The 61,852-nt window shown below is 39.6% G+C and overlaps 4 protein-coding genes across 10 annotated transcripts; 2 read left to right on the forward strand and 2 right to left on the reverse strand.

Moving 5' to 3' along the window:
* Nucleotides 1-2,437: 2,437 nt before the first annotated feature.
* yipf4 (Yip1 domain family, member 4) lies at nt 2,438-8,128 on the reverse strand. Its single transcript, XM_020098248.2, has 6 exons — nt 7,860-8,128; nt 6,778-6,931; nt 6,112-6,283; nt 4,948-5,025; nt 4,712-4,825; nt 2,438-2,796 (listed from the first exon to the last, which is right to left on the reverse strand). The coding sequence occupies exons 1-6, from the start codon at nt 7,915-7,917 to the stop codon at nt 2,659-2,661; spliced, it is 714 nt and encodes a 237-aa protein (XP_019953807.1). The 5' UTR covers nt 7,918-8,128; the 3' UTR covers nt 2,438-2,658.
* A 2,386-nt stretch (nt 8,129-10,514) lies between these two features.
* exo1 (exonuclease 1) lies at nt 10,515-22,914 on the forward strand. 6 transcript variants are annotated; one of them, XM_020098580.2, is made up of 14 exons: nt 10,515-10,653; nt 12,803-12,993; nt 13,125-13,244; nt 14,058-14,181; nt 15,214-15,351; nt 16,623-16,835; nt 17,306-17,493; nt 17,607-17,709; nt 17,796-18,009; nt 18,467-18,653; nt 19,973-20,522; nt 20,677-20,757; nt 22,237-22,481; nt 22,675-22,914. In XM_020098580.2, exons 2-13 carry the CDS (start codon nt 12,833-12,835, stop codon nt 22,435-22,437), a joined length of 2,280 nt encoding a protein of 759 aa, XP_019954139.2. In that variant the 5' UTR covers nt 10,515-10,653; nt 12,803-12,832; the 3' UTR covers nt 22,438-22,481; nt 22,675-22,914. The 6 variants fall into 6 exon arrangements, with proteins under 6 accessions (XP_019954139.2, XP_019954111.2, XP_019954131.2 ...); XM_020098552.2 differs by having other exon boundaries at nt 22,237-22,433; XM_020098572.2 differs by having other exon boundaries at nt 17,799-18,009; nt 22,237-22,433.
* Nucleotides 22,915-34,201: 11,287 nt separating this feature from the next.
* Nucleotides 34,202-41,445, forward strand: LOC109635873 (neuroblast differentiation-associated protein AHNAK). Its single transcript, XM_020097343.2, has 5 exons — nt 34,202-34,332; nt 36,304-36,375; nt 36,542-36,662; nt 36,795-36,970; nt 37,536-41,445. Exons 2-5 carry the CDS (start codon nt 36,370-36,372, stop codon nt 40,833-40,835), a joined length of 3,603 nt encoding a protein of 1,200 aa, XP_019952902.2. The 5' UTR covers nt 34,202-34,332; nt 36,304-36,369; the 3' UTR covers nt 40,836-41,445.
* A 210-nt stretch (nt 41,446-41,655) lies between these two features.
* Nucleotides 41,656-56,216, reverse strand: edaradd (EDAR-associated death domain). 2 transcript variants are annotated; one of them, XM_020089901.2, is made up of 6 exons: nt 55,972-56,216; nt 48,737-48,795; nt 48,282-48,324; nt 46,721-46,794; nt 43,635-43,683; nt 41,656-43,247 (listed from the first exon to the last, which is right to left on the reverse strand). In XM_020089901.2, exons 1-6 carry the CDS (start codon nt 56,027-56,029, stop codon nt 42,859-42,861), a joined length of 672 nt encoding a protein of 223 aa, XP_019945460.1. In that variant the 5' UTR covers nt 56,030-56,216; the 3' UTR covers nt 41,656-42,858. The 2 variants fall into 2 exon arrangements, with proteins under 2 accessions (XP_019945460.1, XP_019945468.1); XM_020089909.2 differs by having other exon boundaries at nt 46,721-46,791; nt 55,972-56,211.
* Between the last annotated feature and the right edge of the window lie 5,636 nt (nt 56,217-61,852).

A 61,852-nucleotide genomic window follows, 5' to 3' on the forward strand; every position in this document is an offset into this window, starting at 1 on the left:
AATACGGGCTATACAAATAAAATTTGATTGATTGATTGATTGATCTGGTTTATGATCTGTAAATACCTTACTGGCAGTAAAAATATGTTTGAATCAAAGGCACCACTGGATTCATGTCCTGACCAAGTCAAGAATGAGCCAATCAGCCACAACATTAAACAAGTCACTGATTTTAATGTGGTGGACGATGCTAGGCTTTCAGCCAGGAGACAATCTGCTATTAAGGAAGTTGATATACCTACATGGGTTTGAGAGAACTTTTTATACCCGTGCTGTTTGCTTTGAGGATCAATAAAAGTTTAATGAAAAATAAAACTTATTATAAATATGAATCCCTTAAGTCATTAGAGCTGTTGAACAGGTTGTAAAGTACTACACTATGTAAGCACATATGTCACTGGTTTCATTTGCAAATAAACATGGAATTTCACAATTAGGGTGTTGAAGCACTGCAGATAACGCATCTGCTACCGCACTGTGTTAAATCAGAGTCGAGTCTAAAGCAGTTTGTGTCCACTGTGTAACACACAATGTGTAAAACAGTATATTGAGATGATGTGTATTTCATTTAGTTATTTGCTTTTATTTAACTTCTGTGTTTTTTAAGTGTCTTTGAGCATTGTTAAAGCGCTATATAAATAAAACGTATTCTTATTATTACTTCTGCTCTGTAAAAAGTTCATCCTCAAGCTTATTTTCACCTGACTGGAGTCTGTTGACGTCATAAACAGACTTATGCCACTTTTAAATAATAAAGTATCTAACAGAATTTATACCATTCTATAAATAATACATCAAATATAAATATAGTATATATCAAATATAGTGCTTGATAGGTAAATTGTCTATCAACCAACTAAAATAAAATCAAGACAGTTTTCAATCAATCAGTTGCTTCTGTCAATTATGTAAAATAACTCTTTGCTGGTTTAAGTTTCAAAATGTTCAGACGTTTGTTTCATAATCATGGTCAGTAGCTTATTTTCAGTTTTTGACTGCTGTTCAAAAAACAAAATGCAAGGGATGATAGCCTTTGACCTTTCCCCCCGAGTTCCTATCCTCATCTTCGGGTCTAAGTGAATGTTTGTGCCAAATGTTATTAAATTCACTCCTAGCATCCCTGATAAATCATTCAGAAAACATGAGGCCACAGGCACCCTGATAAGTGACCATTGAAAACATTCTCATCTGAGTCCAAATGATTGGAACTTGTCTCTGTGTGTATTGCGTTCACCCAGAAAGTATGACATTAAGTCTGCTCGGACCTGAGAACCACAACAGTTATTCTGTTGAATCACACTGTCCTCCCACAATGCAACACACTGAAGACCTTGAGGTGTAGGACCAACATGGAAAGAATAAATTGTGGGTGAAACAGCAGAAGGGGTATGAAATGATGACATCATTTCATATTGTTATGACATTTTATTGAAATGAGTTTGTTTTATTTAAATCAAGAATGTTTTTAAATCTGACACGAGGGCCTCCCACCAGATGATGCAAAGGAAAAGGCACCTCCTCATTCAACCTTACTGTACTTGGTTACTTTTGCTCAATTTCTGGATACCTATGTAATCAGTCATTTTCTTTGATTCCATTCACTCAGTAATTGAGCAAATGGACATCGTCATCATTCAAGCATGTTGACATGATTTGCACTGAAAGCACTGCTGTGTTTAAGTACAGCCTCACAGAGGCGGTAGTGCAGCTGTAAACTCACAATACACATTAAGAGTACAATTCATTTAGTCACTTTTCTAATGTGACAACCAACAACCTTTGTTATTTTAAATGATGTCTAGCATTAGCATGTAGGAATTTATTCAAAAGCCATTATTTTGAAAGAGGTTTTGTGAGTGAATCCAATGGAGACCAACTCAAATGTGTTTTAATATACAGCATTCTTTGTTATATTAGTGTGACCAGCTTTTGTTGACTGTATGTGATGTAGTAATAAGTCAGTAAATACCAAATGATTACTCTTATAATTTACTGTAATTGGTGATCAAATATTATATTCCTGTATTAAACCAGTGACAAACAGGACTCAAGGGAGGGAAGGCACCACATTCAGTAGACAATGGTTCATATCACTGTAACTTGCCCCAGTCCATCTGCTTCTGCTGCTAAAACCCATAAATCAACTGACATGTCCATAAAAAATGAAAAGCACAAATGTACATTTCTCATAGTACATTACAGTGAACAACAATAACGAACATACTGCTCAACAATCTTCTTGTGTGGTGCTGCCTCTCTTCTTCCTTCAAAATGAAAAGAAAACCGCAAATATTTGGCAACACATTTTTAGTGTCATGACAAAGAAATCATTACATTAATGTTGAACTATGATTATTTCAAGCTTGATGAACTACAAATAAAAATAGGACAATTGTGACTGTATTGCACTGGTGAGCGAGAAGTCTGCATACCAAAGTTGAAGCTGTGCAAACAACATAAACATTTTATTGACGAAAGGGACAAAACTATATACATTGATACATACTGTATTCCCAGCATCCCCGTCATCTGGAATTTAACAGAGTTAAAAAAGAAATAAACACCTTTTTAAAAAATCCTGGTTCCGAAGTTTTGACTCATTCCCCTATGTTCCAGGGTCACTGTCCGTTAGAAGGTCCACAGATTCAACCCATCCCGTCACACACCAGTATATAGCGATAGGAAGTATATGTACAAAAGGAAAATGGGATATATGAGAAGGGGCTTCTTCGTTTTGAATTCATCTCCGACAAGCAGGGAAGCAGCACTGTAAGCAGCCCAGAACACTCCGAACAGCTGAAACACAAGAGCAGAGCGGAAAGTTTCAACACATTTATCCATCAATTCTTCTGACCAACAAATATCACATAGCACATTCATCTTTTTAAGTGACATTATTATTATTATTATCATTCACTGCATACATCCTCACATTAAGTTATGAACTTATTTACTAACAGGCTGAACTATTCAGGGTAGTTCTTGTGTTCTGATGCCAGTTTTGGATTAAAAAGTTTTTTGTCGTGTTGTTGGAACACTGTATTTCTTAAGTGTTCCTGAGTTTCATTGTTTACAAATATCACAAGGACATTTAACATGCTATATCTGTCTTTGTTGATTGATTGATAGAGGTTCAAAGTTTGTCTGGTTTCAACAAACATACTAACAGCAGGCTTATGATAGTGATTTAACGTTTATGTATATTAATTATCATGTTACGAGGTTTTTGTACACTCTTCCTCAAGAAGTGTATGAAAGAGCTGATGATGTGATGTGTGCTGGATTTAAACCAGTGAACGAGTTCATTTAGGCTGTTTACTGTAGTTAGTAACAGTGGTTCTTTCACCAGAGTTAAGTGTTCGAAGAAGCTTTGCCTGCATACTCAAGCAAAGGCATTTTTATTTCCACCTTCCTGCAAATGAAGATTCAATTCACAAATGAATCCACCATGCTGGGGCCTGATTTTGCTTCTAGGGCTGCCCCAAAAAAATCAAGTCATGGGTTAAGAAGCCAATGAGGTGACACATTTTGTCACTTAAATCACTGCACTTCTTTTGTAGCCACGTCATTGAACAAAGCATTGGCGGACTGTAAACTTTTACAACCAAGTCTTGGCTCAAATCATCTGACTACTAATCTAACATAGGTGGAATCACATGTTGTTTGTTATGGAAAGGGTGAGCTGAGCAATGCGGAGCGACCGGTTTCTGTGGACTTCACCGACGCCTAAATGCTGGTGAGTCAGACGTCAGTAGGTGCAACCTCTGCTATGATACAGAGCCACCAGCTGGCAGGCAGCGCAGGCACTTTTTGTTTTTTCATAACACAACTGTGACTATTTCTTCACCCTGTGGTAGGGCTGGGCAACATGGAAAAAAGTATTATCACAGTATTTTTTTTCATATCGTGTGTTTATGTACAAAGTTCTTCTTATGTACAAACTTCAAAATTGTTTCTTTTTCTTTTTACTTGCTCAAACAATCATCCTGTGCCACTGCACTTTACTTATAACATTTCATACAAACCACTACAGTAAAAAGCTTATATAATGTACATATTCATCATTTTTTTTAGTATAAAAAATTAGTTAGTTTCAAATGTTTTTTATTCTATTGCCTTTTTATATTTCTTTATTCTCTTGTCTACCTCATTCTGATGTGCCTGCTGCTGTAAACACTGAATTTTCCCAGTGTGTGGATCTATAAAGTTTTATCTTATCTTATCTTAAATCATGATGTTTTCTAATCACTCACATGAACTGATCTTTATAAAAACCTGATGAATTCATATTTATGTTCCTGGATAAACGGGGCGTCGCTTCTTCTGCAAATCACAGAACTGCGTCGTAATCAGAGGGAAGGACTTCTGTTTGCACAAGTAACACCTTATAGGTTGATCTCGGAGTTTCTGATATTAGACTACAAATAATAATATAATATATAGTATTATAAAGTAATTCTCGTAACGATATGCAAGGTGTATTAAAAAGACAAAAGCTCAGTTATAATGTAGAGTATTTATGAAAACAAAAACAAATGTTTTTGCCGCAAACACATTAAAGAAGCATAATCTTTGTTTTGTAATGCAGACAGAATACATTTGCATTGTACTGCATTAAGTAGGCAGACCCTCCTATTAAATGTCATTGTACACACTCACACACTCCACAGAATGAAGAAGAATCTTCATTACTATGTGGTCTTTGACTTACTTTGACTAGTGTAGAGACAACCTCGAATTGACTGATCACTAACAGCAGAGGGGCTATAACGATGAGAGGAAGAAGGGAATATCCAATCACTCCGAGAACCTGGCCGAACGACACCTACCAAAAAGAACCACAGGACAAGACTCCATGAGAAAATGTTTATGATATATAATAATAACTTCAGTGTCAAGTGTGATGATATCTCAACTGGCTGAAGAGGATGAAGAGGCTGCACCTACCTCACCACCAAGGACACGTGCCAGCAGGAAGATTGTTAATGATCCAAATATCCAGATGGTGATGATCCAAGACACAACCTGTGAAATCAAAGCAGAGTTTGGTGTCATCACTTAAAAACAGTCAATTAACTTTCATGTGCCATTCACATCATATTATCAACATGATTTAACCACATGAACTAAAACGGCTCAAACTAGTCTTTATATTTATTCTGATATATTCAAGTTAACCCCTAGTGCACTGTAGGAACTAAACAAATGCAACATAGTGCATATCCAGGTTCTGCTTTTGATTCTACTGACTGACCTCTGGTGCCAAGGCCCTGGAACTACAAGTTAAAAAGCTGACTAACCAGATGGTTTGTTAGACAGAACCATCTGTAAAGGTTTTGGTGGAGTCTGTTTAGCAAAGGGCAGGGGCTTTAAGTATTTGGTGGGTGATTGGATGAACTATCTGTCTTTCATCATCTATCATACTATGCTAATACTCCTTAGAAGCTGCTGTTAAAGATCCAGTGTGTAGAATTTAGTGATATCTAGTGTTGAAGTTGCATGTTGCAGCTGAACACCCCTCACCTCACCATCCCCCTCCAAACATGAAAAAGAAACTGTGGTAGCTTCAGTTGTCATAAAAACTCAAAAAGTGTTTGGTGTGTTCAGTCTGGACTAATGTAAAAAACATGGCGGCCTCCGTAGAGAGGAGCCCCTGAATGTAATAATTAAGTATTTAAATATAAAGGGCCTTTTCTGGGGTAAATAAAACTACAATTCATACAATTTAGATGAAACAAACTAGTGCAAACATCATGAGGATTATTCTTCATTAAATTTCTGCCAATAGTTCCCTTTCACCTAAATCTTACACACTGGACCTTTAACAAACAGCCAATTGTCATTGTTGTCACACCCAAGACACCCATATCTGCCAGTAGCCCCTCCCTCCTAAGGCCCTGTTTGGTTTAAACCACTGTCGTTCAGCCACAAGTGAATAGTTTGAATTCTCCAGCAGAACTGCAAAGTTATGGGAGTTGGTAGAAGTGCACCGTCTGCTGTAATTGGTAAAGGGAGGTTTTGTTTCATCTCCTAAAAAGGCCTAAAATGGTGGGATAATGCTTGACTTTAAAAATGAAGATCAGACAGTGGTATTTATTATGTCCTGCTCACCCTGAACTGTCCATAGATGGAGATCATGGAGAAGAGCAGCACCACAGCCAGAGGGCCCCAGAAGTCCGGGTTGTCTCTGACCACCTGCCGGTTGAAGCCCAGTGATGGCATTGGCATCAGCACACAACGAATCTTGTAATAGATGTCCTTCAGGTCAATGTCCAGTTCCTCCCTGCTCTCACACACACACACACACGCACACGCAATACAGAATCGCAACAAGAAGGATGACGTCAGGGCTGCTTTCTTTTTATTGACATCAGATCTGAACCAAATTAAAACAAATTCTTCTAAAACTCCAAACTGTTTGGCCATCATGTATAAGTGAAGTTGTGATATCACAACACTGAGTTCCCTCATGATTAAAGCTAATCAGCTGGTAAGCAGGTTCTCATTTTTACTGCAGGGCACTTTAACTGCATGTTTATACTACAGTTGAGTTGTAGTAGCAGCCACCAAATGAAATTTGTATTAGCTGTCATAAGGGGATGCAACCAGATCCACCAACCATTGTCAACCAACCGAACTTGCTCTGTTGTTGGTTTTCCTACACTGAGCAAGGATGCAGATGTGTCTGTCTCCCACCACAATTTAAAATGATCCAAATTACATTAAACAACAGGCATGCTTGTACAGAGAAAAAGACTGGACAGAACATTTACTCACAGGAGAGGTTTGATCTCTTCACCGTCATCCTCCTCCACTTCCAGCAGCCAGCCGTAGCCCCGTTGCCTCAGGAAGGTGGTGGCGTACGGGTCTTTCCCGCCGTCACTGCCCATGTTTAGCTTGATGTCTGGGGCACTTATGGTGCCGCTGAGTTCTATGGAGGACATGTTTATTTACACATTCATCACATTGTTTACACGAGTGACGAATCTGTAAACGTTCAAATGTTGCATTTCTAACCCTCACAACGAGTATCTGAATATTTGGCAAAGGATAAATCTGCACTTAAACTGTAGAGGTAAAGAACAATAACCTGACCTGCACTGCTGTAAATTACATACTGCGACCATTGTCCAACATTATATAATCTTACTAGTTTGCATATGTATCAACTTAATATTTGATTTATGATTCACAACTTCCTCATCCGTTCTTGTCATGTTTGGACTACAACACTGCAATGTCCCTTAGTGATCAATTAAAAAGTAGAGCTCCGTCTATTCAGTCATTTATTAAACAAAATATTAAGACACTGGCTTAATAAATACACATTTCTACATTTCTATTACCGAGCCCTGTTACTGAAGTAAATGTAACGGTTTATCAAAATCTATTTCCATTAATCCCTCTCACAGCCTCCATCTGCCTCAGGACGTTACTGTAAGAACTGCTGAGAGACCAGTGTAAACAAGAGAGTAAATAGGATTCAATCCGGATCCTGCATCTATTGTCACCGAGCTAATCGACTTGAAGAGCAGCCCCTTCGTGTCCGTCTTGACTGGTCTCTGGTGTCCTTACAGCAGTTTCCAGTGACGTCTGCTAGCTTCGATCTTCTCGTGCAAACATAAACAACAACGTAGCAGTGCTTCGTTTAGTTGGCTAACCCGATTATAGCTCCCCCAACGAACAATCACGTCACAGCAGCTCTTTCAAACGGCACGACACAAGTAGTATCTCAATGACTGGCGTCGTATTTCAGCTCGTTCGCCACCTTGTGAAAACTAAAACAAGACACGTAAACATGTATGTGGTGGGCTGGTTGAAGGCCTGCTAGCCGTAGAGTTGCGCTAGCATTAGCCTACCTTCAGCCTCTGTCGAGGACACGAACGTGAAGTCTCCGTTGGTGGGAGGAAACTGCATCCTGTTGATTTCTGTCCCGACCTCAGGTCCAAAGAAATGACATTTAAATGAGCGGTCAGTGAAAAGTGTCCGGGAGCGTTAGCCACGCTGTCATTAGCCCACAGCTCATCGGTTTAAAGTTTAAACTGTCATTTTGTTGTAGCTCCGTCTGTCACCACTGCTGCTAAAAGCCGGAAGAGTGGGGCATGCTGGGTAAGGAGACACGTCGTACGATGCATTCAGAGCGGGACATAAAGCTGGGAAACGAGACAACTTATTGCCAAAAAAAACAGAACCATATTGTATGGAGAGTTTCTGAATCTCTAAATATACAGTTGTTTCTGAGCTCAACTAAGAAAAGTCCTCTGCTCAGTTTAAGCAATGATTCATATTTATTAACTTTATTCTTAGTTTGCTTTTTTTCAGTCAAACAAGACACCAGAGATTTTATCAACGAGAGTCTACACAAACAAACTATTATTGAGATTGTCTTTCAATCACTGTTTGACTCAATAAATTCTTGCTTTATATATTTGATTTTCTTTGGCAAGTGCAATGATTGTTTTAGTTTCTGTTGCTTGAAATAGACTGAAGATTTCCAAATACAAGCAAGTCTTTTTTTATTTACATCCTCAGATTATGATATGAAAATGTATAAATAAACATTTTAAAGGTCTGGTAGTTAATTATCATAATGTTTTCAATATATCAAAATCAGCCATAATTCAATCTGAGGCAAGCTCTAAGGTAATGGGCGAATCAGTGGAGATTCAGGGTGAAGAAATGATTGATGCAATGATTGAACAGCTGGTGATTATTCAAAGAAAAAATATGATGTCCTGTCTCCCTGTTCTCATTCTGCAGGTATGTGACTCTGGAGCTGCATGATCCAGATGTGGTACTGCTACTCAACTATCATTTATTGTTATCATTGTAAAATGTATGATTGATGCTGCTATATCACTGCTGCAGTTGTAGTGATGTTACACTATTGCATTTATCACTACTATTATACTTTTATCTGTTAGGATGTTTTTTTAAAGTTTACATTATGTCCCATCTGAAAACAAAGGACGAGGCTTGTGACAAATACTGCAGCCAACTACCTGGGGGATGATCAAGATGTTCTGGCTTCAAATACAGTCATTAGTTAAAGAGAGAGGTGGTTGGTGAAGACCTTTACAGCTTTGTTTATGCATGTAATTTAGTATTTATGAATAGTACTTTGTGCTCCTTTATGTTCAGGAAATGTTGTATGTTTAAATCAGTTTAATTTATATCACAGCTTAAGTTATGGTGAAGATTTTATTTCCAAAACATGGGAAGAACTTCCAAAATTTGATGATTCGATTGACAGAAAATAGGTAAGTCCTTATCTTGCAAAAAATATGAAGCATTTTAGGGAACCAGCTTCTCAAATGTGAATGCTTTAACTTGTAATTACAGTTTTTAATAAAATGTAATGATTGTCATTACTTTTCTAATTTCATTTTTCATTTGTTTGTCTCTTTTTTTCTAACCATTGATTTGTGATGTATAACCATAAACAGAAACAGAAAATCATCATTCAGTAACAGTATCAGCTACAGGGACTGAAATCATAGACGGTATGCAAAGATTAGTTCCAGGCCGCCCTCACACTAACCATCAGACCACAGTCTTTCAGACCACTACTGTTAGTTGATGTCACAGGTACCAGATGAATACATGTGGCCACTGTGGAAGAAAAATAACCACATTACAAAATACAAATATTTGTGACTAACCAATAAATACGAGCAATTTGCGTTAAATTTCAAGAAACATTTATTAACAATTTTAACACAATAGGTCTTTATACAGTATCCTCTTGCTCTGAACAAGAAAACCAAAAAAATCAAGTCTGCTTTCTTGATATAACCTCTCATGAACAGTTTATGGTTTTTCTTCAAGGAAAACCCAGTGTAGAAAGACATGGCTGACAGTAACAGTGTTGCAGCACAAACACACACATATATATGCATATTATTATGATATTTTCTATAATCGTTAGCTGAGTTCAGACCAAAACGTCCCTAACGCCACATTTCTAGATTTTGCCCTTAAAATAAAATAAATTACATGTATTATTCAGACTCATGCTGCAGATTAAAATCAACACATGAACATATATTAAAACATATATTAAAACACATACAAAGCCTTACACTTAGGACAGAGTGGAAAGTGCTGACTCCTGCAGCCACAATGAACGAATGGATGGATAGCAGCGGTGGCTGAGGGATTAGACCTCACTTCTGCATGTCGAAGTGTCCTTCGGCAAGACACTGAACCCCTGAATGCCCCCTCATAGGTGTTAAATGCACTAATTCTAATTAGTGACAGTGTAATTAGTAATGAATGAAACCAGAAGCAAACACGTTTGTTGAGTCATGATATACATGTCATTGAAGGAGATGGGGGGCAGCTGACTACTTTAACTCCTCCTGGGTTCTGACTACAGTCTTACAGTCATTTATACAGTTTATGCTCTGACTCTGGTCTGACTTCAGGCAGCGTGTCTGGCAACCCTTCAGAAAGGCCCAGTTCAGCCGGGAAAACCGCGGACATGGCAACCCTGTCCAACGCACTCCTACTAACCCCGCCCTCTCGGTCCGTCCGACCAATGACAGCAGGCCATACTGAAAGCGCTCGTTTTACCGCTAAAACCAAACTCGCCGGGGAATCCTCTTCTTCCTGCAGCGGCTGCTGTGTTTGGATCCGATCGACAGCACGTCAGTGAGTTTTAACGCCTCACTCCCTGCTTTGCATGATTTGTCTTCTGTGTGCAGCCTCCGTTACTTTGTGTCGTCTCAACGGAGAACGTGTCCACTAGTTGTGTTGCTGTCTCGTCGTCGCTGTAGCAGAAGAACTCAGCTCTGGGTTTAAACGAGACGTTCGTGTTCCCTGACGCGCTGCACCCGGAGAACCACACGTTCAGAACCGCTGATTTAACATTGACACGCTTGTAAATAACTGTATCCACAGCATGAGGTACAAATCGATAACATGTTTCAGTCTGTCTGAGTTATTTGTCAAATTCGGTTTCTTCAGTTGCCAGAAATGTGCAGTTAAACTGTTGGTTGGTGTTAGCTAGCTGTAACGTTAGCCCTGTCCCCACGCAGAAAGCTTGAATAACGGAAAACAGGGACATGGTGTGTTTTAACTTCTCACCAGATCAGTGTCGATGGTTTGACAAGGCTTTATTTAGATTCAGTGGACATTGTGTCCATGACCATGTGAGAGCTGCCTGTAAACAGAAGCATCATGAATCAAAGCCTGAGCTCGGCTGCAGTGGTTTACTGCACCTCCCAGGAGAAGAGCACAGGAAACATCTCAGCACTGGCCTCAGCTCCAGCTGAACTGCTACTCATAGAAATATATAGCAAGTCTAGTTTGATCAAATGCACTGTTTTTAACTATTGTACTTAGCAATACTGCATATTTGTGTAATCAAGATCTGCATACATGTGTAGTTATTCCACTTCATCTTAACATGCTCATCGCTTAACATATTTATCTTTGATATCTTTCCTTTCTATTCTGTATTTTAATCATGGGCTATCTTTTTCTCATTATTGGCTGTAGTATTTAATACAAAAAAATCTACACACTGTACCTTTAAAATAAAATTTAAAAAAAGGTACAGTGTGTAGAATTCAGTGACATCTAGTGGTGACGTTGCATGTTGCAGCTGAACACCCCTCACCTCACCCTCTCCTTCCAAACATGAAACAGAACCTGTGGTAGCTTCAGTTGTCACAAAAACACAAAAGGTGTTTAGTTTGTCCAGTTTGGGCTACTGTAAAAAAACATGGCGGCCTCCATATGTAAATATAAAATATATAAATATTTTAAGGTAAAGAAAACGACAATTCGTACAATTTAGATGAAACACACTAATGGAAACATCATTAGGATTATTATTATTTCAGTCAATAGATCCTTTTACCTAAATCGTACTCACTGGACCTTTAATCATGGGTTTGTTGTATAGTTTGTCTGGATGGTATGTCCAATGCACATAATTATATGTTAAGACATTTGTAATTATATAAGATTAAACTGTCCATCACATAGAGATAAGTGGTTTTCTTTTTTTTTAGATTTGTAATAGTCTCATTGAATGGAACAATAAAGTACTGATGTTATGATGTTAACATTAATAAAGTTGTAGAAAAGAAACAATTCAAAGCTTCAAGAACAAAATGAATATCAAAACAGTGACAGCTTATTACCAACAAGTCAAATAACTGTGAGGTGACAAAGCTGCAGACCTGTTCTTCCAAAAGGGAAAAAAAAAAAAAAAAAAAAAAAAATATATATATATATATATATATATATATATATATAAATGCATAGCTATTAATCGCAAGAAAGGAACAAATATCTCTCTGCCCAATTCCTTGGCACAGCTGAGGGAAAAGACCTCAAAGCCTGGACTGCAGATGGCAAACCTCACACAGAAAAATAATCTTATCATACATCACAAAGACTTCTTTCCATGATCAGGCCTTTTTCAGAGTCAGTCAGTCTCTTTGTAGCCCACGATCAGTTTAATTTTAGAAGCAGGACCATGTGTACTGAATATGATTGGAACAATAATAGACAGTAATGTACAATAATAAACGGTTCAAGTCAGGTTTTTTCAGATGTTGTAGGTACTTGGCCTCATTTTTTAAACAGGGGAAGATCCTGGAAGATTATCCGTCAAACTATATTTTCCACTCGCTGCATTCACTCAATGTTAAGTAAATGTACCAGTCGAGTAGATAAGATATAATAACAGATCTATAAGGCAGTTTTAAGCTTGCTCTCAGGAATGGTCTTAATGTCATATGTCATTAACAGTGAGCTTTGTTTGAGTATTTTGCTGTTTCTTTCACAGGGTCTGTGTTCCTCAGAGCTGCAGCTGAAGATGGGAATCTCTGGTCTACTACAGTTCATCAAAGATGCATCTGAGCCCATCAGTGTGAAAAAATACAGAGGCCAGACAGTGGCTGTGGACACATACTGCTGGCTCCACAAAGGAGCGTTTTCATGTGCTGAGAAGCTGGCTAAAGGAGAACCCACTGACCAGTAAGCGTGTTCATTATTTTAGATGAGTCCGAATGTTTTCACAAGCACCAGTATTTACCTTGTAATCTGCCTGTAACAAGGGTTTAACATCCCAAAACTGATATTGGCACTTTCATTTTTTCCAAACCCAGATATGTATGGTACTGCATGAAATTTGTCGACATGTTGTTGACCTTTGGTGTCAAACCAGTGCTGGTATTTGATGGACGCAATCTGCCCTCCAAACAAGAAGTGGAAAAGGCTCGCAGAGAGTGAGTATACCTCGTTTGTACATGCATATTGACGGCCGAACAAATCTTTTTTTTTTGTTTTGTTTTGTTTGCTTTTTAGTTTAAATGTGTGAATTAAAGCAAGTTGTCCTGTCGTTCATCTGCTCTGTAGAAAGTGTATACTGGAGTCCCTCCCAAAAATGTATCGTCATTTTTTGAGTTCCAGTTGGTCAGATAAAATTATCTACCAATACTTGCACCAACATTTTGAAAAGGAGATGTGTCAGATAGGACTTCACTAAAACAGGAATGTGGAGAATGCTGCAAAAGAGTATCTACATTATCAAGTGTTGCTGAGAAATACTGTTGTCCTGCACCAAACACAATAATCCAGTGTTTCTCATTCCTGGAAACAAACTGACTCAAACAGGTTTGTTTGAAGGACTGCATTCCAAAATTGCAAAAGAACAACAGTGTTTGTGTAAAGGTGCTAAGAGGAATGCACATACTTGTAGACAGGTGAGACCAAACACATTCCCGCAAATGAATGTTTTAACATCGAGAATTCCATAGCGTCCAAAAGTCCAGTGTATTTGTCACTTTGCTAATTTTGTCTTTGCAGCTAAAAAAGTGGCACAACAGCATTAAACCTTTTTCTGCATCTGGAGATACCTTTAAAAAAACAGTAATTTACCCAGACAGCTTTTTTTTTTGTAGGTTTGCATCATTGACGTCAGCTTTAGGACACATCACCCTTCTCTTCTCCTCATTTAGCTTTGTACAATGTGAACTTGGAACTGTCTGTAGTCCAAAGTGTTTCATATAATAATCCGCTTTCATTCATGTACCTTTCAGGCGCAGACAAGCCAACCTTCAAAAAGGCCGACAGCTGCTACGCGAAGGCAAATTGTCTGAGGCCAGGGACTGTTTCACCCGCTGTGTTAACATCACACCAGCCATGGCTCATAATCTTATTAAGGTGAGCCTTAACGCCATTAATGTTGTCTTCACCTATGCACAGGGAAAAACCGGAGTTACAAATGTTGTGACAGTAAAAGGAGGTGTTCCTCAATATATACATCATGCACATGTGCAGGAGGTTGAGACCTAGTACTGAAAAAGCCATGTATCACCTGGGTGACACAGGAATCCTGATGCACAAGCTTGACACCTCGCAGCCACCCCTGATAGAATCTACCTTACAAGATTCTAAGGGATGGTGAACAATGTCAGAGAGCCAGTATTCACGTAACCATGTTACATTTGAAACTCTCATTCTATTTCACTCTTCCTGCCTGGCATACTGTGTGTAATTCCTGAATGAGCTATCAACCATGGGCCCGTAGAGCATGTGTGCCAAGCTCATAAAGGGACTCTGAGTGCAGCCTGGAGGGTGAAGAGTGCTTGTGTGTAGACTCAGGATATTTCTCAGACCCCTATAACTTTTAGAAACCGACTAATAAGAGCTGCACTCTGAAGGGCAGTGAAACAGCCTTTTCTGTTTCACACACTTTAACAGAAGGTGGAGGATAACAAATCTGACACATGAAGTGTCTGGATCCAGGACAGGTGGAATTCCTGGCAAACTCAATTAAACTACCACAATGCCTCCTACACTATGCTCCTCCTCAAGCAATGAAAGGTTACTGATATGTCAATATCTAGTATCCACACAAGGGGCTCTCTGATTGGTCTAAAAGCAATAGCATGCAGTGCATCAATATAGTCATTACTCAGAAAGCACACCCATCTTCAGAGCTCATTCTGGTTTTAAAAGAAAATAGGTTCTGGCATCGTAACATTTGCAAAAGATGAGTTTGAATGTGCTCACAACTAAAGACAATCTGTAATGTATCTTCATGAACCCCAGAGATATGCACGTTTCCAGGCACAGTTTTTGTTTCTCTCGTTTCATTTCAGGCTTTATGGTTATGTGCCATATGTTGCATGCTGGTATAACAGGAAATGTTTTCTTTTTCTGTGTGTGACTTTGATTTTCTTTTTTTACCAGGCTGCAAGGGCCAAAGGGGTGGACTGTGTGGTGGCTCCATATGAAGCTGATGCTCAGCTAGCTTTCCTCACTAAATCTGGTTTGGCCCAGGCTGTCATCACTGAAGACTCTGACCTGCTGGCATTCGGATGTAAAAAGGTATGAAGAACTAGACCCAGGGAATGCATCCCCATACACAGTATGGTGTATATATGGACAAGATTGTAAATATTTGGACTGTTGCACATTTTCTCTTCAAGCCCTGAACTTAAGAACATGAAATAATGGACACCACATTGAAATGTCAGATCCATTTATTTTGGGTAGGTTTACATTTATATGAAAGAACAGTGTATGAGATGTGTCTCTTATAATCCACAATACCAAATAGAGATAGATAGATAGAAACTAGAAAATGGCAAAATGACCTGGTCGACCGAGAAGCACAGGTTTTGTTGTTGACAATAATTTGCACGATGAAGAAAACCGTCTTTCTGGCAGCAGGATGTAGATGCAAATGTTTCTGTTTTCACTGATCAAGATAGACATTTAAATAAGATAGATAGAGTTTGCAAAAACACACTGTAAAAAGACAGCAGTAGAGTTCTGGAACAAAGTTTAATGGACTGATGAAATAAAAGCCAACTTCTGTCAAAATGATGTAAAGAGGAAAATGAGAACAACGTAATGGCTCGTGATCCATCGCTGCCGATGGAATGAATGCACTGGCACATTCATTCATGATTTCTTGCTAGATCATTTCATGCATATCAGAGCTATACAGGTGTATTTTTTTGATTCGATCAAATGCTTCAAAAGTTGTTACTTGGTGAAGCACAGACTAAAGGCAGAGAGAACCCACAACAGAAAGAGCAGAAGGAGGCTGCAGAGAAGCTGTGAGAGAGAATCACCAGAGAGAAGATACAAAGTCTGTGGGTCAAAGACTTCACACAGTCACTGTCAGTAAAGGAGTTTCCACTAAATATTACATTTGATTATGTTGTTTTACTTTGTGTAGATGTTGACTTAGTTTTAAACAGCTAAGATTTGGGCACTGTACATTCAATGCAAACCTACTAAATCAAAGCTGTAGTTTGAAACCTTAATATAGTTTCCATTATTTTATTTAAAATTGAATGTCAAAGCCTGAGAAAGAGAGGATGTGAAAGTCTAGAGGAGCCCTGATGGTTGTGTAGTGAAGGGTGAGGTGTCTGACTGTTTATTCAAACAAAACAAAATGGGTGAAAGGGCACTAGTGCTTACTTTATGTACTTTATTCATAACAACAATTTAGAGGGGAGAGAAACCGTGAATCATATCATGGATGGTTGTGCAGTGTGTTTTACAGCAAACTAAGTTCAACAGAAACAGACATTACCCAAACCAAAATCAGTTACCCCCCTCATCAGTCGTCTTTCACAATCATCTAGGTGATTCTCAAAATGGACAAGCAGGGCAACGGTCTGGAGATAGACCAGAGTAACCTGGGCCGATGTCGCAGCTTGGGGAACGTTTTCACAGAGGAGAAGTTTCGGTACATGTGCATCCTCTCTGGCTGCGACTATCTTGCCTCCCTGCATGGCATTGGCCTGGGCAAAGCCTGCAAGCTGCTACGGCTGGCCCAAGACCCGGATATCCTAAAGGTAAGACCAGATGAAGAGGATAAAGCTTTTAGCTATGTAAACCCTGAGTGAACTTGGGATTCCACGGCTGCTTCTGAAGGCAGTGCTGCATGTTCAGGTCATCAGACTAAAACCAAGACAAAGATGTCTGCTGTCTTACCAATCAGCTGACTGGAAAATATGACATCACCATTTTCTGAGAGTTTTCAAGTGAGATGCATGAAAGAAGATATTCTGTGCTCACAAATGCTACAGTTACCAACAAATGTTACATTGGAGTACATCAAATAAAATCCAAATTAATTAACTATAAAAGAAACAACTGCACAGTAGAATACATTACATTTTTACCAATGAGAAAATACTGTAACTAATAAATAATATTTACAATTGAATACAAAATATATTTTACAAAGTGATATTACACATCATAGGGTATCATTTCAGTCTTTGTTAAGATATATATTGTATGCATGCATTTTCTTTATTAGGTGATCAGGAAGATGGGCCAGTACCTGAAATCAAATCTAGTGGTTCCTGAGCAATACATCGAGGGGTTCATCAGAGCCAACAACACCTTCCTCCACCAGCTCGTCTTCGATCCCATCAGGAGGAAGGTTGTACCTCTCAACCCATACCCTGAGCACACTGACCCAGCCACGCTCAGCTACGCTGGACTGTATCCTGAATCAGTGACACCCGATGAAGTGTCACATCTCTGCATTTGCTTTCAGAATAGATACTGTTAAGTTCAATCTACCACTGTTGTGCCCTTGACAATGCTGAATCCAGAAATGTAGGAGATGAGAAAGGCTTGCAAATGGCCTTAGGAAACCTTGACATCAACACGATGGCGAGGATCGATGACTTCAACCCAGACAAACCCCCTTTACAGGTATCACTTCATCCGTTAAATAAGACCTGATGATCAAAATGAAGAGTTGCATTTAATTTCTATCAACTTCTCTAATGTTTTGTCAGAAGCCTAAACGCCACAGACGGCACTGGAATGACTCACCAGCTCCCACTGGGCCTAGTATCTGGAGTGTAGACTTCAAGCCAACCTCTGCTGCCCCGCCCTGTTCTGCTGAGTCTCCAGACAGGATTTCCTCCACCAGGGGGAAGGAGAGAGTCATCGGCTTACAGGGTCTGAGGCTGCCCTGCAGAGAGCTGCAGGTGAAGAGACCAAGAGAAGGTGAGCTTGTTACTCTGTTTTCACTGCAACATGCCACTTGTTGCAATATACCTTCTTAGTAGATCTACAGCTCGAAATCCATTTCGCTTGACAATCATTGTTGAAACCCAATCATTTGTATTTTATAAAATCATTTATTATATATTATATAATTCTACTTGTCATAGTCATGGACCAAACCAGTAAAAAGTTAAAAAAATATGTTTTTTGGTTTCTATGTACCTAGATTTCTTTTTTTTTTAGAGAATTGATTCACCCAACTCAACACTTTCATCTTTTAATTAAATTGAATCTGTTCATACTATCTGTTAAGGAATCTGTGTCACTGGCAGCAAAATACTAGGATGATAATAAAAAATAATAGATAAACTTGCAGTATAAAGCTTATTATGACAGAGAAAGTATTTATAAAAAATTGTATGTGATTTTAATACCAGAATTGTACTTTCTCCCTTAGACTCTGGAGTATCCGACCAGGACGTGCTGCAGCAGTACTCCTCCTCCAGTCAGAAACGGTCCAAGACAGACCAACAGCCTGACAAGCCCAAATTCACATGTCAGTCACGACCACGCAACCGCTTCGCCACGCTGCTGCAGAGGAGGAACCAGGAAGCTGAGGAGGATGGCCAGGCCACATGCAGCAGGTGACATCATATGGACTTAACCACATCTGATCACCTTTTCCTCGACAAAAGTTTATAACAGAGAGTTAGCAACACAAACAGTATAACTATACAACTGTGTGCATAAACAGTACAGTGATATGTTGCCTCGAAATGCATTTGAATTTCTTTGAAAATCACTTTGGACTGCAAAAGAATTACAACATCAGAGAGATTTCGGGATCAAATCCTGAAAGCAGTGTTTCTAAAAATGGTTTATCTGAAATGTTAAGATTTAGTTATAAAAAATCATTTAAGAAAGATGTAGCTGCACCTCATGTGCTCAATTAGATATGGGTAGCTGCTCGGACACATGACGCACATAATAATGTGTCATGTTAACTTGAGCTCCAGTTTTAGATTTGTGTACTCACTCTCATTCTCAGAGTGTACAGGATGAATGAGTTCATGCCTGTGCATTGAGTAGGGGACATGTAGTCAGGGTGTGGTTAGCTTAGCTCAGCATAAAGAATGGAAGCCATAAACTAACATGAGTCTTACAATATGATTGTTAACATAGTGACTAATCAGCTGGCTAGTTGCTGCAGCACCGCAGCTGTCGAGCTGTGCTACAACTGGTCAGCCCTATCGGTTAGTCAGCTAACATGGTTGCTACTTGGTTGTAAAACAAACTTTTTATGAGGTACAACCAGTACTCTTTTTTATCGCAGCACTTTATATTCTGGCAGAGTGCAGTTATTTGAAAAAAAAAAAAAAATATATATATATATATATATATATATATATATACATAGGTGCTTCTAAATGCTGCTTTGGTGTGACTTCACACTACTTTTCATCACCTGTAGCCAGAGATGCAGCCCGGCGGTATTGCGTGATTAGTTCCAGCATGTAATTCCCCATAAAAGCACAAGTTACTGTTTTTACATTTCCATGTGTACAGATTAAACAAACGAGATTGTTAATTATATGAGAGAGATGTGTAATTTTACAGATTTAGAAGTGGTGTTTATTTGGAGCCCTGTTTATTTTTGTAATGCTGATTTGCAGCTGGTATCCCACCTGTTGATGGTTTTAGATACCGCTGTCAGTTTTTGGGACTTTCATCCTCTTGTGCGGACTGTTTGTAATTTCCGGTTTCATTTTGAATCAAACCAAATGGTTATTTCCCCCCCAAAAAACTATTCCTTTAAGCAATTAGCTGTACCTGTGATTACAATACCGGCTGCTAGAATAGGAACTATAGTATAGTTTTCATAGTCACACAGCTTCAGTGTGTATTAATCAGAATAAGACAAAAACTGAATATCATCATGATGTTGGTTTATTCCCACATGCAGATTCTTCAGCAGTTCCAGCTCCACAGTCAGTCTGAGCACCAAGGAGTCTGCTCAGGAGGATTTACCTCATGGTGGGGAGCCCACAGCTGCAAGTCCCACTGAGGACAAGTCCTCTCCCAGCAACCAGACCAGTGACAGCGACGGTCCTGATGTTCCATCTGTGGACACCCCAAGCCCACCTCCATCACCAACCACTACACCCCCCAGTTCAGCCAGTCAAGGCCTCAGGCTGTTTAAATGGTCGGGCAGCTCCTCCTCCATGGAAAAATCAAACACTCCTCAGTCCACCTCAGGCCTGGCTGCCCTTCAGCAATTTCAGTTTAAGAGGGAGAGATTTTCCTCCTCTCCAAAGACCCACAATCCCTGTAAAGAAGCGTCATCCTTGTGTCCATCCTCCACTGACGAAATACCAGAGGACAACCTCCCAGACTCCCCTCCGTCCCAGGACAGTGCCTACTTCTCCCAGTCTCAGCCTTACCACACATCCTGCCATAAAGAGGAAGTCCCCAACCGCAGCCTCCCCTCCTTCGACCAGGATGACGCAACATCTGTATGTTCATACAAATCTCAATTTGACTTATATACCTAAATGTAACCTGTGAGGTCAGCCTACACAAATGCATCATCATAGAGTGGGTGTGGAGAAAACTATTTTAGTAGCCTGGTATTTTGTTCTTACACGTGTTTTTCATGTGCCCCCTCAGGAAATAAATTTGCACAGCGATTCCAAAGTGGAGCAGAGTCCAACATATTCAGATAAGAAATCTGGCAGCCTGGGGTCAAAGGTGGGTTTGAGCATCCAGCATTTAACATCCAACAGACTTTTGGTTCTATCATAATTTTAAGTATTGTGTATTTACCGATGACACAAATGTTCACATCACCTGGGACGGTGAAGTGACATTATGTTATAGAAATAATATAATAATTATTACACATTTCCAGACAAATATGTAAACGTAAATAATGAAATGATGACTGAAGGTCAAAGCCAACTTAACTGTGACAACATAAAGCTCTGCAATAACACTGATCCTGCCGTTATTCATCTATTTCCTGCAACATCATCATAACTTACAAGCAGCTAAAAATCAAGTGTGAAATCAATACCAGTTATAAAAATCAATTCTCAATCGTTTAGATTTAACATGATTTAATAAGTGATATCTAGTTGTAAAAATCTATTAAATCATATCCACATGAGTGCAGGTGACATCAGTTTACTGCATGTAAAAGCTTTAATAACGCCAAATTTATGAGAAACGAAAACAACAAACATCAAATGACAGAAACTATCTCAAGGAAATATTTATTTAATGTGTGCTTTGAATTGTTACTTTGGTCCATGTGCTATCCACTAACACGAAGGAGGCAGGGTTTATGACCTATACTGCAGCCAGCCACCAGTGGGAGATCCAGATGATTTTGGTTCACTTTTAGAATCAATCAATCAAATTCAATTTTTTTTTAATTTCCTTTATTAATCCCACAAGAGGAGAAATTCGTTTTACACTTATTTTTATACATGCAGTATAAAAATACACCCCACACACACACACACACACAGAGGGCTCACAGACATGCACATTGGAGAGAGATTGTAGAGTAGAGTGTATTTGTATAGCCTATATAGGGTTTAGCAAGTTGTGACATCCTCTGTCCTTCAGAGAAACTTCAGAGAGAATCACACATGAGGGACGTACAGAAGTGCAATGGATGCATTAACTTTCATGTTCATCTTCTTTGCAACTGTGCAACGGTAGTAACACCCTTACAACGACACACTTACAGCAGATCAGAGAAATAATATCATTTAAAGGTTTAGTGTGTAGAATTTAGTGATATTTAGTGGTGAAGTTTCATGTTGCAGCTGAACACCCCTCACCTCACCCTCCCCTTTCAAAGTTGAAAGAATCTGTGGAAACCTTTAGTTGTCATAAAATCTCAAAAGTTGTTTACTTTGTCCAGTTTCATCAACTGTAAAAAAACATGGCGGCCTCGGTAGAGAGGACCTGCTCCTGATGTAAATATAAAGTATTTACATATATGGGCCCATTCTAGTATAAAGAAAACAACAATTTGTCCAGTTTAGATGAAACACACTTGTGAAACCATCACTAGAATTATGCAGATAGATCCATCTCACCTAAATCTTACACACTGGACCTTTAAGAAATTTCTATTACAGTTCAGTTCAACACTGAATTTTTTTCCTTTGTGTTTTAATCCCGTCTGTGTTTTTAATCTTGTCTTTATGCCTGTAGGTTTCAGGTCTGTCAAAACTGAAGTCCATCAACCACAGTCAAGCAACAAAAGTGCCGACGTTGGGCCCAGCCAGGGCCAGTGGACTGAGGAAGAAGTCTGTGGGATCTGGAAAGAAAGTTTCCTCCCCCAATAATGAGAACAGCCCTGGAGTCCAGGCCACCATCAGCAGCCTGTGGAAGAACTTCAGCTTCAAAAAGTAACTGAGAAATACTCAATTACTTTGTAGATCATCCGAATATTTGGGGTCAGTCATTAGTTCGGTTCACAAGACCATATCCAACAGTGTTGGCTCTTTGCTGATCACAGTAGATTGTGAACACTTTGCCACTGAGGCATTGTTGAATCATGGCTGTTAAGCCAGAATGTTTTATCAGCAGTTAGTTTTTTTATAGTTCCTAATGTAAGAGCTCTCAGACCATGTTTGTTTTGTTTTACAGAGATACCCAGAAGTTGACTTCCGGTACAGACGGAAAGCCAAAGCCCGTATCTCCAGTCAAAGACAACGTGCTGACCAGCTCGTCTCACACAGACATCGGATTAATCATCAGCTTCTGATAGATGCTTGGAATGTTTCACACAGCTCTGTGTGGGAGTGACGTTTTTAAACATACCATGTATGTCAATTCAATTATCATCAACTTGTATTTCTAGTTATAAATAAAGCAACCCTCCTATGATCCAAGTGCATCCTTGCTTTGGTTTTGAGTGAACTCTATATTGAGAGTGTTTGTGTGACATCCTTCAGGTACTGTGTGTGTTGCTTCAGCACAGCAACCAAAGAATGTGTCATGTAGTGAGGTGGCTCTAAGAATGCACAATGCATACTTGAGTGTTTACTGAAAAACCTCCTACCTGCATGCAAGCCAAAGAATGCGGCGACAAGACTGCTGGCTTGTTATGTCTCCAAAAGCATGGTGAGTATCTGCACCTTGCAGACTGAGCCGAGACTTTTCTGCTGATATTTATTGATAATATTGATTATGATAGCGGTGTCAAAGGCTCTTATGTGCATCTTTAGTTGTGTTATTTGGACAGACTAAAACCCCTGATGAGGTTTGTTCTTGTCACCCTGCTTGTAGTTTTCATATCTGTCAACCTGCAACTACTTCTGAGGAGGATATAATGGCTCTAGTCAAACTGTTTCATCTCTAGATGAGCCGAGGGAATGGCTCATTTACACGTTCTGTGTCTATAAATTATCAAATTTACATGTACCACCCAGTTTATTCAGGAGTTCCTGAATTGAAACTTCCCCCGAGCTGATTAAGGTAATAATTCTACCCCCCATTAAATGTCCCTACGGTCAAGCCTTGAGGCCTCCTGACTCCAAGTGATTCACTTTTAATTGACAATTTTAAGGATTTGTTTAAAAATACACACACATACATACATGATAATATAGTACATACACAAGACTGGTTAATTTTAACCTTCTCTCTAAGTCTAAGTCCAATCCCAAACATCTACACATCTGCACTCCACAAGCTGTGATTCTTATTACGTTGTAAATCACCACATGTAATAAAGACTTGTACCCAGGTTTCTTACATCTGGTGACATTCCTGTTTTATACTCATTATTCATATATGATGAGATATAAATTTTACCCAGAACATTTTATTGTAACTTCATTACATTTGTAATATTACATATATGTCCACCAGGACATTTAAAAGTCAACATTTCCTCCCTGCTCACTGCTATTCTTATATTTACATATGACTTGTATTTAATTTCAATTGTACATTATTTTCTTCTAACAAATGGAAGGTTGAACTCACAAAGAGGAAAACACACTCTTAGTCAACTTTCCTCGTTCATTTTTGATTAGCCAGATAAAGCAGCTACAAAATAAAATGCTGTAACAGCGCATCTGGTAATACTGTTGTACTTCAACACTGCAATCATTAAGTCAATAAGTGGTGTGAATAGTTCTTCCATGACTGAGGAAGGAGACCTCCGCATCTCTGTGAGCTTTATCTTGCATGATTGTCATAGTCTACAAGTGTTGTGACAGGAGGTGAGTGTGTATGAAGGGAATTTTATTGCTTTGATCATTGCTCAATGTTGCTGTGGGCCAGAATACCAGAGCTAATCCAGATACCAGGCATACTTCAGTCGCTTTTCAACCAGCCTGACTTATTGTTGCTCAGGGGCCAGCAACCTCAGTGACTGCTTTAGCCTTGACTCAAGTGTGTCCTAATTACAGCACAGCTGAAGAGACAAAAGCAGCGTATTTGATGAGATTGCCTGAATCCCACTTATTTATTTGAATTTTTTTGTGATCTTGCAAACCTTGTTTTTATTTTGCCTTTTCACAATCTCTAAAAATAAATTGTGTAACAAAGGGAAATGGGACAAATGAAAAAAACGTGTAAACAAAGGGACATTTAACACTGTTAATGAAACAACTCCAAGCTGCTGGACCAGCTGAAAAGAGATTTTTAATACTTGAAGACTCCACTGTTAGTTTTGGCAGAATGCTACCGGCTGTGCTCCACCTTGTTCTGCTGCAATTAAAGCAGGAGTTGCTTAGTGTAGGAATGAGAAGGCAAGGTGCATCACTCAGGTCACATGTATTCCAACCCCAAAACTACAGGTGTTTTGATATTATGCAGGATCCCTCATGTGCATGGTGACATGGTTACTTTCCAACTGTTCATTTCATAACCCAGCTCCAGTTAGATGATATTACCTGTACACACTGTGCAGATGTAGATGTACAATTATCCTGCTTTGTGTGGAACCCTCAAGGAAGTGAACCTGCAGAATGTTTGGAATGTCTGTGGTAGTGGATACAAGCAGAGAAGATGTGATTGTCTCACATTCATCACTGTACCTATTGGTTATAACTTTATGTACCTACAGTGAATACATGTGGATGTGTTGTTGAAGCTTTAAAGAGTAAGAAATGAAATCCGTGCTCTGCACAACACAGGGCCAGGAATGCAGTTTCACAGCATTCCCTTCTGAACACATGACATGAGCAGGTCCCAGTGAATAAAGCTTTTTTGTTAAAACAAATCTCAGCGAAACAATCCTGAATCAACTATACACAGGGAGGGTCATTACCTTTTACTTTGCACCTAAACAAGACAAGGGGCTGCACACACAGTCATTGTGACTGAATTGATTGAAAATTGATAAGACTTGGCTGCAATAGTAAGGAAAAACTACCAAGAGAACCCTTTTGAATAAGGAGTGAAAAGCCCAGAAACCTTGAGAGAGTTGCATGTGAGGGATCCACTGAGTGTAATGAGTGGATAAGTCAGGCTGGTTGAAAAGCGACTGAAGTATGCCTGGCATACCACAGCTTCTTCAAACCCATAGTTAATGCATTTCACATACAGTATATTGACATTATTAGCACAACATCATTGACTGATACCATGTGAAACCAAAGAAACCTGTTGCTATGACAGTCTGATCACGTTCACAGGGTTGTAGTGGGGGGCTATAATAAAAAAAATGCAGGCCTGTCTCAACACGTTCCTTTTACATAGATCACATTTAACTGTGTATGTGACATTTGTGGGTCTGTGAAGACACCACACGTGCTCACTTGAACACTCGAAAGCATCCGGCAGCTGTGATCTTCTGTGTGTGTGGTAAACACACGTCTTAAACCACTTCAAACTAATAATGGTTTTAAAAGTGTAATTGTGAAGCTTATTTTCCTCCCACAGCTGATCATGGGTCAATTCAAATTAGGTGAAATATATGTGGGAAAAATTACATTGGTTTACCATGATAGTTCAAACACGTAACATTCTTTCCATCTTCTAATGATGTCTTGTGAGGATGGAACATTTCTTATCACCTATTAACCACTTCCTCAAAGACAGACAGGGGGAAGGGAGGCACTAAGTTATTGAACCTTTTATATCTGTGATGGAGTGTATGCTCTACTACTTTATACTGTTCTACTTTTATTTTATTATGTAAATTGAAAAATGGTAAAAGGTACTAAATACAACTTAATTTTTTCTAAACTAGTTAGAAATCATTGAATAAAATTTCTTCAATCAAGTTATATTTTAATTAAATTATATATTTTATATAAAAAGGACAGTAATTATAATATTATACAATGTCGGTATGGTATTTAACCTATTTATGTTTATCTATTTATTTCTGGTTGTTTGCTTCGTTCTATTTTGCCCTTGACTATAGCTGTATTTACTGTTGCTATAACTCTATATACACATACAGCTGATGTTATGTAGTAAGTTTACATGAAAATAAATATGTGACATCGTCCAGGTCATATATCCGGAGGCAAAGTGAAATGAGCCACAATACAAGAGAGTATAGAGAACAACTCAACAAGTGGATCTGTAAAGTTGATGTTAAATCTGAATACCTAAGCCTATCCTTAAGAAGAAGATTTACTTTTATTGTCATGTTAACACTTTACATGCATACATGAAATTGTTCTCTGCATTTAACCCATCCAGTTGGCACCTGTTTAAACACGCATAGAAACACACACATTGACAGATGCCATGTACAAACATATACTGGAGCGGTGGGCTGCTGTTGCCAGCGCCCGGGGAGCAGATGTTGGGGGGGGGGGGGTGTGCCTTGCTCAAGGGAGTGGAGATCAAACCATCAACCTTCCGGTTGATTCTATAATTTCTTTTCATCGTTAAATAAAAAAAAATTGGTGAACCCTTTGCTCAAAGGTAAAATTTAGTTCTCCTGAAACTAATATTTTCAAACGGAGAGGTTTAGAACGGGCACCGCACCAGTCTACTTTATTGAATAATAAGTAGCAATCACCTGCACTAACTGTTGGCTGCCCTACAATTTTAGGAGTCAAGCTTTTTTTATCAGCTATTTAAAACTGCTGGCTCAGGTTAAACAGGATGTCTCTGTCGCAGAGGACAAAAATATTTGACTTCCCCCCCCCCTCCCTCTGCTGTTCAATGTACTTAGGTAACTCAGTGTAATTTTTGAGGAAATTTCAGCTCCCAGGAATTATCTAAGCATGAAATTGATCGGAAAGTGCAGATGACAGTAGCTTCTACTGTCATCTGCACTTTCCGACCTCTCCGCTGTCTATATATCTACATATGTTGCCTTTCCAGTTGCAGCCATGTCTGAACTGATGGCTACTGGTCTTTTCTTCTAAGCTGGTGACATTAACATGTGCTCTGGGAAATAGTGTTTGATAGGGAAGATAAAGACAACAATAAGTACGAGATACCTATGCACATAACTAGAATTGCCACCTCACACTCGTTTGCCTCCACCGACCAGTCAAGTTGCAGGAAAATCTTTGTTGGATAAGGGCTGAGCAGCTGTGGCTCAGGGGGGAGAGCGGTCGTCTTCGGGGCAAGGTACTGAATCCCAAAATCGCCTGTTCTCATAGATAAGTGCTGCACATGGATGCACTGTAAAGAGCTTTGAGTGGTCATCTAGTCACCTAGACTAAAAAAGCTGAATATAAATATAGTCAGTATTATAGTGAGGCTGACCTTTGACCTTTGGGAGGTAAAAGGTCATCACATCATCATTTTATCCAATCAAAATATATGACTTGTGGTCAAAAACATGCCACCAAACATCTGTTCATCCCAGAGTCCAAGTGGATGTTTGTGACAAATTTGAAGAAATTCCCTCCGGGTGTTCCTGAGACAACATATTCATGGGACTGACGGAGGCCACGGCAACATTATTTTTGAAATGAGCGTTTTTATTATTTAATAGATTGCTTGATGAAACAAAGCAATGCTTCTCTGGCTCTCTGTGTGCGCTACAGTGAAGCTGAAACGTCTTGCACGTGTCTTCAGTGTGAATGACAATGTGTAAGTTGCAACAAGTCATTCTGCTCACTGGTTTCAGAACGAGCTGCTAACAACCTAAACATGAGGTATGTAACCCTTGGCACACTTCAGGGCCTGAATGACAGAGCTTGTGTCAGTTTCAGTGTCAACCCGTAGTGCTGCAGAAAGCTCACTTTCCTCCACATGCTCCACATGCCTTTCCCCACTGCTGCGACCACTGCTACGCAATAACCGGAATGACAATGTCTGTGCGCTCACCCATCGACAGCAGAGACAAGTGCACATGTCGGCACTGCAAGTAAACAGCTAACGAGGGGGCTGTTGGGCTGATAAACAAAAAGAAGAAAATCCAACCTCTGCTGCAGAACCCACAACGTACCAGTTAGTTTGGCTCGCGCAAACAACATTTGTGCTGTTGTAAGTGTGTGTTTGTGTGTATGTCTGTGTTTGTGTGTGCATCTTTGTTTCACAGACCTCGATGCTCTTCCACAGGTATTCATTAAAAAGAGCAAGTTTAGACCTGAAGTGGAGACAGTGAATGAAACATGAATCGAGGAGCCATTTTTTCCCCCTTCTGCACCTCTCTCTCTCTGATTCTAGAAGAAGCAGCCCTTGGCTAAGAGACATGTATGAACAAAATCACCTGCAACCCTTCACTCACAGTGCGAACACCTGGCTGATATCAAGGTGCTGTTGCCTTCTGGTCATTCACGGTGACTCCACACACACAGAGCCACGCAGACGGTCTGTGTGGGGTGTCTTTAACAGTCGAACGACAGACTCACAGCCCCTCCTACTTCATCAGCTTTCATCATGCATCACGTACTCTCCAGCTGCTTTCAGACAGATATTCTGCATTGGGGCTGTATGTGAGAACGCAAATGTCCGAGTGAGAGGCACCAGACTTTAAAAACCCCGGAGAATATCCGAGATCAGGAGATCCTCTGCAGGATTCACCGTGAGCCAGGGGGATGTGTTGGAAGTGATAATGTTTCTAACACGCAAAAGAAGCCAAATGGAAAAAGACAAAAACATATCTTTGGATAAAAAGTGAAGACATAAATGTAGAAGACACAAACAAAGGTGTCAAGAGAGTTTCTGGTGGAGAGGGCCGACGCTAGCGTCGATGTGCTGTAAACAAAAACATGGGATCTCCGCAGCAGAATTGATATGTTATGTCCTGTCTCCGCCGGCGGCTCCTCCCCTCACCTGAACACGTCTGAGCAGAGAATCAAGTTGTTCACCAATTTCATCAACATTCTGTGGAGTTCATGGCTAAGAACTGCTTCAGCGCCTTCTAATTGGGATCGGGGACCAGTAATATGATTGAGTCAGAAATGTCTCCAGAGAATAAAAATGAAAAGTCCAGTTGTTTTAAGGAGTAAATGTCCCTCTATTGATTCCTCACTTTATTCCTCACCCTTCTCTCACTCTAATTTCACACACTTCTGCTAGTTTAGTGTTGACAGATCTTTGTGATCACATGAAATGAAAAATGTAAACTAATATACAATAGGGTCTAAAAATCTGATGGGGAAGTGGTCTCCCACTGATGATGGGGTCACTGCAGCTCCAGCATCTGCCTCCAGACATCTGCACAGCTCCAGATCCTGTTCAAAGCCCTGGTAAAAGTCAAGGAACGATTTAAACACTTTACTTAAAGGTTCAGTGTGTAAGATTTGAGTGAAATCGAATATAAAATAATCTTAGTGATGGTTTTACCAGTGTGTTTAATCTAAATTGTATAAATTGTTGTTTTCTTGACCCTAGAATGAACCCTATATATAAATACTTATATTATAAATTGGGAGGGGGTCCTCCCTACAGAGGCCATGTTTTTTTTCAATAAACCAGACTGGCGAAACTAAACCTTTTGAGTTTTTATGACAACTGAAGGTTTCCACAGGTTCTCTTTCAAGTTTAGAAGGAGATGGTGAGTTGAGGGGGTTTCAGCTGCAACATGCAACCTTACCTCTGTCACTAAAATCTACACACTGCCCCTTTGTAACCTATGTGCAAAATCTTACAGATCACAACTAATTCATTATTTTGAATAAGTGTCCATTTGGGCTGAAACCTGAAAAAAATACTTAGAATTAAATTATTTTAGATTCAATCTTGTGCTGCCCTCAGTGTACAAGCTAAACGAAGGGTACGTCAACTACATTTGGTTCAGTTTTGGCATCTCTGTTTTGCCAATCTTTGCCAGACTCAACTTTTCACCATTTTATTTCTACTTTATGCCTGAGACACATTTAAGACGTGAAGGCTGCACTGGTCACCACCGTGGTGTCACAACAAAGACCTGATATCAGAATTTACCGACAGACCCTATAGTTAGGTTGGTGACTGCCTGAGCTCTTAAGAAGGGTGTAGGAATGCCACAAATGCACAAGGACCATATTCTTGTGCGACACAGGGTGTGGCTGCAATTTTGTGCAAATTAGACGAAAAACACAACTTTACAGTTGTGTTATCAAAACAAATGTGCAGGCCACAAATGTGACATAATCACAACTTAAGAGCCCTGTGGAAGCTTCCTCAGAGGTTTCTCATCCAGAGCAGGTACAGTGTATGTCACAGATTTCTTCCCTATGCACAATCATTCCTCACAATCTGCATGCTGAGCAGTGGTGTTCAACATGGGATGGTACATTCCTCCCACCTGCACTACAGCCATCTGCCTGGGGCACTGGGAGGACAGAAACTGAACCCACAAATAGCTGAAATTCAGTTCCGTATCAAAGGTCATGTGGGCATATGCATACAGATAGGAGTCTCACAGAGTTTGGTGCTGCAGGAGGGGGGAGGGAAGGGGGGGCAGCCTGGGGAGCGGGGGTAGGTCTGGCGTACAGGTTGCACTTTATAGGCTTCTCCATTTTGTTTTGGGACTTGTGCCAGCCAACACACCATAGTCTTTTCTACCAGGTGTGAAAAAGTGTAGAGTGCCAAGTCAGGGACACACAACGTAAGTAACGTTCAACATGGACATTTCTGGCCACATGTAATCATGCTGGGTATCACCACAGCATGGCATATTTAAAGGACCACTCCCTCAAGATTAGCATTTGTGATTTGTTGCTCTGATTATGACCATTTTACTATCGATCTGTCTCTCTTTAAGTTCCCAGTGGATGGAGTGCTTTCAGACATACAGTGAACTCCACAGATACTCCATGTTTTCTGTGGAGGAGGTGCACGTGTGAATGCAAATCTCAGAGTGAGAAGCTGCACAGACTTTCTCTGCCTGGTCTCTTAGTATAAAGTTCGTAGAAATTCAGGAGATGTCGATGTGTGAACGCTGGATTCACCGTGAGCAAGTGTGTGTGTGTGTGTGGGGGGAGGGTGGGGGATCTGTGGCCAATTCACCAGATTTTACCTTCCTTTCATAAAAACGTCTTAAAAACTCTTCTCTCACGCGATGATTAGAATTTAAGCTCTTCTACAAAGGCAGTTACACAATGCTGATTCCTAATGATCTGTGACTCATGCCTCCTCCTAATTAACAAAACTTAGGTCTAGCTCATTCTTGAGCTATTGTCTTGCACTGGCAACACCCATCTAAATCTCTCCTATATACAACCATCGCATTGTATTAATTTGACGGATGGGTTGGGTAGTGACTCATTGCTTGGTATGTTACTTGGTAAGGACAATGTTCAAACGACAATACCCTCCCAAAAAACTGAAATGCCTGAAAACAGAAGGAAAAATCCAGTTCGCAGAAGCTATAAAATATAGCTTTAAAATGTACTACAAGGTTTAATCAACACTTCTTCGACATAGAGAAAACACCACAGAGGTGGTGTTTATTGCATCGCTGGCATGTTGTATTCCATTACATATTTTATCCCCCATATACTGTATATTCCTGTTTAAGTGAAAATGAAACAGTGACCACACAACACGGATCACACAATTTAGACCTCACACATTGTAATCAGGTGCTTTGCTTTGATCAGCTAAGTAAGAATGAGGAATGCAGAAGTATCATGATGTGGCAGGTGGAACTCTGTATAACAACAGGTTATTAAAATCTTAACCTGTAAAATAGCATGGAACTGCAGCTACCAAGTGAATGTAGCAGGAATAGAAAGTACAATATAGTCACGGAAATACTAAGTATCTCAAAATACTACAGTACTAGTGTTAGATGTGCTTAGTTTAGAGAATAAGTAATTGATCATGCATCAAGTCTCAGTACAATAAAATACAAATGTAGAGTTTTATTGCTCGCAGCAGTTTACATCGATGTCAGATTGTTTTGTCCAGTCTACAGTAGCTCTTATACCACAGCTACATCCCAAATAAAAAAGTGAGCCAGTGTTTAAACCTTAATAAACACTGGACACATGGGTACACAGGGTGGCTGTGACTGAAGGTACTGGAACACATATTCCTCCGTACATCCACCACTATTCTTCAGTTTGTGTCTGAAGGAAACTAGACACAGAGTTCATTTAAAAGGTTTAGAGTTGTGTTGTTCAAACTTTAGACTTCCAGCTAAACTAAGCTTGGAGCTAAGCTAACTGGTTGTTGCTCAACTTCGGTAATCTTGGACTTTGGGTAATGTGGTATATCAATAGACGTCATGTGACAGAAATCAAATGACTTCATTGGGTTGATGTCACAGAAAGGAGTGGGGCATATGTGAATCAGAAGCCTGCCCCCTTGGAATTGCATGACAAGGTCAATGATGATGTTCAGGTTATAAATCTGTCATGAATAAGACAATGTCCCTAATTGTTATCACATTGGGTTTGTTGTGTATACAAGCAACAAAATGTGCACTGAGTTGTTGAAAATGTTGATCTTTAGTTTTCCCACTTTATCAAACATGATTGATAATGTAGGACATCATGCTTTGGGTAATCTGGGACTGTCATTTAAGTTGGAAATGGAGAAATATGCATTAATGGACTTCCTGAAGTAAAGCAATGCTAAACAAAAGAGATGTAGCATATTTTCAGACAGGAGTTCGTGGTAAATAACTACCCGTGTAGTTAAAGTATAACCTGTATGTTTAAAACCTTAAAAACAAACTTGAGGCAAAGTCCCCAAAAACAGATATGACTGTTGATTCTATACATGCAGGTTCTATTTGCCGCTGACCATTGGAGTGCAGTTGTGGCCTATTCATATAGACAGGAGCCTGGTCTCATTAGTCTAAAATAAAAGCAAAGATGGCTGCTGAGCGTTGAAACTTGCTTACAAAGACCTTAAAAAACAGTTTCGCCCAAACTGGTGAGCACCCACTTTGCTATTGTTAGTTTATCTCACATCCATCAGTCCATTACAAACTAGAATATTTCATAGCCATGAAGCTGGGATGGTCAATACTGATTCGTTATTATGAAGTCTCCAACCTATCAAATCAAGAATATTGTCTTAGCAAATAGTATAATATGCATTTTAAGCACTAATATATTTAATTTTGAGAGACACCAATTTCTTTGCATGTTGGAGCCATTTGATTTCACACCTCTGATTGTTTAAGTGTGACACAGACTACATTTTCAGAAGGGCTTGAACGCTACCCTCCCAACAGCCGTTGATTGACACCTGTGGTATGAAAATTTCGGGGGCAGCTACACAAACCATGATTGTCATGTCAGCTTTTATTGTTGTTATCTAAGTGTGGTGTTGATTGATTTGCAAAGTCTGTACATAGACAATGACACAATAACAGTGAAAGCTATAAAAGCAATCCAGAAGTTGATTGACAAATTGATTTGAATGTGCTCATATGAATAAAAACTAGTGAGACCAGGAATTTAAATAAATATATGGCTAAAATAGGCAAATCATGTAACCTAGCAAAGGTGACAAATTACTCGAAGTTTGCGTACTGTGGCCTGTCATGTGAAGACGATGCAGAAAATGTGTGTCCAAGTGAAGTGTTTTTGTGAGAGACAGTGTTGCTACGTATTTGTTTCTTTGTAAACCTGGTTAGTCCTGTTCAGAAGGAGTGGTGTGTTTCTCGCTGCTATGTCTCATGCTGTGCTTTCTAGTCAGGTTTCGGCTGCTGTGCTCTGTGACACATTTCGCAGTCAAGGTGTGTGTGTGTGTGTGTGTGTGTGTGCGTGTATGTGGGAGTGCGTCTGTACTTTGCATGGAGGAAAGGGGGTACTAGTAGAGGCGGTTCTGAGGTGGCCTAACCTGTTCTCCTGGCTGGCTTTAACCTTATAGGCATTTAACAGGCAGATCCATCTCATCCTACCTGCCAGAGCAGAAGTGATTCACTGAGGAGGAGACATCTCTCCCTGGGCTTTCCTTACGTGCAGGCGTCTTTGGCAGCACCACACGGTGAGACCATCAAATTTGATGTCTATGGCCTCTTGTTGCTTGATATGAGATAACTGATAACATCTTCTACTGTGTTAAATGTAATTGAGCATAGAAAAGAATATAATGCTAAACAGAGTGAGATTTTTAATTTTGAGTTGTAGGGAAAAGATTTGATTTGAATTTGATACCTCAAATTTAACAGTTTCACAGTTCTGTTGCTGGAATATGCAAGCCAGCTGTAAACAGCTGTTTGAAACTTTGGGTGCATATTCTTGACATTCACTGGAATTAGGTGGTCTCATGATGTTTTCCACTTTTATCGACAAGTCCAGGTTTTTAAAATGCATTTTCAATATGTCATGACCCAGCTGCAACATCCAGCTACACATCTGTGGACATATGTGAAAAGTGATGATTAGAAATAAAATAACTATAGTATAAGATATTTGTTAATCCACTTTAACATACAGTAATTGTGAATGAGTAGCGCTGTCTGCGCAACATGCTGCTTTCCTAACTGGGAAATGCCCAAACAAACAGTCATCAGACTCACGCCCTGCTGTTTCGCTCAGTGGTTGGTATCAGTATTGATGTTGCCACCCTGTTTAAAAGGACACACCTATTAACCGCAACGCTAATAATTTTTTGGGGACATCTTTTGTCATTTAACTTTTCCTATTTTCCTTGGAATCAATGCTAGTTTCTGGTTTGCGGTCGCATGCACAGAGCCTAAAGCCACCACGCAGTAAGGTCATATGTCCTCATTTCTATCTTTTTATTTCTTGGAGAATCAAGGATTCATGTGAAAGAATCAGCTACTAAAGTGGTGATTGCTTTCCCTTTATATTTTCTATAAAAATGCACTACGCACACATTTCTTTCAATGTTGTGTCTCATTGCAAACAGCAACTTTTGCTTGGTTGTTCATCCACTTGAAGACATAATTCGTTTTGTCTGTTCATCACTGTTGCATTAACACAGATTAGGTGTTGATTGAATAACATCAGGTTTGTTTTGTAGCATTAGGACACAGTTTGATTCTTAGTGGAAGAAAACATTCTTTATGCATTTTTGTCTCCTGCTGTTTTTCACAACCCAGCACTGACAAGCCCAAAGTCTGCTCAGTCCTAATCTACATGCGACTATGTTACAAGTGAAATTAATTAGCATTTGCATATGAAGATGTTGGGGTGTGGCTGAAAGGAGGGCTGAGTGTGTGCTCACAATGCATCCAATCTGACTGGTTTAGATGCTAACATTCCCTTGAACAGACCTGGCAGAGGTTTTAGATTCCTGAGGTGTGAGATGATGTGTGTGTGGGTGTCGTTGTTTCTCTGTCAGCAAGGGTCAGAAAATGAGGGAGCAGGTGAGCACAGACAGTGACGTGCAGGTAGAGTAATGAGTGACAGCTACACAGTGTTGGTTTGAAGGATTCCTAGAATCTATATAAAAGACAGATCATGCTGTTTTTAAGAATTGACTTTGAAAGGCTGTGGTACTGCCATCTTCTCATCTGCCAAGGTTACATCTCATATTTTATGTCATGTGTTCATCTTGGATGAAATATTAGGAATTGCCAGACTTTAGGTGCAGTAATTTATTAGGCATAATAGCTTACAACAAACACCAAAACACCCTGAAGAGTCAAAGATACATACAGACACACACATAATAAAGGTTGTTTTTTGGAATAGACATTTTTCAAATTCTTTACATACAGTGCTTTATTGGAATGAAGATCATGCTGCTGGTGGTACTCATGTTGAGGACGTAGGCAGGTTAATAAACAAACAGTTATAATGACAAAATATCAGCAATCAATATAGAAAGACTTTTCAGTTTGAAAAAAATGCTCATTTGTTCAAATGCCACACTGGTTTTCTTCATCTTCATTTTGCACGAGGTACAGCACATAGTATGTTCATGTCTCTGATCAAACTTATACTAACATAATCCTAAACCAATGTTTCTTTTGTCTGGTGTGTACAGGAAGCCTTGCAGTAGTTGTGCACTTCAATATAAATTCCATGATATGTGGATATAAACACCCACAAAATGATGGTGAGTATGAAAAGGAAATAGTTCAGAAATGTGCTGTGCATTTATGTGATTGCAACTTTCATAATGAATTCTTGATTCTAAAAGGCAAAAGATGAACCATAATTTATGAAATTATGGATGATCATAAAACAAATGTTTCTGACCTGTCTCATTTTGTGTTTTATAGAGTTGGAACAGCAAGAGTACTAGTTTTTTAGAAAACCTGGTCCTAGATGACTCAGACAAAGGAGTCATCATCACAGGAATCAAAGATGAATCAATGGCTGCTAAGAGTGGCCTGCAAACAGGTAAGACAGAAACCGGTGTCTCTCTTCTCAGCAATTTTAAGACAGTTCAACCAGCAGCTGCAGATAAAGGACTTGAGGAAACTACATCAATATGCTGGAATGATTTTGGTGAATTGTTTGTGTTTGTTGCAGGGGATGAGATCGTTGCAGCCACTATCCACCTGGACCACCTCAACAAAAATGAAGTGCTTAACATCCTGAGGGTCTTGGAGCCATATGATAACAACATGAAGGTTCTGACCAAGAAGGAGCTGAGTGGATCTGCTGGGCTTGGCTCCTTGGGATTGGGTCTCAATGGCTCTACAGAGGTAGATTGCTATGGCTAAAATTATATGAAATCAGTTGATTCCCTCAAAGTCTGGTCTTGGACTGCATTGCGGTGCTCATAGCATTGAAAAATACACATCTGAATTGTTTTGTTTTAGCAGCAGAACATAGTTAGAGATTGGCGTCTAGGCTCCTACTTCATATATATATTTATATATATAAAACTTTAACTCCCTGTTGGAGAATACAGGCGGTTGCTGGGGTGATGGAGGCGCTGTATTGACAGCAGAGGCATTGACAAGCAAAGGGAGAGATGGATAAGCTTACAGCTTGAAGAGACCTCCAAATTCGGAGAGTGTGTATAATGGAGCATTTTGGAGAGTGACGTATGTCACACAATTAGAGCAGCGCAGCTCAGGATGGCTGCATGAACTAGCTCACAATGATCACTCCAATTGTCATTCAGATTTTTTTTATATCTAACATTGAGCATATGGCTTCCTGTAAGATTGTTGCTATATTACACAAGGGTTGCTTAAAATATGTTTTTTTGTTATGTTAAAGTGTGTATATTAACCTGCTTTTGTATCAATTCCTCCCCAACAGATGCTCAACCTAACCAAGGATCTGTCATTTGATGCATCTGCTAAGGCACCAGTTGCTTCCCTTGATGGCCTGAGTGGAAAGCTAAACGCTGCACAACGGTTAGGGGGTGAATTAAATGGTCCCACTCTGAATGGAGACCTTCCCAGTCTCAGTCTAAATAAGCCCTCAGCTGATGCTGGTGCCAAGTTTACAATGCCCTCCCTCGGACTGACTGGACCAGATGTAAAAGGAGATCTAGATGGCACCCTCAAAGCACCCAATGTCAGTGTGTCAACTCCCCCTCTTAATGTTACGAAACCAGAAATCAAGGCAGGCAACTTAAAATACAATTCCCCAAAATTCTCAATGCCCCAATTTGATCTACCTCAGCTCAGTCCACCACATGCGTCTGGAGACATAGATGCCCCTTCCTTTGGAAATCTAGAAACACCAGACCTTGACCCAAAGTTAAATCTTAAAAGATCAGATTTGGATCTGAATGGGCCAAAATTGGATCTGAATGGGCCAAAATTGAATCTGAATGGTCCAGATGTAAATTTAGGAAAAACTGACATTGAGCCACCCTCAAGCAAAATTAAATGGCCCCATATGAAATGGAAAGGGCCCAAGGTCAACGGGCCAGATGGTGACATAAATGCTGACCTGTCTGCACCTGGTGTCAGCCTTTCCACACCAAAGCTTGATGGGAATCTAGGTGCACCAGATGTTAACTTTCCCAAAGCTGAGATCAAAGCCCCTGAGGTAGATGCTCAGATGCCAAATGTTGACATTGATGCCCCATCTGGTAAAATCAACTGGCCTCACTTGAAGTGGAAGAAACCACATTTTCATGGCCCAAAGGCTGATCTAGATGCAAACCTGAATGCACCAGATGTTGATCTCTCTCTTCCAAAAGTGGAAGGTGGGATAAATACCCCAGATGTTGACCTTGATTTGCCAAAGGCAGACATTGAAGTCCCAAATTTTGATGCAGAGGCAACAAGTGGTAAAGTCAACTGGCCTCATCTGAAATGGAAGAAACCCAAATTTCAAGGCCCAAAAGCAGACTTAGACATGGACGCTAAGCTAAACACACCTGATGTACAACTCTCAACTCCAAAGTTTGAGGGTGACATTACTGTACCAAATGCTGAGCTGAATGTCCCAAACAATAATGTAGATATTCAGGGCCCAGATGTCGACTTTGATGCTCCATCAGGGAAAATCAACTGGCCTCATTTGAAGTGGAAAAAACCCAGACTTCATGGCCCCAAAACTGACATGGACCTTAATGCAGATCTGAACACACCAAATGTTGATCTGTCAGTTCCAAATGTTGAGAGTGACATTAGTACACCAGATCTAAATTTACCCAAAGCAGATGTCAACATTGACCCGCCTTCTGGCAAAATCAAGTTCCCAACACTCAAAAAGCCCAAGTTCATGCTTTCTGGTTCAAAGATTAAATCACCAGATATTGACGTTCACGCTGATGCACCTGGCCTCAATCTGGACCCTAATGTTGATTTCAATTTACCCAAGGCAGACATTGATGTTAACACACCAGACATTGAAGCTCAATCTGGGAAGATCAAGTGGCCAACTCTTAATCTAAAGAAACCCAAATTTGGCACACTAAAGGGTCCAAAGGCTGACCTTGATGCAGATTTGAGTGCACCAGATGTTCATCTTTCTGCACCAAACATTGGGGGTGGGCTAGATACTCCTGATATAGATTTGAGCCTGCCTAATGCTGATGTCAAAGGTCTGGATGTGGATCTTAATGGTCCAGATCTTGACACCCCTGATGGAAAACTGAAGTTTCCCACATTTAAACTGCCAAAATTAAAAGGGCCAAACGTCAAGGGTCCTGAATTCAATGCTGATTTAAAAGCACCAGACATTGAAGCACAAAATCTCTCTTTGTCTGCACCAAAAATTGAAGGGGGTCTTGATGCAATAGATTGTGACATGAGTTTACCAAAAGCTGATCTAAAACTCCCTGATGTAGACCTTCAAGTTCCAGAGGCTGATGCCTCAGCTGGAAAAGTCAAGATGCCAAAATTCAAATTACCAAAGTTTGGCTTATCTGGGCCAAGGGTAAAAGGACCTAACATTGATGTTGATGCTGACCTCAGAAGTCCGGATGTGTCTCTTCCAGATTTAAATGCTAAGCTACCTGAAGCAGATCTAACAGTCCCAGACTTGAATCTTGAAGCCCCCAAAATCAAAGGTGGCATTGCTACCCCAGATGTGAACCTGGAAGCACCAGATGTAGCAATCGATGCTCCTGGAAAACTAAAAATGCCTTCATTGAAATTGCCAAAATGGAATATTGGAGGAACAAAGGCTCAGTTACCGGATGCAGAGCTAACGACTCCAGGTGTCTCTGGCCCTGATGTAAATGTTAATTTGCCAGGAGCTGATGTCAAAGGACCAAAATTGAACCTTTCTGCTCCCACAATTAAAGGAGATCTGAATGCTGAGGGAGACCTTGGTTTGCCCAAAGCTGATGTAAAGGTACCAAGTTTAGATCTCCGTGCACCTGATCCCAACTTAAAAGTACCAGATCTCAGCCTTTCCTCAGCAAAAATTGATGGAAACCTCTCAGCACCAAACATAGACACCAACTTACCAGAAGTGAAACTGGAAACACCTGATGCAAAGTTAAAGACCTCAGCTTTTGATTCTCATGTGGGTGACTTTAAATTGCCTTTCAAGTTACCTAAATTTGGTTTTTCAAAATCTGAAGCTGGGATAGATGCACCCAAGGTGAACATAGGCAATATTACAGCAGATGCCAACATGTCTGCTCCAAATTTAGAAACAAGCCTTGACAGCGAAACTGATGGATCAGGTGATGAGATAGAGATTCCGTCATTCAGATCCCACAAACTACCAAGACACAGCATTGATGGCAGTGAGACCATAGATATCTTTGGCTCATCAAAAGTCACAGAGGATAAGGAATATGTACTCAGTAAAGGGATCCGCTTGCCAATAGTAAATGCAAAATCAGCAGGGGGAGAGATTAACATTATGGAGAGACTGAAGATGGCAATGGAAAAAGTACCCTCAACTAATGTCACACCAACTGAAGTGAAGACGGATATTGATCTGAAGCTTGCCCCCCCAAGTGTTGATGCCAGTGCATCTACAGAAGCAGGGGATTCCTCTTTGGTGAGAGGAGGTACCTTTAAAGTAGAAAAGCTAGAGTCAGCACTGGGCCTCGGGGCCTTGACATCAGATGACAATGACAAATTGTCATTGGGCCTCTCCAATATGCTCGGCCTTAATGTCAAGGATTCAGATGCTAAATAACTCCTGCTGCATTAACCTGATACATCAAAGCTTCAGTTTGGAAACATTGTAAATACATAGAAATAAGTAAGTTTAACTCACTCTTACCACAGTTTTCTCCAGATAAAGCCGGCTGCAGTCTCTCTCCTCTGTAACAAATGTTGGTTGCCAAAAGGAAGGAGCTTGTTTTTATAAACTATGTGTATATTCCTGTTATTTATATGAGCTTTGTTTTCTAAACATTGTTGATTTGGAAATATGTTATACTTATTATTATTCAATATCTCCCTCAGCATTGCATGTGATCACATTTAGCTGTTAAGGTTTTTGATAATTGCATTACTTAACCATAACATTTTAAAAGTCAATTGTGCAAGTGAAATTTTATTTTGTTCATTAAATAACTCACAATATTAATTATGCTTGTGAGTCTTTCCTAATATAAAAAAGGAAAACAATTAAACTGATGCCTTGTTGGTTTGTATCTGAAGTAAATGTATGAAAATATATGAGATTTACAACACTTCATTGTAAATATTTGTAATTTCCCAATACTTTCCTAAATATGTCCTTGTACATAATATGGAATAATAAAGAAATATTGTTGAATAAAAGCCCAATTCAAAACCAAGCAGGTATCCATTTCTTCACTTGACATAACGTGAATTCTACAATTCTGCCTATATTTTGAAGTCTTTCTGATACCTTCCTTGGAATTATTAAGTGGAGCTCATAAAAGAAGATTAAAATCTGATCAGATTCCATCTAAAACACATATTATAGACATGTTACTTTAAGTTTGATGTTGCAGCTTAATATGTTCTTAAAGATGATAAAGGCATTCACAGAATTTTGACATTTATTTCATAGTGAAAGAACAAGTACAATAAAGACATTCTATTTCTTCAAAATAAAAAATCTGAACTGTAGTTTTTGATTTATCAAATTCAACAAAAAAAATATTTTTGTAGATTATTTTCAAGATTGAGATTTATGAAAGAAATATTACACTTCCAGATCTATATGTTCTCCATTCCACTGTCTCCATCCCACAGGAGACAATAACAGTACAACCATAAATGAGACAAAACCAGAGCAGTTATTAGTCATGGCTGTGAAGCACATCCTGCTGGTGTGTAGGTTTTACGGGTGTATCTTAAAATATTTCTTAAAAAATAAATACTCTGCCACTGTTTTGAACTTTGTTTGTTATACACACAGATGCACATTAAAAAGCTTAAGGGCCCAATGCTAACCATACAAGGGCAACCAGCACAGGGCAGTAGGTCTTGGGCACACAAACTCTGCAGACGCCCAGTGCACCTGCAGTGTAGGTGCAGCAGCGCAGAGTAAAAGAGCTGCTTGAAGTGGAGTACACTGCAAATCAGAAGATTTGGTGTTCAATAAAACCAGCCTGTGGCCTGTCATAATGTGAACGGGTAATAGCTTAAATCTGCAGTGGCAGGTGGTATCGATCTTAATCTATACAAGGATAAATAAATAATAAAAGATGAAACTGAAACTGTTGCCCCTCATTATTTTACAAACGTAACAAAAAGCCTTTTCATTTCCCTATTAACATTAAATCCCCAAAGTATTTTTATATATATTTTTGCTATCTAAAGTAAGGGCTGGATGCATACATTTTATATACTACACACAACACTTATTTCATTGTCTTCCAACTGCATGTGTCATACGATCCTTTTGGTCCAATCACCATCAAGTGTGGCTGGTTTAAGTTGCTAAAGATGGCCACATTCAAGCCAGATCATTTAAGGCTTGTGTGTAAAACCCATCTCAGATATGAGTCGGAAGTCAAATGTGGGAATATTTTGGTCTGTTTGCTTCGCTGCCTCATTAGATTGCTGAAAATCACCATGGATATCGGTGAAAAGTTTGACGACACTATCCACTAGTGGAAACATTTCAGTCGGACAGACAGGCTGGGGGAACATGTATCAAAGCTGGCGAAGAAGAAATACCTTAATACAACCCTGACAGAAGAAAGAACAGAGACAGAACAAATATAGAGTCAAACTGGTTAATGAGTCTGTTGCCACCTTGACGGCCAGTCCTTCTCTATCCAGCTCTGCAGCAGTCGCAGTACATCATTGCGCTGGTAGATGCGGCAAAGTTCAGTGAGCTCAGTGACTGTTTTCTGGTTGTAGCGCAGCAGGAACTCCTGGGTGGGGCTGTGGGACAAGGAGCCCTGGGTCCGGTGCTCCAGTAGGGTCAGTTCATCATAGCTCATTCCCCAGCGACTGGCAAAGTTTTTCCAGTTTTTGATGGTGCAGTGGTTTGGATCCAATTTGAGCCGCAGCAAGTCCAGGAGGTCTTTGTCGTTCATGAGGTCACTGATCTTGGGAGGAGGTGCTGGGAAGCAGCACTTTTCACAGGGGCTGTTTAGCAACTGCAGTTCTTTGGGGTAGTCTGAGCACGGATGGACAAAGAAGGTGGAGTCAGCGTAAGACATTTTTTTAATCACCCATTACAGTTTACAAAAGTTGTATTTAATTTAATTTCACCATTCATTTATTAATTCAGTTAATTAGACTATCAGCCTCCTGGTGGTCATCATAACCTCAGGCTATATTACATGTCCCTGTGGACTAATGGTAGATGGAACAACTTCCCCCTTTCCTGTCTGTGTCCACTCCAGGAGCTGTCACATCAATACCACTATGTTCCCGTTGTGACACAATCATTTCTTCAAAATAAACCCTGTGTTGCCTCAACAAGGCCGATATGTTTTGGAAATATTTCACCTAAACAATCGAGAAGCTATGCACCCTTCATGCAGTGTTAGAATGGATTTACCTGGGGAAGTAGATGTTGGGCAAGAGCATTCTTCAACATCTTCAACTGGCTGCAACACAGAAAAACACACATGAAGGTTAGCCCTGTTTGCCACATGCCATTTTGGGGTTCAGTATCTTGCCCAAGGACACTTCGGCATGCAGAAGTGGAGGGCTGAGGATCAAGCTGCCGACCGTCTGGTTGGAGGAAGGCCGCTCTACCCCTCAGCCACAGCCGCCCATTATTAATGCACAACTAATCATGTGATCACATGGGTTCAACTTAATCTGTGGGTATAATCATGATTCAGACCATGAATCATGAATGACTCTTAAAGTGAGGACAGCTGTTAACATATAATGGGGAGCTCCACAAAAACTACACAGCTTCGTAGATGTTAAAGGTCAATCTGCTGGATAAAGTCACTGCTGCCCCGTCCTACTGATAATAACCAGACTTGATAGGTTCTCTGTAGTGACATTGTTTTGTACGTATCCTGAACCTCAGCTGTGCCTTCCTCTGATTTATTTTTCAGTAGTTTGCCTGTGGCAGGTGCAGTCTCCTCTTCTGCGTCTCACACTGTGTGATGTTTTTTGGCTGCTGCATGTGAAACGTGTCTCAGCAAAAACTGCTTTAAATACAGAAGATCAAGACCAGACAAATAATCCTGTGAGTCGCCCTGCGGGGATGTATACATTTTACTGGTGGTGACGAGACAGACTGCCATCGTCTTCCTCAGTTCCAAACGCTTCATTTTCCTTACACTGTGTGTAGATCTTTCTACAGTGATGTCTTTTAGAACGCAGCATGACAGAGAATGACGTTTACACACTTTCTACCCGGTGTCCCTGCTCTGTTATTAGCAAGGTTCACAGCTGTGCCTTCCAGTTCAGTAGGAAGAGACCACATCCTGTACACTCACTGCTCAAATTAGAAAGCACTCAGAGTTTGTACCTCTGCCAAGGTAGATTACAATTCTCTACATTTGCCAGTTTTCATAGTAGAAAATGAGTTTTAATCTGCATCTAGGTCCAAATCAAGCATCAAGACACTCCACACTGGTGGTTAGTGTTTGATTGTGTGATGCTCCATAAACATTTGTGTGTAACATTTTCAAATGTTCAAATTCATGATGTAGCTGCTGTCACTGATAATATCTGGAGGACAAAAGGTCAATTCAATTTAACATGGGAAAGATTTGGGCCAATTTGTTTCCTTACCATCACTTTTACTATTTGTCTGGGTTTTTTTGACCATGTTCCATCCTCCCATCAAGTTTCCACTGCTGACAAACAGAGGTGGAAACCTAACATCCTCGGTAGAGGTAATAATCCCCAGAGGGTCTAACGCTGCGTTTCAACCAAAAGTACCTCAAACTTGTATTGCCAAGAACTTCTTTCAAAAAACTCAAAGGTTCCTGCAGAGACTGTTGTTCACCTGCATTTCATTTTTGACAGAAATTGAATATAAAATAATCCTAGTGATGTTTTCACTGGTGCGTTTCATCTAAATTGTATGAATTTTTGTTTTCTTTACTATAGAAGGGTCTCTTTATATTTAAATACTTTATATTCACATGGAGGGGGGGTCCTCTCTGTGGAGGCTGCCATGTTTTTTACTTTCGTCCAAACTGGACAAACTAAAACCTTTTGAGTTTTCATGACAACGGAAGTTCATCACAGGTTCTCTTTCATGTTGGTAAGGGGAGGATGAGGTGAGGGGTGTTCAGCAGCAACATGCAACTTCGCCTCCAGATGTCATTAAATTCTACACACTGAACCTTTAAGACAAGGTAAGATTGAATTAGCCTGCTGAACAACCGGCAGCTACAAAACTATACAACAACGATGATGGTTTATGAATCAATCAACACTATAACAACACTAAACATAGAGATCTAAATCAAATTTTAAAAGTTGAAGTTAAAGCTGTTGGCTGTGATGATGGAAATAAATGAGGTGTCCCCTTTATATGCTGCAGTCACTTTACAACAACACTTAAAGAGTCATTGCCAATTTATTAAATATACATATTGGCCGACATATTGGTATCAACATTTTTGTACTCCCTAAATTTGATAGCAAAGTTAGCAACGCAGCAGCTTGTTGGATATCTCCCATCTTTTCTCTCTCTCCTTCTGCTGCTGTCAGTGCTTTAATCCAGATGTTTTCAATCTGGACCTTTGTCCTCCAGAATCCTCAGTCGCTCCTCTCTCTCTCTCTCTCTCTCTCTCTCTCTCCCTCTCTCTCTCTCTCTCTGTGTACATATACACGCACCTGGATGTTACTTGACGTACTCTCAGATCGTATTCTTCCAGTATATTTACAAACTAGCAATCATTTTGCCGTCCTGATTGTCCATCCTGTATATTTCTGAACACACATTCATTCCATGTCTGTCTTGGAAAAGGGATCCCTCCTCCGTTGCTCTTCCTCAGGTTTCTTCAATTTCTACCATTTGTTTCAATTCAAGGGTCTAAAGACTAAAGAGTGTAAGGCCTTCTAAGGCAAATTTAAAATATTGGGATACAGCAAAAAATATCTTGATTAAAATGATTATCTTGATTTGATTATTAAAAGTTTTATAAGTGTCAATAATGTTGGTGTAACGTACAGTAGTGACAGAGGAGACTGTCAGACTGGTTTGGAGGCAGTCCAGCAACAGCTGTGTGGCTGCTGGGGAAAGTCCTACATGGTGCTTACATTCTGCAGGTGTCAAATATTCAACATTTAACACATATTCAAATTGGATTTGTCACATACACAGTGAAATGCTTTTTCTACGTCTCTCCTTGTCATAAAGACAAGATACATAGAATTTGCTATTTCAGAAAGAAAATATAAAGTAGTATGAGAAAGTAAGACGTATATACAAATATATATAAAGTGCAGGCATGCACAGTTTATGTGCTGTGCAACATCAGACTGAGGTAGTTGTGGTGTCCAGCATGTAATAAATATGACGGAAAGAAGATGGGAGAGAAGGAAATCAGAAGGCAAGTGAGAAAGTGTGCTTCTGTGTATATTTTTGTTTATTCAGTGATGATGACTGCAACAGGCTAATGTTTCAAACAAAGGTAGTGCATGGACAGAGGTGGTAATACTGACCTGTCTTATTCTGTCTGAGGAGGTACTCAGGTATCCAGAGGGCATTGAGCTCAGGTGCAGCGTGACAGCGCCTGCTGGAGACATATCATTGTGTCATTGTACTTTGATTTAAAAAGAAACTGCAGATGCACATTTGGGTGTGTATGGGTGTAAATAGTCAGGCCTTATGAGAATGTACTGTTTGAGTTATTTCATCTGATTTATTTCATGTGATTGCAACACTACAACTTCCATCTTTATTTCAGTTTGCCTCCATTTAGCCAATTTCTTAGTTTGCCGTGAAGCTATAATCAACACTTCCTTCAGAAATGTTTCACAGTAAAAGCCTTTTGTGAATCACATAATCCTGGTGCCTTTGCTACAAAACAGGATTTGTCATTATCAAAGTAACTACAGGTTTAACTTTTTTGATTTTTCAGTCCAACAAAGCGGCCTCTTCCTGTTGATCGAAGACTGTGGTTTTCCAGTCGTGTGACTGATAAGCAGTTCAGTCATTGACAGATTTTAATCTCATCACACCTGCATGAGTTACCGAGGGGATTTACTCTGGTAGGAACGGAACCTTGTTGCGCTGGAAACTCTGAGTTAAGGTATACAGTCCCTTGGTTATCCAGAACAGATAATGTTACAGGCTGTGACGCCAGACAATGAAAACATACCATGGTTATGGTGAACTCAGGCCCCCGATCTTAATTGGTTATAAATTTGAAACATCTCCAGGAAGTAAAGAAACTTTAGAATAAAATGAATGAAAAACAGCAGAACTGAAGCAACTGCAAGGATTAAATGAAGTGGTGTCAGCATTCAGACTTTCCTTCTGTCTGAGCCTCTAAGATCAGATTGCTTGAGGAGCATCTGTGAACTGACAGCAGGTCTCTCCACAGATCCTCTAGAGTTTACAGGTGGACTTTGTCAGGGACAGTTGGAGACTTGTCCTGAAGACACTCCAGTGTTGTCTTGGCTCTTTGTTTTAGCATCAGGGTGATGTTAACAGGTGAACCAGTTTCCACTGAAGGCTGTCAAGAGTTTGGGCACAGAACCAGGTGATGAGCGGTGTCTGGTGTTTAGCAGGGTTCAGTTCTTGTCAGAGGTCTGACAGAGAGTTCCTAAGACTTCATGGATTGAAGTTGTGGCGTTAAGGTGTGTGCCGTTCTAAACTGTGTCGTCTATTCAGTTTGCTGCAGGTGGACCTCTTGAGAAAAGTTAAAGAAGACAAGAGGCTCATAACCACAGAGTGAAGCGTCACAGTAAATGATCTGAATACTTCTCTGACAGAAAGATTCTTGAAACATGTTTATTTGATCTCATTATGGGTTAATTGAGTGTGAATGTGTGTTATTCATTTAAAATTACATCGAAAAGTCTACAAATAAATTGCAAAAAGGGAAGCTACTGAAGCTACTGTAGGTGGGTCGATTGGTTGATGGTAAACAAACCACGCTGGCCACTATACCATTATTATTATTATTATTATTATTATAATACAGTCGATGAAAAAGAAGAGAAAGACGAGTATGTTCACATGTGTTTTGTAAAATTGTGAATGGACTCCCTTAATTACCATGAGGTTCTGTCACTTGAACTGGATAATTGGCCTCCAAGGACTGTGGGAGAGACAAGGGCAGACATGATAATATTAGAAAGTCAAATGGATAAAAGTAAAAAGAGAAACTTGAGTAAGACAAGCTTGTCTTCTCTGTGAGCCTTTCTTTGTGGGAGCTTTACATTCGGTCTGTTCATTGGACTGAGTGTGTAAGTGTGGAGGAAAATGACTCTCTTGTGTGCATAGAGAGGGAGCAGCCTGCTACAACTTGTCCCTCAATAAGCCCTCGGGCTCTAGGAATCACAGCACAGTGTGTTCAGTTATGCTACATTTCTTAGCAGATTACTGCTGAGACTCTCTCTAAAGATGAACAATGAGAAATCAGCACAAAGCGAGCAGGACAGAAGACAAGTCAAGACAAATGAGACAAGACGACATGCAACGATACGTAAGATTAAATGAAAAGTGCTCACAAATTCTGCCACAAAGCTGGTAGTGTCCGTGTCCTCCACAGGTTCAGAGCTGCTTCTGTCTGTTACAGACAAAAAGGAAGAGGCTTTAGTGGTCTGAGCATGTTGTCACATCTACTCATTTCATCCACTTCCCACTTATCACATCCACTGAAGAGATAAACAGAAAGGCCACATCCTCCAGCCAGCGAGCACTTTCTGTTGAGTATGACATACTTAACAGGTTAATGTAGGAGGACACGCTGACATGTCACGATCACTGAACTGTAAAAACTTTTTACAACCCTTTTTTTATTCAAGTTGCATTATTGTTGTCAAGTAAAAAGTGTTGAATGTGAGGTGTCATGTGCACGCAGGAGTAAAAGCTTCTCTTCTCTTGAATCTAATGCCCTCAGCACTGATATATCCTGGTATATTTTTCACAAGCATGTTCACGGATGAGTAAGGAGAGCAGCACAATGGCAGCTTTTCAGCAATAGAAAATACCTGAGCGGGGAAACACTGGGCCTTCATCAGTTTACGTCACCGAACAGCCATTGTATCCAAAGCGCACTAAAGAAAGAGCTGTCTTGGGTTAATCTCTACAACGATGAAACTTTAATTTGCAGCGGGGAATTAGGATTAAGTGTTCAGGTGTTATCATCTCCTACATGCTGCTTTCAAGCTGCTGTTCACCAAGAAGAGAGCAGTCATGGATACCACTCACAGTCAGAGCTGCTCATACAAACAAAACCAGCCAAAACAAGACAAAGTGCAAATTCAGATGCAATCATCACATGAAAATTGACTTTTCCTTCTTTAGATGGCTAGCTAGAATGTTTCAACGCTTCTGCGGTAGCCATGGTAATCAGTGGCAGATAAGCCTGAGGAAATAGTCATGTCCCGAATCTATGATGAGCTTTGACTTGAAAACAACAGTGTGAAAATTATAATTATTTGTTTACTGCATATCTAGGAGTCTCTGGAAACTCTGTTTCTCCTACATCACCACCTGACGTGACTGAGACACTGAACTATCTCCTTATCACACACGATCACACACAAGTAAACTCCCCTTTGCAACCGCATGTCAATTCCCCTCTGTACAACACCACCTACAAAATAAAAGCAAATACAAATTAAGAATATATATAGATACAATTTAAGGGTCTGTATTTGTACGAAATTATTTGAGTGTTTCAGACCAAATATTAGTATAAATACATTCCAGGAATTAATCTTATCAAATGAGAGAAATGAGTCTTCAAACTTCCAGATAATCAAAGTCAAAGCAGAAAGTGTAGGTCTATACTGTAGCTGCCTCTAACCGTGAAACCAGCAATGACGACATATGTCTTCTCTTTCTGGAGTTACTTCCTTTTTTTTAACAGAGTTGACGGATCCATTTGAGAGGAAATTAATGGTAAATCCCCTGTAACACAGCTTCTGGAAACCAGCCCACACAAGACTACAAGGAAACTTTTCCATGTTGCAATTTGCCCTCTTTTTATGTGCTGCACACTTGGCATGTCTATTTTAAATGACCCAAGAAAGAGCAGTGCTGATTTTGGTGAGATTTGGACACGGGACACCTTCAATATTAATACAAATTTTAAAAAGTGGGGGGTTGGGCGGTGTGCCTTCAATCTGTGGACCGAGGTGAACATGTGTTCTTTTGGGTCCTCGGATAAACTACTGCAAACAACTGGGGTCAAACTGCAGGTGAAAATCTCAACTTGAGACCCGGAGGGCAGTTCTCCGTCATGTCAACAACATTAATAGAATAATTTCCTTTTTAGCAAGTTGTCTTCAAAGTAGAGGGAGGTAAACCATGTTTTTTCTAAATGTGCTAACTGGGACTCTCAGAAGAAGGTCATAGAAATAATTTCAGATCATCTGAAACTTGACCACAAGAACCAGAAGCCGCCCAACACTACGGGAAACACCAAGGCCTAGTGGTTAGGTTTCTCAAACATGATGACATGCTTGTTACTCTAGCAATGAAAGAGGCCAGAAAAAGAGAGGGCAGAGCTTGTCTGAGATACTAGATGCTGATTACTCACTGTCCCTCAAAATGACCTGGTGAGTCCCCCTTTAGATGCATTTGAGAGCAATTAAGAAACCATGTGTCATGTTTTTTGATGAATCAATTATCTGCAGATAAACAAATGTTCTAGTGATATGTTTTTTGTTAACACTTTATATAAGGGAACACATATCAACCATTAACTAGTTTATTAGCATGGATATTAGAGGCATATTGGCTCTTTATTAGTCATTATAAAGCACTTATTAATACCTTATTCTTAATGACCTCATTCTGCAACTACTCCATTGATTAACAGTTTTCCCTTAATAATCTCCTAATTACTGCTTATTGATAGTAAGTAAGGAAGTTGTTGTACATGAATTTCAATCAAGTGCTTCATTATGTTCACTTTGTTTGTTACCCGTTTTTTCTATACCTTCCATACTGTTTATCGCTAAAATGGAAAATTCATCTTAGGCTCGGTCGTAGATTACAGACCTGCACTGAACTCCGCAGTATTTTCCCCAGAGGATGTGCATGCGTGAATGCAAATGTCAGAGTGAGACGCTCCAATTTTCCCCAGACTGTATCTGCCTGTCTTTTAAGCACAATGTCTGTAGAAATCCAGGAGAGGTCAATGTGTGAACACAGCAGGGGTTCCCCCACTGGATTCACAGTGAGGGAGTGTGTGTGGGGGGTTAATACGCTACTTCCTGTCTATGTCTGCTGCACCCGGGTGCGTCACCTCTTGCCTGAATAATGCTGAGGATTTGTTGCTGTTGTCAATACGTCCTCCAGATGTGTTGTGCATGTGTGAAAGTGTAACTCTAGGTGAAGTCCGTAGCCGATTCTCAGGATTTTATCGGCATGTCTTATCTAAAAAACGGCTTTAGAAGGTTACCAGTAAAACAGAAGAAAACTGCAGAACATTAAGAGTCTTTACTAAGTATTTAAAGACCATACTTTATTTATTAATCAGTATTAATGTCATCAATTTTCATTGCTATGCAGATTACATTTGGCCCTTTATTTCCTCTTATACAATAAATGTTCAGTAACTTAAAATGTCCTCAGGTTGAATTAAAACAAAACCAAGATTGCAGTTGCACTTGGTTTATAGAGACACTGACAAAAACTAGAGTTGCAGAAAATTAATATTTTATGATTAAATACTTGGTCCTTACAGTTGTATTAAATATCACACGTTTGTGAAAATGGGCAAACTATAGCATCCTAGAGCTCAAGGTAATGTTTTCAAACGTTCTGCTTTGTCTGAACAGTTTATTTTTTGGCTTTCCTATTACAAGATAGTTTCCCGTCACTTCAGACTCAAAGTCGCATACTATTAAAATGACTGCAAAGTAAAGGCTGGCCTGGAAGGTAGAAAATCAACCTGAAAAGGTATTTAAGCCTTTTTTTGTAAAATCTAAGTGAGTTTCTAATCACAGTTAGTCTGCTCAAACATGAAAAACTACCAGTACATAAGTTCACAATGCAACCCTGGGTGGTATTCCCCTTTAAATACAGCACATTAAGTATTTGGACTCACAGCCAGTCACCCAATTATGAAGCGTAAGTCGAACCCCAGATCAGTTGAGCATTGTTTCTCCCTCTCTGGGAATGCAGGGACATGTACCTGCATGCTCTGGATAAAGTTCAAGAGATGAAATATAAACCACATCATAATACACTGCTTAGGGCCATAATTCCATGCAGGTGAACCCAGCTTTTCTCCATTTTGACCACCCATGGAAAGATAAAGCACAGTTTCTCAGCAGCCTGTTTAGCAGCGCGTTTGCTTTGTCATGGGTTCTGTTTGTACACATGAATGGAGGTGAATGGCATGTCAATACCTGACTCAGGCCACAATGAAGTCTAGACTGAGAGCAGCCACATACACACACCTTTAACAATCTCTCTACTACACGTGTATCATATCTGATAGAAGTGAGTCTTTCCCAGTGTGTGTGCATATTCAGGGGCTGCACAGGATTGGTTTGATATATTACTGCTGATGCTGCCTCTTTAATGACACGTCACCCAACTGAACCACGTTTCTCCCTGATCAAAGACATGAAGCCATTGTGTTTATCCTAACAGTTTATTGAATTGTAAGAGGATCTTTACCACTGAATACCAGTGGAACTTGTTCTTAAAGATCTTAATTAGAATTCTTTCTAATAGTTGCATAAGAAGTTTGATACCAATCGTATCGCTATGTGTAATGTTTGGAGCAGCAGTCATGATGTGGTGGGCCTCGCATTGAGACTGGAACCGGGTGGTAACAGCTGGTCCGGAAAATATGCTCAACAACACATCTAAAGCATATTTATTAATTAATTAACGGTTTGTTCAACCTTTATTTTAACACAAATGTCAACACAAAGATTTGTGGTTTCAGTGGCAGCTACATGCTGGAGGTATTTCTCGACAGGCAGCAGCCAGGTGCAGTAACTGGGCTGGACTTTCCAGGTTCCGTGCCTTTGTGCACGTGCAGAGACAAGAACACAAACCTGTGTTCCCCCGACCATGTCAGGCAACCTTTGCCATAGATGAATACTGAGTACATGGTCACGCTGATGCATCTGACATTTAGCCAGTTTCTGGGTGAGTGTATGTGTGAAACCGTACTCCCCTTCGAGTGACATCATACCCTTAAAACACATGGGCGGTTCAAAAATGAAGATAATTCTTTTATTTGACCGTTTAGATGTGTGGTGCCTGTGAAACCTGTCATTGGTCCTGAAAGGCCCAGCCCACACCTAACATCATTTGATCTGCAGGGGTAACTGTCCCGCCCACCTGTCTCTGGCGAGATCAGTGGTGGAAGAAGTATTCAGATCCTTTGCCAAAGTTCAAGTACCAACACAATACTGTAAAAACGTAAAAGTAAAAGCCCTCCATTCAAAATCTTCCTTGATTAGAGGTAAAAGTATTAGCAATGAAATGTAGATAAAGTATTAAAGTAAAAGTACACGTTGGTCCTTACATGGAAAAATCCCTGTTTTGGTGATAGTTGACTGGTTTATCTTTAACGGTGTGTTGTATTTAAAAATAATACGGTATCCACTGTGTAAGATGCCTTAAAAGTAACTCGCAACTAAAGCAGGCAAATAAACGCATAAAGAGTAGAAAGAACAATCTTTCCCTCTAATGTAGTGGGGTGGAAATATTAAGTCGCATTAAATGGAAATACCCAAAGTTCAAGCATCAGATCTTTAGTGCCAAAAAAATGAAATTCCATTTGTTTCCAATATTAAGTCTACGCCAAACACATCTCTATCGTTACCTTCTCAATCTTTAAACTCTAGACCTGCAGGCTCAAACATATTTCAGTCAAGTTCAACACTTCAGCTGGAAACGTGAAGGTAGAAACATGAGTGTTGAGGGGCTGGACAGGAAATGTTAGACTTAAGGATTAATCTAATATTCAAACACTGACCTCTGAATGACACAGCTGCAAACCCATATGTGAATATGTCAGGGTGGGTAATCTGACTAATATTTATATATGTGGTCTCATGGAGTTCTAGCATTGGTCACCTTTGGTACAGAAGAAAAAAAAAAGGGATCTAAATATTAGTTTACAGTAATGAGTAGTTATCGGTGGTATCCAAGCCTATTCTGCTCTCAGCACTAGTTACTTCACAATAAGGACAGAGTCTGTGATGCTGCATGCAAGTAACACAAGTTACAGCTGAAGCATTATGAACCAAACAATGTAAACACTGCCCTGACCATTGTTTTTCACCAACCCGAAGGAGAACTTCACATCCTGCCGTAGCTTACAGACTTACTCAGGAGCTGTTCTAAATGACAGTTTAGTGATGGTAAAGGGAACTTCACTGTATTCTTGGATCACATAGGATTGCAGACAAACAGCCATTAACCTACAGTGTGACTAACACATGTTCATTATCCTGTGTCAAACACTAGGTGTGTGAAAGTGGTTCAGGCAGGAAACACAAAGCTGGTTACACCTGAATCTAAAGGAAATAACACGCAACAGATGGGTGATGTGCAAACTGTCGGATCTGTCAGAACCATTTATGTTGTTGTGTCCTTACACACATGAACAGCGCAGCCAGAGAGTCTCCGTTTAGAAGCATTCACAAAACCACAGCAATCTCGGTAGCATTCAGGTGAGCGGGGGTGCAGCAGACAGAGGATGTAGCATACTCATTCTGTTGCAGTGATGACGTGTTTTTGTTTACAGCAAGTCAACACCCGCGTTGGACCTTCTCACCAAAAACTCTCTCAATAGCATCTTTGTCTGTGTTTTCCACATATATGGCTCTGGTTGTTCCTCAGGAGATAATTGTTTGTATTAGTTTTCTTCATGTTTGAATCCGTCGCTATCTGAAAGCAGCTTAAATACGTTTTCTTGACTCTACATGACATCACTTTCTGACTTCATTGTGATGTCATGATGATATTATTCCTTCAAAATTCCATTCCACTCCAAAAACGTTTTTTTTTTTAAATCAACATAAGTCCGCTCGACCTTTGACCGATCAGCAAAGGGGAACATCTGGAGACACACTCTCAAGTAAAGTTCCCAGCATGTTTGGTAAAAACCTTTCCACGTTCGGTTGAACTTTTCCTCCCAAGACAACTTCAACATCTTTCTATTATTGTTCTTACGGCACAAAATGTCACAGTGGAGCACCTTCCACCACCCAAGCATTATTTTGAATACCAGCGTGGAAAGAAGAAGTGGTTTATTAATCATCAGTAAAGCCATCGGTTGAAGTATGTGAAGTATGTAAATATGTAAAGGCTGAGGTGTTACGCTGTGTTGTATTCAACCATTGTTGGAGCTGGTTGAAAGTAAAATGGCAGTTATAACTCTAACACTAGGAATACTGAAGAAACACTGGCTCCTGCAAACTGCTGCAGACCTGAAGGAGCCAAAAGACAAGTTCACTGTGTTTCACTGTTAATATCCATTTCCAGGACGCGAGGGATATAAAGTTAAAGGTTTGCTGGATCATTGGCAGAATGAGTCATTTATCCAGCGGTGGTGGTTTTGGTTGTAGTTGGATCTAACCAGGGAACTCTTCTTCTCCCCGACTAACGGTGCAGAACGGATTTAAAACAAATGGAACATTTGAAATAGTCAAACGTGTGCTTGGCTTTAGGAGCTGCCACGGTTAGAACACTCAGTGTGACCAAACCCATCATTAGAACCATTCCCACTAATGAGCTACTACCTGGACACCTTACTCACCGAATGTCTCCTTGCACGTCCGCAAACTGCTCATGTTAGAGGCTGTGACGTCTCCCATGGTGAGAAGCGAGTGAGGCTGAGCTCGGCGTGAAGTAAGAGTCCACAGCGAGGAGGAGAGACACGGATGTGATGCCGGCTGAACCACTGAGCCCAGCGGCGGCCACGCACCAACGAGACTCCTCTCACACCGGGGGACCGCGACCTGGAGCTGTGCTGCCTTCACGCGCCCCACGGAAAACTCAAGCTCTCCTTCCCCCCCCCCCGAAACCGCTGGTGGGTGACAGACTGGGCGTGGGATGAGATGGGCTCGAGTGACGTCAAGTTAGAGTCAGTTGAGTTAAGATTACATTCTGTTGTTCCAACCATGGATAATGAGATTAAGACCTTCATTTAGTTGAGTTAAGTTACCTTAGTTCAAGTCAAATTGAGTTGAGTTAAGATTATATTTTATTATTCCCACGTGGATATTAAGATTAAGATGTTTATTTAGTTAAATTATCTTAGTTCAAGTCAAATTAAGTTGAGTTAAGATTATATTTTATTAATCCCATGTGGATATTAAGATTAAGATGTTGATTTAGTTAAATTACCTTAGTTCAAGTTAAATTGAGCTGAGTTAAGATTACATTCTGTTATTCCCACGTGGGTATTAAGATTAAGATGTTTATTTAGTTAAGTTAAATTACCTTAGTTCAAGTCAAATTGAGCTGAGTTAGGATTATATTTTATTATTCCCCAATGGAGAGGTTTGCAGCTGCACAGAGGATATTGAGATGAACAAGTTAATTTAGTTTAGTTAAGTTACCTTAGTTCAAGTTAAATTGAGTTGAGTTAAAATTATATTTTATTATTCCCACAACAGGGAGGTTTACAGCTGCACTGAGGATATTGAGATTAAGAAGTTTATTTAGTTAAGTTAATTTACCTTAGTTCAAGTTAAATTGAGTTGAGTACAGATTATATTTTATTATTCCTACATGGATATTAAGATTAAGACGTTAATTTACTGTAAATCAAGTTAAATTGAGTTGAGTACAGATTATATTTTATTATTCTCACAACAGGGAGATTTACAGCAGCACAGAGGATATTGAGATTAAAAGGTTAATAAAGTGAAGTTAATTTACTTTAGTTCAAGTTAAATTGAGTTGAGTTAAGATTATATTTTATTAGTCCAACAACAGGGAGATTTACAGGCAGGACAGAGGATTTTGAGATTTAGAAGTTAATTTAGTTAAGTTACCTTAAGTAAAGTCAAGTTAAATACGAACGATATAAATATGAAATAATAATAATAAAATATAAAATAGCAATAATGTTATGTAAACAGGACATGTAAAATGTAAACAGGATTGCATATAAAAAGGTATTGACGTTGGAAATAAGCACTTAGTGAGACTTCCTCAGCTGGACGAGTGCACTCCTCTTCTCTATCAACATTTCTGAGTAATCTGCCACACTTCTTATCACTGTGTCGTTTCCTTGATCATTATACATCAGAAATGGAAGACTGAAACAAAAATGTTGAACCAGCAGGGATATGATTTCTGATATAATTTCCTGTGAAAATATAATCACTGAAATGGCAAGGTGAGATAACTTGAGACATCTTGTCGAGAAATATGTCAGTCATAAGATGACAAATGTTCATTTTTTTTACTGTTTGGGTTGTGGACTTACGCTAGATTTACGCTGACCAGAGAGCAGTTTTACTGTAGATTGAGATTGTTCTGCTTCTAAAGATTAAAGTGCTAAGTGTATTCTAAAGCCCAATTGGTTTTTAACTGTTCGATTGTGAACAAACTCAAATTTATCATATTTTTGCATTCAGATTTTTAGCACAATTATTTAGTCGATGAACTACTTTGAGAAAGAATCATTAAACTTTTCATTCCATGGTCTATAATGTGAGGAAATTTGAGCATTTATTTAATGTATGAATCTACTGTGTTTGGGTTCTGGACTCGTTAAATGATGACACCACCTTGTAATTTAGGACAGACACTATCAGATTATCCCTTGAGTTTTGCAGAGCAAACCAGCAGTTGGGAAAATGATCTAAAGATTAAACGATGAAGAAATGAATAGTCTTTACATTACGTACAGCCAACACAACCCGTGAGTCCTCAATCTTGAATGTATCCCACACACTACACTGTCACCAGAGTACTCACTAGAGCACCAAATATGGATTAGTCCACCACTGAAGACCATAACAAATGCAACTTAATGACTGCTAGTCATTTCTTGTTGCATTGGGGCTGAGTGACACAGACACAAAAATAGAAAACACTGGCTTTTAGGTTTAATCTCACCTTTGCGGAAGAGATAAGGGAGGAAAATGACCTGATATATAAGGAACTAGATAAGTGTGTGGGGACACTGTTGAACTAAGACCAAGTCTTAACCCTCAAACACTGCTTAGAAGTGACGATAAAGACAAGGATGAAAAATATATAAAAACAAGAAATTAATTCATATAAATAAAATAATAAAATAATGTTATATAAAGAAAGTTTATTAAAAAAATGTTTTTCAATTAGTGTGACTGAAGTGCAGGAGAAACATAACTGTTTTCTCTTTTGAAAACTTCACCCATAATGCTATGTAAAGGCTCAGGTGCCTTCATGAACCACCTTGCTCAGTGGCAACATCTTGTTAAACAGAATGAAGCCCTGGAGCCACATCCAGGCCTTCTGCTGTATTAAGGATCTGAAAGGGTGCAGCTGCTGAAACAGAACTAAAGCAGACTGACGTGTCTCCACTGAGCAGGGACCTCTGGGGAAACTTGCTGAAACTTGCAGACACATCAAAAACATGTGCTCCGGCTCCAGGAAACCATCAAACAGTGAGGGACAAGGAGCAACAGTAGGAGAGGGGGAACTGGAACAAGGTTTCATAGATAAAACCTCTGGGAAACATGGGATCCTCATTTGAGATGTCAGCATATAAGTTTTATAGACAGATACAACTTTGACCTTCAGATTCAGACCAGGCTGTTTGGATTGCAAAATAACATCTTGCTATTATCGTCTATAAGCAGACAGATTATTACCTTCATGCATGGGGGCAACAGAGTCAGTATTTCTATCTGCAGTTCTCTAAACAGGCATGACACAGAGCAACACAACGCTGTCACAATACACCAGAAAGAATTGATTATTCAGGAGGATGAGACAATGGGGGAAAACAAGATTAAACTGGGGACACCTGCTGGACTGTCAAGGAACCACAAGATACAGAAAAAATAGTACTTAGTAGTAGTACCTTTGCCAGAGAACAGCTGCAGCCAGGTCACAGATGAATCGGTCATGATCACTATGAATGCTGGGACTACATATCACACCAGAGAGGCACCTGTGGAGCGGGAGTGCTAATCTCTCACCTCTAGTCACCTCTAGCTGCGTCCTTTCATATTTGCCCGTCCCTTTAAAAAGTCGGTGTCTGTCAGTGCTTCCAGATACAGTAAACTGTTATTGCATGTTAACTTTGAACTCCCATCTGACCTGTTCTGCGTGTGACTGTAAAAATGCTGCCTGTGTTATGCTCTTGCACGACATCTCTGCAGAAAGAGTGGTAATTATATTGTCACGCTTATCCGTCTGACGTTTGACAGCAAAATTCAAGATGAAAATGAGGTGTAATTTCACTCTAAGGTGACTGACATCCAGGCCTCAAGCTTCAGGCCTGCAGTGGTTAGTATATCCTGTTAAATGTTGGATCAGAGGCTTTATTTCGCACCAGACGGGGTGTGAGGTGACGTCTGCCCAGGGCCCAGGGCCCAGGGTGTGACCACGGCCTGTTAAATATATTATTGCATGTCTGTGTTGTGCAGGGACGCTGGCACCTGCTCAAATTACTGCAAATAAATAAACTATTACAAATTTGAACTCAGCAGTACTTTGCTTCAATGGATGTTTAAATTTTTTTTAATCCAGACTTGCAGAAGGAAAATTCAACCCATACCAGGCATTTGCCCTTTTTTTTTATTATGCCTTAAACATCCCTCATACATGACAAGTTAGGATCAAATGTAATATCATGCAATGCATGATGTAAATAAGTTTAGATTGCAAGTGAGTGTGTTCTACACATATTGAAGGCAGTCTATAATTGCTGCTTTCATTTAAAGTTACAAGATAACAATATTAAAAAACTGAGGCAGTAAATTCAGAATAATAAGAATTAGAAGCCATTTTTGTAAAGACATGAAGATGTATTCATTTTATTTTATGTGTAGCCTATTTTGATGTATATATCACTATATATTATGACAAGAAAAATATGTGCTAACTAGTATTCTGCTTTGGTCATAAATAAGTTACTTAGACTGGTGTTTAAGACCACAACATGAATAGTAATCATATTTTCATCACATCAGTCCTGGTGCTAAAAGACAGCAGGGCCATGGATTTAATAAATGCAGCACCAACATGGATCAGACAATGTCGATGTTCAGGAGAAGACTTGGACAGTTCATTCCACACAAGTTGTATTGGGCTAACATCTCTCTTCATCAGTTTTATTATGTTTCACAGAAGTAGTTAATTGTAAACAGTGAAGTCAAAAAGTTTGAGAGATGTATTTGTCAGAGAACTGTAGCTCTAGCACACAACGCAAATCTGCTGCCATTGACTATACCTGAGTCACAGCTACAGTGTGAATGACTGAATGATGGATTCAGTAAGGACAGCAACACAATGATCTGTGGGTTATCAGTTTAACGTGATGATATTTGTCCACTGTTGTATCTCACATGGAGATCTTATCATATTTTAAGACAAATGCATACATAATGCAGTTAATCTCCAAAGGGCTTACTTACTTTATTTTGCCTCTAAACACTGTGTTTTGCTCCACTGGGGCTGAACCATTATCACCTTCTCATTATACAAGAAAAGATGCTCATATTGTATAAGCCATTTTCACAGATGTATATTTACTTTTATAACCCTGTTAAAAGTGTTTTAGTTTAGTTTTTTACTCTTCTTGAGGGTGCAGGGCAGCTGATGTCACACCTTGTTAATCCCTATGAGGCAAATTGTTATTTATGTATATGGGCTGCACAAATAATGAATTAACAATGAATTATTGAATGACAACTTTGCTGTGTCGTCTTTGAATCAACACACCTTCTTCTTATTATAAGATCAATACCAATGTATGTTGAATGTGTGCAAGATGCCACGTTTTTTTATGAAGCTGCCCAATATTATTTTATTCAAACTTTCTACATTGAATTAAACATGTTTAGGTTTCCTCCATCACGTTAGAATGGGACAACTCGAGAGTGTCAATACTATCAGCATATCTGTCTATATGTCTGCAGGCAGGTGACAAGTGACACGACCGACATGTTACCGACATGCATACCGCACATTCTGTTTCCACATCTCTAAGACCACTACAGCCCTCTGTATCACTCACTATGTTACTGTGGACAGACTGTTCTCTCTAACAGTCTGATCATGTCCTGCATTTATATTCTATCTGACATCTTTTTTTTATAGATTACAGATGTAGGTGTAGTCACTGTTCCTACTGGAACACTACCATCACCAGTTGAGCTTTTTGAATAAAGCTCTGCCACCCACACCCCAACAGTGATCATCTTTTTAAGTCACTTACATCTTCTCTTTTTCCATCTTGATACTAAGTATGAATTGGACGTGCTCAGCATGTTTAAACTGTTCAATCCACAGAGCATGATCACATGTTCATCTACATTCATCATGTTTCTCTACTCATTTTCTCAGGTTTCTCAATAAATTAATTTTTTTATTGAAGGCTCTTAATATAGGTCACACGTGTTTACCTAACATTTCTTGTGGAAATGACTACCATGAACATGTAAAAGCTACTATATGTGAATGTTTCCTGT

The sequence above is a fragment of the Paralichthys olivaceus genome, chromosome 14, assembly GCF_024713975.1.
Source record: "Paralichthys olivaceus isolate ysfri-2021 chromosome 14, ASM2471397v2, whole genome shotgun sequence".
Classification (NCBI taxonomy): Eukaryota; Metazoa; Chordata; class Actinopteri; order Pleuronectiformes; family Paralichthyidae; genus Paralichthys; species Paralichthys olivaceus.

What these genes read in the sequence shown, in the direction of transcription:
- edaradd (XM_020089901.2), bottom strand. Translation starts at nt 56,029, where the DNA reads ATGGGAGACGTCACAGCCTCTAACATGAGCAGTTTGCGGACGTGCAAG. An exon ending in GACGTGCAAGGAGACATTCG is followed by an intron (nt 48,796 to 55,971) that starts GTGAGTAAGGTG and finishes TGTCTGTAACAG; the next exon opens with ACAGAAGCAGCTCTGAACCT. An exon ending in CCCAACATCTACTTCCCCAG is followed by an intron (nt 43,248 to 43,634) that starts GTAAATCCATTC and finishes ATCCGTGCTCAG; the next exon opens with ACTACCCCAAAGAACTGCAG.
- exo1 (XM_020098552.2), top strand. Translation starts at nt 12,833, where the DNA reads ATGGGAATCTCTGGTCTACTACAGTTCATCAAAGATGCATCTGAGCCC. An exon ending in AAAGGAGAACCCACTGACCA is followed by an intron (nt 12,994 to 13,124) that starts GTAAGCGTGTTC and finishes TTCCAAACCCAG; the next exon opens with ATATGTATGGTACTGCATGA. An exon ending in GGTGAAGAGACCAAGAGAAG is followed by an intron (nt 18,010 to 18,466) that starts GTGAGCTTGTTA and finishes TTTCTCCCTTAG; the next exon opens with ACTCTGGAGTATCCGACCAG.
- LOC109635873 (XM_020097343.2), top strand. An exon ending in TAAGAGTGGCCTGCAAACAG is followed by an intron (nt 36,663 to 36,794) that starts GTAAGACAGAAA and finishes TGTTTGTTGCAG; the next exon opens with GGGATGAGATCGTTGCAGCC. An exon ending in GTCTCAATGGCTCTACAGAG is followed by an intron (nt 36,971 to 37,535) that starts GTAGATTGCTAT and finishes CCTCCCCAACAG; the next exon opens with ATGCTCAACCTAACCAAGGA.
- yipf4 (XM_020098248.2), bottom strand. Translation starts at nt 7,917, where the DNA reads ATGCAGTTTCCTCCCACCAACGGAGACTTCACGTTCGTGTCCTCGACA. An exon ending in GTCCTCGACAGAGGCTGAAG is followed by an intron (nt 6,932 to 7,859) that starts GTAGGCTAATGC and finishes TGTCCTCCATAG; the next exon opens with AACTCAGCGGCACCATAAGT. An exon ending in CCATCTATGGACAGTTCAGG is followed by an intron (nt 5,026 to 6,111) that starts GTGAGCAGGACA and finishes TTGATTTCACAG; the next exon opens with GTTGTGTCTTGGATCATCAC.